We start from the raw sequence: 71,012 nt of genomic DNA on the forward strand, positions 1-71,012 counted from the left end.
ATTGCTGGTACCTTTCCGGGAAGAAGCTGAAGACATTCGAGGAATTGAATTTTTAAGTTCTGCTTGCTAACCAACTTTAGTATACGAACCTAAAATGAATTGATAAACAGCCGTTTCGTAGCTCACGTTGTTGAGTAGTTTTGCTGATGATCATAAGTTCAAATCCTGTTTCTCCATTGAATTTAAATAAAAGAAGCTTCATGAAATTTATTCCTCATGTAAGTTCAAGGGTGCATCTCCATACCCGATTTGTGCATTCAAGAATTACCTGCACAATCCCCTAAAACAATATATGTATATATTTTTAATTTAGGATATATTCTCTTTTACTGATTATATTAAGTCTACAAGTCAAAATCATTCATACCAAAACTAAGATATTCACAAGAAGAATATATTTTGTGGTTTACTTCCGAGATTCAAATCTTACTATTTAAATATGCAGAATAATAAAAAAAAAATTGATAGTGAAGGAATGGAATGATAATTTAACTATTCCCTCAAGTAAAATAATCAATTAATCATAATAAGTGCGTTCCAAGAATTCTTATTTTGAACAGAATGAAACGGCGACATTATAAAAGGACAGAAGTTGGGAAGATTTTTGCGACATGTATCCTCTTACTAATACCATGGAAAGGTGTCTTACAGGGTCAATGCAGGAGCCTACTTGGAGTGGACATATCACTAAACTAATCCTACCACCTAGTCCAAATGGAAAGAAAAAGGGTTGAAATTTGCCACAACAGCAGCCTCAGGCCTCACTTCTCACCTATAAATAGGGGATTGTAATTCCATAGCTTCCCATCTCATAACCATTTCTCATTTTCAATTTTTCTGCCTTGTAGCTTAGTTTGCTACTAATATTAAGCTATGGGGTTCACATATGGCTACTGCCTTGTTTGTTTCATGGTGCTACTGCCTGCAATATGTTACTCCCAAGACTTCAAATATTCTAGCGCTACTTATTATGGTAGCCCTGATTGCTTAGGGACACCAAGTATGTGTCTCAATCCTCCTCTGCATATTAGATTATGAATACAAAAACTGTTTCTTAATTAGTCATGAAAACGTGCCTGACATGTACACATGAATTATCATTATTTTTTTTTCTTTATTCTCTTTGTTTAATGATGCTAATTTATTCAATTTACTTGTAATTTAGCTGGAGCTTGTGGATTTGGCGAATATGGAAGGACGGTCAATGATGCTAATGTGGCTGGAGTTTCCAGGTTGTATAAGAATGGCACTGGCTGTGGTGCTTGCTATCAGGTATATAAAAAGAAAACCCAATTCAAGTTCATAAATAATTACCACTATGATTTGCTCGAATTTTAGAGTAAAATGTAGCAACCTACTAAACTACTTGCTATAATTAATAAGATGGCTTATATATGGTTCAATAATTATTCAGGTTAGGTGTAAGGCACCACAACTTTGCACTGATGACGGGGTGAATGTAGTGGCGACTGACTATGGTGAAGGGGACAACACTGACTTCATTCTTAGCACAAGAGCTTATGCAAGAATGGCAAATCCAAACATGGCCTTACAATTATTTGCATACGGTGTCGTCGACGTGGAATACCGGAGGATTTCTTGCCGGTTCGCAGGTTACAACATCATGTTCAAGGTCCATGAGCATAGCAGGTTTCCTGAATACTTGGCCATTGTTATTCTGTACCAAGGAGGCCAAAATGATATCTTAGCCGTGGAAATATGGCAGGTAAATTTCCAAATCCTATTATTTTATTCTAAACACTAATAAAAGTTTTTTTTTTCTGATTTTTATTATAATGTAATGGTGCAGGAAGATTGCAAAGAATGGATAGGCATGAGAAGGGCCTATGGAGCAGTGTGGGACATGCCAAACCCACCAAATGGTTACATTAGCTTGAGGTTCCAAGTAAGTGGAAGTGCAGGGCTAACATGGGTACAGGCAACAAATGCTATCCCAAATGATTGGAAAGCTGGGGTTGCTTATGATTCATCCATTCAGCTCACTTAAATGTGCAATCAGGATTTTTAGTAAGGTTTGGAGCTACCAGTGTTGTGTGTTTTTGCCATGTAAGCCAATAAGCTGAGTTTGCCATTTTCACATAAAAGGCTTTATGTACTGGGCATAAATTTCTTATGTGAATAAGTATCTCTTTTAATTTATAATCTTGTTATCACTTTATAATATCATTGTTTAGTTGATCAATCTAAGTTGATGTTTACATCTCAGTGGGTAGTAGTTTTCAGATATAAAAAAATATGTATAGATGATAAAAGTAATTGAAATTAAAATTTTTCTCACTTTGTATTTTTTCCTTTTAAAAAAAAAAATTAACAACTCATTAATAAAATTTTTATGAAAAAAAATAAATAAATAAATTTTCATAACTTTTTCAAAAACATTCACAAAACTAAGTAATCGCATGTACTATTTATATACCCAAATTTTTATTGCAAATATTGCAGTGATTTCGAGATTTATTTTGCTTTTTCATCCTCAGATAGTTGACACTCCTATTTACAAAGCTTTAGGTTGCAGTCCTTACCTTAGAACTAATAAAACATATTTAAAGATGTTTTAAAATAATAAATTTAACTTTTCCAAATCAAGTTGCATTTCCGAATTAGTTTAGAAAATAAGTCTCCGTATAAATACATTTGGTTAAGATAAGATTGCATATTTTGTCCCATCATTTATTAACATGCATATATGATCAATAGCATAAATAATCTGTACTTGGCATATTTCAAAAGAGAAAAATATTCATTCTAATGGGTATAAAAATTCACTGTGGAGTATCTGTTTTCTTTCTTTCTTTCTTTCTTTCTTTTTATTTATTTTGCCTTTTAACTAAGATATGAAAATTAAGTGCATATACAAAACCCAGAACTCACAACAAACAACACTAGATGAAATTTGGAAAGACTAAAGGCTACATTACTACCTACCAGCAAATAGTCTTCCCAACCATAAATTTAACCTGACCATCTGGATGTGTGGATCACGCTCAGGAGCATAACGAACCACAACGCATGAAAACAGACTCGAGCTATGATTTGTTGGTCTGTAGATACGAGAAACATTGCACAAAGTTAAGCACCAGCATAGTAAATATAATACAGAGAAACTATACTAAATCCACCATGAACACATTGCATCCATGCTGAAAGTGAAGCTCAATGTCTTTTTGATATCAAGACTTGGCTAAATATCAAAACTTGGCTAAGGTCCACATATACAGTAATACAGATCAAATCAATAGTCCCTTTTTGATGTGAGGCTTAGATATCACAGATGCTCAAAATACACGCAAAGAGACACGCATATAGACTTGCATCTTTTGTCAAAAAGACAATGAGAATATATATATATATAGTGACGAAACCAGAATTTTAGCCTAGGAGAGTCTAATTTATTAATAAATTACATACCTAGATGTTGATTGAAGGGATTAAATAACTAATTCATAACTATAAAACAAAATTTATATAAAATTACTATTAAACTCACTTAAAGTTTTTAAAACCCTCAAGTTCCCATACTCATTAAAATTTAATACAAAAATAGAAAAAAAAAATTAAATTACGATTAAATCCTTGAAAATTTTCAAAATTTCAGAGGAGCCCAATGCCCTTCTTGGTCAATCCCTGGCTCCGTCCTTATACATATATATATATATATATATATATATATATATATATATATATATATATTTCAAAATATACACAACAAGAGAGACATACAGCGAAGCATGCCTATTTTGTATTTTTGTGGAAATATACTTTATCGTAATCCGTAGAGCAACTTACTTTGACAAATTAAATCACAGCTGCTTCTAAATCCAACTCCTTTTGCTACACAGCCTCAATACATCCTCCCAGTGCACTCTGAAGAACCACAGTAACAACTCTACTTCTTTATATTGCCATCAGAATCATGAACCTGATCTATTGTATTTGTAATGGTATGTTTTAAAGATTTCAAGCTGAAACTTGATACCATTCTGACTGACTCTATTGTAACAAGACGGAGGACACTTGCAAGAAGGACCGCACTTGTAGACCAGAGGCTTTGCTTCAACAATAGTCCCATTATGGTTATATGGGAACTCTCCTCCATTTTTTGCCACAGAAGAACATTTCCCAGTTTCAGAGCAGCCATCAGTACAATCACAACCCCTGGGAGGAATAGGATGGCACCAATCAGTATATAAAACATGAGCTATGTATTCAAATGGTGGATGCTTCTCATTGTCTATGGTGTTCACCGCACAAATTGGAATTGACCCTTCACAGAGACCCTCTCGCACTTTAAATTTTTTGGACTTCTTCACCACTTTACAAGCAAGCTCTGGTTGACCTGGACTTCGATCCAGCCTAAACTTAAATACAAGTTTGCCGTGTGGCCCCATTTCTTGCCAACACTTCTTCACCAAATATAGCCCATCATAGACATAAGTCCTATTTCTTGCACTGGATGATTCAGACACTCTTGTATCACCACGAATGACTCTTACAGGATTCTGTGCATCCATACTAATCTTTAAAGCAAGATTACCTCGTTTAAGCTTCTGATCTTCAGGTCCTTTATCTCCATCCTTCATGTTCCCTCCTGAACCAGTATATATCAAGACATCAGAGTCATCCAGATCATCATCATAGCCCCCAGATGCTACAATACTCGTTGCAAGGACAGTTTTACCTTCCTTCACAAAATCAATACCTCCCTGAGTTGGGCGATGAAGACCAATAATATTAAGCTCCACCCTGTACTGAAACTCATCCCCAACTTCAACACCTGGAACAGATCCAATGATTTTCTTGTTTGTGTTTACATATTTTCCTTTCCTTTTAGGAACAGTTGCTGCAACTAAATCAGGCCTCTTAACATTCTTCAACTTTGCCTCTTCTTCCTTAACAAGTTTCCTATAGACAACTTGGAACAAACGCAATGTTTCCCTAACTTTGTTTCTGGTGACAAACGCATCATTATCATTGCCTTTACCACTCAAACTGCTGGGACAGGAAGGAGGAAGTGTCACATTAAAATTATATGATCTCCTAACCAACTGAAAATCATTAGATTCACCACCATGCTTAACATCGTCTTCTGCATCCCATGCAACCACCTCACCTATACCTTCATAAGCCTTGCTGCTACGAGATGAATTCTTCTTCTTCCTCTTCATATGTGTCCCTCCAAAGTTCTAAACATTATTCTTCTTTGTTCTGACAGCAGATCTGGATTGTTCTTGCGGAGTGAAATCATTTTTCCTCCCTGTGCTTTCATCTGTACCACCAGCCAAGTTAGTAGGTTTATGGGCCATTTTTCCCTGCCTCCAAGGATCATTCCCCACAGCCACAAGACCCTTCACAACAACCCTGTGCAATTCAAGATCCAAATCCTCAGTTCCCTCCTCTAACATTGCATTTGTATAGCCAGATAAGTCTAAAAGCTTTCTCCCTGAGCTTTTCTTCTCCATCTTAAATGTAAAAGCCATCTCCAAATTATCCTCCAGGCCTCCAATACTCCTCTTGCCTGATTCAGAGACTACCTCAGGCTTCAACTCACATAGATTTTGAATGCTTTCCCAAGGAGATTTTATGCTTTCTTCTAGTAAATCCTCCTGGATAACCGTCATCTTATTCCCATAACAAGCTCCATACTCATCTTGATTCTTCATATCTATAATAGTAGGTCCTTTGGATTCAGCTTGAGCATTAACCTCTCTCAGACCAGAAACATTCCTCTCCAATCTGTACTTGTGGGCATCTCCATTTAGAACATTGTCTCCCATTTGTCTCACATCAGTCTTCATTACACATTTCATCAGCTCTTCTTCAACAAAAGACTTCTTTTTACCAAAATTCTTGTTCTTTGTAAAAGCAAGCATATTTGCACCCTCTCTCATAAGACGTGGTGCATTTGTTCCACAAAATGGGGGGAAGTCTCTGACAGCTGAAATTCTACTCCAAGGAGGATAATTTCTTGGGACCATGGATTCCAAAGAGCAGAGACATCCACATTATGCAAATCCTTCGGCATCCATTCATGTTCTAAATATTTTAATGGTTCAATATCCCCCGCATCACTAAAAGTGTCTGGAGCTCCAGGGAATGGCATCTTAACAGGTGATATATTTACTGAATTGAGCCCATCCACCTGATCAGATGATACCACCGATGCTTCTGGCTTGGATTCCACGTGATTTATTTGCCTAGAAATCACTGTAGGATCCAAATTTTCCAACACTTTGGGAGATTTTGGCTCAAGCCTAAGTCCGTCCCCAAATGTATCACCACTCTTCCCCTGGTCTACTGAATTCTGAGCTATATCAATACAGATGGCTCCTTCATTTAGTCTCAAAGAGAACCTTGATGCAAATCGTCTGCACCCAGAGGAAAAGTCCCTAATGGCCGAAACTCTCCGCCTCTTATACTTAGGCAAACCAGCACAAGAATCATAATGACCATTTCCATAAGAAATCTTACCGATTTTCCCTCATAAGAAATCTTCCCCATTTTCCCTCAGAACAACTGCAGTTGCTTAATGATGCCTCTCTTGTTGACTCTGTTTGCAGTGTATTGTACACAAAACCCATTCCAACTTATGAAACAAATTGATAAAGCACCTAGCTGGAAACAACCTAAAACTAAAATAATCATCATTAGTACACAGTGGATTGCAAGGATTTATTTGAAATGAAACATACCCTCTGAGGCAAGGAATACCAAGAAAAGAACAAGCAGATTTATAAATCCAACAAACCAAATGGACTCTCCTCAATCTTAAGATGCCATCTAAAGGCCTCGAGTGAAATTCTATGCACAAACCTCACTGGCATGAAATGAACTACACTTGCTGTGTAGCCAAATGCCAAATTGGCGGAACAAAGGCAATAAAAAATATAAAAAAAAAAAAAAGATAGAGAGAAATATCTATCACGTTATCATAAACTATATCAATTTATGATAATACAACCATGGATAACCTAAGAATCTTTCATAATAATAATAATAATAATAATAAACACGTTATATAGGTCTGATATGGCACATCACCAAACTGTATTAATTTCTCAGTTCCAACGAAATTAAAAACACAATCTTCTACTCACCTAAGTTTCCAGTGTTTTCTCGGGAAACAAACAAGCATTGAAAGCTCAAAACCAATGTTAAACATGCAAGGAAAAAAGCTCAGTAACAACTAAATGTAAAAACAATCCTCAATAAACGGTTAATAAAAAAGGTAGATATAATTTTGTTTGGTTACTCAGAAAGTTCGTTCAACAGATAATATTTCACAATAAATCAGAAATATAATATAAAAAAAAAAAGACGATCCATATTTAGAACACTGACCAAGTGATTAAGAAAACGGCTTTATTTCTACGAAATCAACAATCAGAATTCAGAAATGAAAGAGAGAGAAGAACATTAAGGAATAGTGCGGGTGTGAAACGGGGAAAGCAACGGATCAGGTTTTTACAGATTTTCGGTTCGATCAAACCCTAATAAAATAGGTTTATTTATTATATAATGGAATTCAGAATGAGTTTAGATTTAAAAAATAATACTCATTATGGGTTTGATTCGGATCGAATTTAGATTTTATGTATTGGATATCCGATATCCAAACTCGTTCATATAAATATTTAATTAAATATAAAATATATATTTTTATAATAATATTTATAAATTTTTATATATTTTATTTTATATAAAATAAAATTTAAATATTTTATAAAATTATTAAATTTTTAAAATATGAATTATTATTTAAAATAATTTTTTATACAAAATATTATTAAAAATATATAAAATTAAACGAATTCTGATTTTTTCAGTAATAATAATTAGGTTTGAAATTATTTCGGATAATTGAAAATAAATTTTAAACAAATTTAAATTTTCATGATATTAACTAAGTTTGAGTATAATGAATTTTGCAGATATTTTACCCGTCGCGGTCCGCAGCGTGAAGTAGCAAGGGACACATGTAATAGCTGCAAGTCTGCAAATGCCAGGGGAGAAAGGTGGGTTTTTGAGGTTTTGGTAGGCTGAGCAGAATTCGGTTCAAATTGAAAAATCAAATCGAATCGAGTCAATTCAATTCAATTTGATTTTAAAATTCAATCGGTTCGGGTCGGTTTAAAATTATAAAAATTTTGATTATTTCTGTTCGGTTCGGTTTTGAAGAGAAAAAAATTGATTAAATCGAACTGAACTAAATAGTGATTTATATAGTCAAATCAAACTAAATCATTTTTTTGAATTGATTTATTTTTATGGAAAATTTACGAATTATATTTAATTTTATATATATATTAATTGTTTAATTTCATTTATTAATGGTTATTAAGTTCAAACCAAAATTAAAATTAGATCAAATAATTTGAAAATCAAGTCTAAATTAAAAAATCAATAAAAAATCAAATCGATCAATTTAAATCGAACTGAACTGAAATAGAGCGGTTCAGTTCGATTAAATTTTTCACCCATTTCAATTCGATTCAATTTCTAAAATTTACTGTTTGACATTTATAATTTAATTCGATTCAGTTCAATTTGAACTGAATGCTCACCCATAAGTTTTGGTGCTAAAGTCGATGTCGTTTGGATAATGCTTGGTAAGTACCAGCGACTACGTATTGCTCTTTAAGGCCCTACTAAAACATTTATTAAAAAATTTTAATTTTTAATTTGAATTTAATGTATTTTACTTATAAAATTTTAAATAATAAAATATAAATTATTTTTTATTAATATATAAATTTAAAAAAAAATCGAAGCTCTGACCTCTCAATAATTTAGAAAGCTTAATTATTATGCAGCCTGACTTTAAAAAAAAATTAAAGTTTTATTAAATTTTATATTTATTTAAATTATTAAAAATTTTAATTATAGTGATTATATTTATTAGCGTCTCTAAAATTTTCTTTCATATTTGAGAATAATAATTTCATCAAAAAACTTTAATTTTTTGGGCATAAAAATTTATCTCTATGTATTTTATTCCTTTAGAGTAAAAAAATTTTTAATTACTATTTATTATAATAATAACTATTATTATTATTTTAAAACATTAATTAAGTTATATATTTTTTATCAGCATTTATTTCTTAGTAAAAAATAATAAACATAAAAAAAATGAGTTTTATATATTTAAAATGAATAATTTACTTTACACACACTTAAACTCTTAAAAATCTAAATTTAAATTTTTTTCATAACATTTAACTCTTTAATAGAAAATCATTACAAAATTAGCATTTTCAATACTGCCATTAAATATCGATTTCTTAAATAATAAGTTTAATGATCATATCATAAAATTGCTTATTCTTAGTTTAACTTTAAATTTAAAAAAATACGCTTCATTCAAAATTGATTATATTTGTAAATTAAAGATGAATTCTATTATTGAAAAATTTACTATAAATTTACTTATATAGATAATTTTTTTAACATAAAAGAAGGATGCACTGTTTTTCAATATGTTACATATAATAATAAAAATAAATTAATATTTAAATTTAACTCTCTCTCTATTTAATTTCGGGTTCGGTCCTCGTAACTATAAAATGTCATTAAGAAAAGAAAAATCACAAGAAGATAAAAAAGTGTATAATTATTTTTTATGTATATGTATAGTTAACAAATACAGCCTTACATGTGGACATAAATTTTAAAAAGAAAAATTCAAATTTAGTAAAATTATATTTTTATCAAGAATTTGGGGTCGACTATATAAATTTTTTTCTATATTTTAAACGATTTTGAATTAAATACTCGGAAATATGTAATACTTCTAGTTTAAATTTACCCCCTTTTTTTTCTATCTTTCTATCCCTTAACCTAATGTGTTCTACTTATCTAACTGAAACCTTCGTATGTCTAAACTTCACATCACGAAAATGACTTCAATATCTATTTTCTCAACTTATCCTCAATTAACATCAATCCTACATTTTCTCTAATACTCTGTTACGGACTTTATTTAGTCTACTTATATGCCTTAACATTTTCAATTCCACAACTCTTATTTTAGACACATATAACTCACTATCATATAAAATCATATTTTTATAATTAATTAAAATTATGAATTTATATAAAATGATTTATAAAATAATATTAAAATCATTGGATTCAGGTAAGAGATAAGAATCGTCTCCATTCTCTGCAACATAAGAATAATTGTATGAAATAAAACAGAGAATAAAAGAAAGAAATCAAAGGGAAGATTAGCTACTTACCATCCGAAGAATTTTGAAATCGGAGAATTCTGATGGGAGATTCTTTTATCCTCAAAAGAAGTAGACAGAAAGAGATAAAGAAGGAACGAAACAAAAAAAACGAGGAGCTACTAATCTCACCCTCGAGGCGGATGCCGGATGCAAGTCTCACTTACCGAGAAAAAATCCAACCTAATCTTATAGAATTCTTGTATATCTATTTCAGAGAAAGGTAGGAGATATGAAAGGAAGAAAAAAAATGTTGTAATTTTAGATATGCGCAACGGGTAAAAGAGTAAAATAAACCTGCCTAAAGACGTCCAGTTGTTACAAAGCAAATCCAATTGGAGAAGAAAAACAGACCAATGCCACACACCATGTGGCATGGCAGAGCCACGTTGAGTTGAGCGTGGTTAATTATAAAAACTTAACGGATATATATATATATATATAAATAATTTTTAATAAATTAATTCAATAAAATTAATAAAAAAAATAGGGTGCAATTTGGATATTTTATAACTATACAATTCATTTATAAAATTTTATTTTTAATCTTTTAAATGATATATAAATATTTGAGATATATATAAAAAAAATTATATTCAAATTTTATTAGATAGCATAAGAATAGAAATATTATTAATATGTAATTATCATTTTAATATTTTGGTGTATTAAAATAATTATAAAATGTCTTAATTATTAAAATTTATTTTTTGATATCAATTTTTATTTAAAATTAATTAATTTATTTTAAAATTTAATTGTAATTAAAAATTTAATATACTATGGTATATATTATTTCATAGAATTTATTATTATTATTATTATTTCTTTTGTTTCTTCTAATTATATTTTTAGAACTATTTTCAGTAATATAATGTTATAAATTTTAAATATAAGCAAAAAGTTATATTTCTTTATAATATAATCTTAAATTATTTACAACGATCTTAACAGATGATGATTACATTAATAATTATATTAACAATATGTGTTGTTTTGTGAGACAAAATGTAATATTATAATGAGAATTTAAAAAAATATATTTATAATATTATATTCTTATAGATAATAATTATAAATTTAAAATATAGAAAAATTTTATTATTTTATGAAATTATTTTTTTATTATATTACTACATATTGAAAATTTTGGATGTTTTTTTTTTCCTCTTAATAGATAATTTATTATTATATATAATATTTTTCTTTTAAATTTAACAGAATAAAATTTTTTTAATTACATTGACTCAATTTTTTAATTTCACCATCACTACATGGTAATTTGTAATTACAAAATTGCCAAATCAATTTGAAATCTCTTGTTCACCTTCTACTGTTATTTAACGCAATTATATTAATTATTTAAAATTTATTATATAGTGGTGTTATTTAAAAATCATGATTTATTAACAATTATATTGAAGTTAAATTAAAATATTTTTACGTTAAATTTTGATATTCAAGTATAGCAAAAAATTGTTTAAATGTGTAACAACCCGCCTCTTCGGGATAGAAGTGACCACGTAGAGAACGCTACGGTAAAGGGTTAGGCGTTGCTTGAGACCTTTACTAAATGGGGGCAGAAATGAATCAAATCATAAATTGAAATGGGGGAAATTAATCATTAGAGGCGGCTTTTGGTAGAATAGCTTGGAGAGTTAGAAGAACTCCGGGATTAAGCATGCTCGCTTGAGAGAAATCATAGGATGGGTGATATCATAGAAAGTTCTTCATTTCACCTATGAAACAAAACCGTAAAGCTCAGGATGAGTTTTGAATATTATATGCGTGGTGAGTGGTGCTAAATTACCTTTTTTGTTGTTTATGATGTGATTTGTATAAAAACTATGAAGGCGTTGCATTCCTTATGCATTAGTTTTAGATAGCTATAGAAATTATACTTAAAATCGATATTTTACTTTCTGAGTCGAACGTTTACTCATATTCACCTATTTTTCCAGGATACAGGAGGTCCTTTATTGAGTTTAATCTGCTCTCTTCTTCATTGGTCTACTATTGACATTTAATTGTATTTTGTTCTTTTATTCTATTCTAAAACTCTGCATGTATTATTATTATTAGTGATGTATTTATTTGGATCTATTATGTATGTATCAACTGGAATTGTAAACATGATATATGAACATTCATGGATGATTATTGAGTTGAGAGAGTTAAGCTCCCATTTGAAATAATATTGTTATGAGTGTGTGGAGCATGAGCTGAACTTTCCAAATTGTTATATATATTGTGCTTACAGGTGAGTGAGTAAAAAACTCTCCGTTGGATGGTTCATGTCATGGCTGACTCTGTTCTGTTGATTTCTTAAAATTGTGCTCAATATGGGTCTTAGAATTAGGTTAAGGAATAGTTAGGCTTACTTCAGACCTCGGGACTTTAGGCTGGCTTAGGTACTAGTGCCGGTCCGGCCCATAGGTTGGGTCGTGACAAAATGTTTTTTATCAAAGTGATCAGACGTATAATATAAAGTATTTAAATAATTTTTATATAAAAGAAATATAACCGTCAAATATATATACATATTATTACTGTTTTACAATCAAATAAATACTTTAAAAATGATTATTTTTTTATGGAAAGATATATATTCATTACTAAACAAACTAAATACATGATCCCAAAGATTGAGCACGTAAAAGGAGGTCTTCTTAAAGCCCTGCCAAAAGTCCATAAGTGAAAAAAGCCCATTTTTCCAATCAAACACTAGATTAAACGGGTTCTAGATCCAAACCCAACAAAGAGAATGGACGAAACAACACTGCGCCACTAGCGTAAGAAACAAACAACTACCACCGGAAGCCACCATAGATTTGATAAGCATAAAAAGGGGATATCGACGATCATGCAAACTGACTATAGCCAAATACATAAACCCCTATAAATAGAAGGGCAAATTCAAGACATAGCCAATATCAAGCCTTCAAAAATTGAAGAAGAACAGAGCAATGGAAGCCAGACAGTAACTCAGGTCAGACAAATAACTCGTCGAGATTGATGTGGCAAAACTCAATCGGTAACATAATCCGTAAGAGTCAAGCATAAGTGATAGAATCGACGAAAGACTCCTGAGGTGCCCATGTCCCATAAAACTTTATCCCCTCCCAGAGTCAAAAAATGTAATAAATAATTAAAGAGATCGTTGGATCTACATGTAATCACTCCCAACAAAAACGCATATCAAGACTATTTATGCATAAACTTGCCCATGAGGTGGAGAGGGTAAAGTCCACTTTCAAGATAAGAGAAAAAGGTTTAAACAGAAGAGATTTAATAAAAAATGAGATCAAGTGCCTAACAAAAAAAGACCAAAAAAAAAAATTCTCTCTACTAATTAAATTAAAGAGAGTCGTCAAATTGCTAAACAATTACCAAATTATTGTGCTTAAAATGATTCCATCATTTACTCCTCCTAAAATGATCTCCAAAAAAGCCAGTTTAGCCTATCCAACTTGTTAGCAAATGTGAAGTTTTTAGTTTTTTAAAGAATTATTGAGGGATTTCCCCAACTCAACATAAAATTACTTTTAGATAAACCAATTGAGCTAATCTAAGCTACATTATTTCATTTGTGTTACAGTAACACGATAAAGTACATTAAGATGGGCTGATCACCTTCTTGACTAGAGTCAATAATTAATTGAATTATACAATAAAGTAATTCTTTTTCACGGAAATACTCAATTTCATCATGAATTTAATTTTAATAGAGATTTAAAGTATTCATTAATTAATTGGAATCCCTTCTTCTCATAACTAATCGTTAGACTTTCCTTTGTTTATTTACATATGCACATTAATGATTATCCCTATGAGTGGATTTTTGGCGCCATTGATAATGGCTTATAATTTTGAGTTGATTAGAGTGAGATGGTTAAAATACTCATAAAAATCCTACTTGCAACAGCATGAATTATGAAGAAGAATGAGATTCAAAACCTACAAGAAACAAATATATAAAAGAAATCAAAAACCGGAATTCTTTTTATTTATATTTGAGGAAAAATTGAAACCAGTGGAATCCCATCAAAATTCAACGAAGTCCCTTTCAATCGAGACAGAATCTTGAAAGCTCATGACAATAAAAATCCCTGGAAATAATAACAAATTAATTCTATGAAATTCAAAAGCCATTAACGTACACGCACAACCAATTTCATCTATGGTTTTTTAAAAAAAAATCCAACAACAAGAAGCATGGCAATTATCCATCCCTTGTGACCGGCAGGTGGAGTATGGGATGCCGCTGCTGCATTGCCTTTCACGTCATTCGTCACGTTTTCAACGTCATGATAGGCATTTTTTGTGTCATTGACGACGTTTTCTGCAGCGTTTTTGGTGTCGTTGACGGCGGTTGTCGTCCCGTGAATTGCATCTTCAGCTGCATTCTTAGTATCATTGAGGGTGGAAGTTGTGCCATCGATGATGCTTTTGGTGTGGTCGGCGGCGCTTTGGGTCACATTTTTCGTCTGGTCGAGAACTTCCCCCACAGGATCCAAATCAGACCGGACGGTAGGGGATAAACAAAGGGTGGTGAAAACAAGAAAGAGGAGGAAAACGGAAAGGAACGGAAATTTTCTGGATACACACATGGCTGGTCTTCTAAATCAAATTTCCTGAACAGAGCCTGACGAAGGGAAAGCGAGAAAATTTATATACGAAGTCCTCCTGTAATCAAAACTTAATTGTCATTATTAGTTTATAGACATTTTAACTAGCTAAAAAAGGAAGATCTCTGTCAAAATGACTTAGAGATTGGGAATAAAGAAAAAGAAAATTCGATAGTTCTATATAAGGAAGCTCTGTAATTCATGGATTTGAAGCAAAGTTTTGGTGGTTGCTCTGATATTCAGGAGATTCACGTTTCTTGTGGGCACAGAGGAAGATGGGTACAGCTCAACCAATGATGTCTGTGTTCCATCCTTATGATTGAACTGACAACCTCTCTGTTTCTCCATTTTTCTTTTCCTTTACCATGAAAATAAAATCAACCGTTCCTCTTTCTTGGTTAAATGGATTGAAGTTTGTTTCGTCTAACGGCCTTTTTTCTTGGTTAAAGAGTTATTATATGACAATCTTTTATATATACTTGATCATTTATGTAGCACACTGTAATAAAAGAGATCCATATGCATGGATTATTTATTATTTTGTGTTAATAACATAATTTAATACATATTTTACTATATTTTATAAATTCATAATTATATTACAAAATTTTAATAATATTAAAATTTTAATTAATTATAATTTTATTTCAAATTTAATAAATAAATAAGTTTATTAATAGACATATACCAATAAAAAGATAAATAAAATAAAAAGAAAATATATATGCCACTTGGCAATTTTTAAAATATTATTATTAAAATTTTTATATTTTGAACATAAAAAATTTCTTTAAAAAATATATATAAATTTTCTAAATAATTTTTTGTGAATATACATATATATATTAAAAGTAATTCAACCTTTTTTAATGTAATTAAAAAATTAATTTTAGAAATATATAATATGATTTATACAGTTTTATAATATTTGAAGTCAAAAATTTAAGAAAATTTTAAAATTTCTAAAAATTATATTTAAAATAATGATAGATTTTAATATTTGTCATAAGATTTTCATATTTAAAATTTAAAAATATTTATATAAATTAATATTTAATATGATAAGTTATTTTTTATAGATAAATTTAAAAATAAAGATTATAAAATATATGTCATATAGTAATTTTTAAGTATATTATTAACCTATGTGATACACTTTATAATAAAAATATGTCACATGATAATTTTTTAATCATACTTACTAGTTTACGTGCCAAACTTTCATGAATTCTTTTCTAAAACTTTTTTATATATTCTCTATTGATTCAACTACTTATTTATAATAAAAAAATTATAAGATATTAATTAAAAGATAATTTTTGAAAAATAACTATAAGTTTGATTGAAAAATATTAATTATCAAATAATTTAAGGTATAGTATACTAGCAAAGGTTTTAAATATTTAACAGTAAATGATAATTTTTAGCAGCAATAACTAATCGTACATCTCTATTTTATTTTTTAATTCACTAAGTTATAAATTTTCAAAATATCTAAATATTTTTACACATTTAACATGATTCGTTGATTTATTAATTTTTAATTGCACGCGTGAAGAAAATATTTAATGTTAATGAAAATAATAAAAATACAAAAAGTTCAATCAAACACAGTTGAAAGATAGTGTTTAATAAAAAACAAGATCTTATGAGTGGTTTTAGTCCGATTAATAAGAGAATATTCATAAAAATAAATTTAAATAATAAATAAATATGCAAAATCATATTAACTTGAATATTTGAAAATAATCAAAAATAATATATAATTTTTAATTACATTATACTTTTGTTTTTCTATTCCTTTATAATTCTCAAATAAATGAAAGTCCCCTTTAAATGGATCAAACTCCTAAATAATTTTGAATTAATAAATATTATGAAGGATAATAAAACATAGCACCTCTCAGATTTAATTGAATTAATATATAATTGCTTCTCATATTGGATTACTTTATTATTATTTATAATTTTTTATAATACTAAATAATTTTTTAAAAAAATAAATAAATCAATTAATTAAATCAGATAATGTAACAAAGTATATTAAAAATTATTAAACATTTATATATATATATATATATATATATATATATTTTTTTTTTTTTTTTTTCTTTGCCCTTTTCACTGGTTGAACATGGGAAAGAAAAGGCGGGAAATCCAAACGACAAAAAACAAAATAAAAATCAACCCTAAATAATCAGACTCGCTCTCGCGAGCGCGCCCTCTCTCTCCGTGTCGAACGCAACCGTTCTTTTAACAACAAGATAACCTCTCAAATATGGAGACTGGCGATCCGTTTGCTTCAATCCCAGAGCGCTGCCACATCTCTTCCTCTCAAGAAGAACACTTACGTCGCTGCCGGTTCGCCTGCGAACCGGAGGATGAAAACCTTTTCAGCGACGAGTCCGGCGATCTTCGCGTGACCTCCGCTGGAGTGACGATTGTTTCTCTACCGGAATCTCCTGAGGATAATGAAAATGGCGATAAAATCTCTCGCGATGACGATGCTTTCATTACACTGCCCGAACAGTCCACTCTGGCGGCCTCCCAAGAGAAGCAGCAGCAAACTGTCGCCGTCGGTAATCGCGATGATCGGAAGGTCGAGGGAGTAGCAAACGATGAGGAAATTGCGTCCGTGGATGGCAATTATGCTGATGATTTGATAGCAGTTGATATGGGAGGGGATACGGTTTTAGGGTTTTCTGCAGAGGTAGAATTGACAGAGAGAATTGCTATCGATAGAGGTTCGCTTTCATCTCCTGGTGTTGATCGAGCTCAAAAGAATGAGGTAATTCACTGCGAATCCACGAGAGCTCAAAAGAATGAGGTAATTCGCTGCGAATCCACGAACACTAGGATTATGAATAGAGAACTAGCTGCAACCCCAAGTGATGGTTTATGTGAGTCTCTAATTATAATACCAAAAACTGTTGATAAAAATGTAGGTTTGTCGACTCCAGAACTTCATTTAGGCACTCGAACAGAGAAAACCTTAGAGAGAGTTGTGAAATCTGTCAAAAAATTGAAGTCTTCGTTAAAAAAATCTAAAATTTTGGATGAAAATTTGGTATTGAAGACTTCAAAAGCTACATTAGTCACAGAAACAGAGAATTTGGGGGAAATTGTTGATAGTTCGGATTTTGAGGGCTTTAGTCCAAGCAACTGCTTACAGTCACTGCATAATCATCAAATTGATGAACCCGATGGTGCTGATAGGGAATGTCATGGAGATAGCTCTGCAAAGAGAAAGCTGGCTGGGACACTAGAATCTGATTTTAAAGAAAATAATGCAGTTATAGAGATTGGCATAGAATGTGGAAATGAAGGGATTGAAGATGATGAAGCCAATAGATTATGCAACATTAGTCAGAGATTCTCAGATGCAATTTTTTCAGAAAAGCAGAAAGATAATAAAGCAAAGGGCATTGACGATATGGACAAGTTCAGATTTGTTGGTCCAGTGGGTGCAAAGAGATGCTCAGATGCAAAATTTCCAGAAAAGCTGAAAGATGATAAAGCAGAGAACATTGATGATATTGACAAGTTGGGTCATGTTGGTCCCATGGGTGCAAATCCTCCAGAAAAGAAGAGAAATGTTAGAGCACAACGAGTATTGCCTAAGTCATTATGTGGAAACTTTGGCAATGTAAGAGGAGAACCGGTGCCTGATGATGTTCTGTGCTCAAGGAACTTTAAGAAGGTCACAATATTGGATGTCCTAAAAATGGTCTCGCAGGACTATAATTACGATCCTAGTGTACTAAATGGTAGTGTCATGGGGGCTGCGAAGAGGCGGGGGATGACTTTTCCTTAGGCCTTGTTGGCACTTAGCAGCCAGAAGAGGGAAACAGAGTGGGAGATGATGATGAGAGAGAGTAGGCTTCAAGTGGATACTGGTCTTTTAGGGGATTTGGCATGGTGGGTTAATTCGAAACCTTTGAGTCATGAGTTGTATAGTTTACAGCTTCTGTATTTTGGTCTGTAATTGGACATTTTGAATCTGCAAACTAGAAGTCAATCTAATACTTGTTTGTTAGACTAATTTGTATAGGAGATGTTTCTGTAGCTTTTGATGCTGGCTGCCTGGCTGTAGGGGTTTACAAAAGAAATTATTTTGTCGCATATAAACTATTAGCAAGTCTTGTTTATGGCCTTCTATTGCATTCACCGTTGATCCGTGAATGAACTCCTTGATTTGTAAATTGCAATCACTTTTGTTCCTTAAAATGGGCTCTATAAATTCTAATTCCTTCTTCCGTTTCCTCTTAATGCATTGTAATATTTTTTGGAATTGTCTAAAGTCAAGCCTTAATCCAAAAGCATCGGATAAAAAGTAACATTGTATCACTAGATGACTACACTTTCGGTCAAGGAAATAAAGTGAAAGGTACTCCTCTTTTCCATTGTTTTTCCCCGAAATCAAGGAAACCTACAAATGTAATATTTTTTCATTTACATGGAAGGATAGTCCAGTAAAGAAAAGTTTATTGTAATGCCTGTAGCATTCTAAATTTGCAAAAGCAGAAATCTTGACTTCCTTCAACAAAGGCCTGATTGTCGTTACAGTTAAAAAAAATATTTTTTTAAATATATTAATTAAAAATATTAAATTTTAATTTAATAAATTTTAATTATAAAAATATTAAAATAATTTTTTATAAACTAATATTTTTATTCAAAGAAGTAATTTTGGTCTTTAGTTTCAATGCTAAACAGTAACTAAGATGCCAGCAATATGGTTGGCCCACTATGATCCATGCATTGTAATCTCTGCTCTATAATGATGGTGCGATGGGCAGTATTGACTTCTTGGCTGTTCTTTTATTAAATAATTAACGGTGCTTCTGAAGAGATGTGAGCAGGTTTTCAACAGATAAGGTCTTCACAATAAATTTAGGTAACCAGTTGTTTTCTTATTAATTAGCTAGTATTATTTTCATCCTTATTAGCTTCGCAAACAAATAGTGCAAAAGGAGAGAGTTTGTGCCTTTGTGGCATGTTTTGTTTAGACTATAGACCCCAAGAGAGGACAATCCTACTAAGCATAGCTTGTGATATGTGACCCATTTTCAATCATATTTTCAGGGATGTCAACATTATGAAATGGATGATTGTTTCATCTGTCCCACTAGGAGAAATTATCTGAATTAGATTGGACATAGGACGGCACCACTCCTTTAGCACTGGAAGATATCATCAAGTGGAAAAAGCTTGGCCAGGTTTGACTTGTTCAACAAGATTGTTTCATCCATGTTTTATTGAATTATTACTTACCTAATACTTGCCTAAAAAGCTGCCTGTGTGGATATTGCATATAATCAGTTTGTGACCAACACCAACTATTGATGGTTACGTTACCTCTGTCAAGCTGATGACCATTTAATATACAATTGTCAAATGCCATTGAAGGCCTTCATTGCATTCCAACAAAGGCACGGAGCTCAAAATTCATTTCATGAGGATGACCTTTTGAAATCTTTCTTTTCACCAAAAAAGTTCTTGGATTTCTGCAATTATTGATTTGCAGGAAATCTGTCATTAGGCAGATGAAAGTTGAATACTTGTTTTACAATAGAGGTGGTTAGGAGTTGAAACTTCTATTTCATCTTTTTCATTTTTTTTTTTAAATAATTGAAGGAAATCCTTATAACTATGAATCCTTTATGGAATTCATAAATGTTGTCAACTAAAATATGTTTTGAGAAAACTCTCATATTGCAAACTTCACAGAGCAATAGACAGTTAACAGTGATTGAAACTTTGGGACTTTCTATTAAGTTCTATTTTGCTTTCCAATTTGACATACTTGCCACAGAATAGATGAAAGAAAAGTAGAGGTGAAATTTTTCACCAACAAATAGGTAGTAAAGATCAAATTTGTTATTGAAGAACTGCGCTCCTCAATCATAACTCTTTCCGCATGATTCCCTTCTTCACCATATTCAAAAATCCTATTCTGCAGATAAGCATTTGCCTCTTTCTTATCCTTTGGTGGTCCGCTGGAAGATAAACTTATCGATAGGATGCAAACGACCAATTGAACAAGGCTGGTATCCTCCAAAAGGTAGAGACAAAAGCTGATGTCAACTTTCTTCACATACATCTTACAAAAGCTAACTTCTCCTTTATTTTTTTATCTTTTATTTTCTATTTTTTTCCTTCCTAAAAACTCAACTCAATTAAACCTTTATTCCAAAAGTTTTATTCCAAAAATTTGGAGTCGACTATATGAATTCGCTTTCTCCACTCTAAACGATATTGGGTTAAATCCCCAGAAATGTGTAGTGCTTTTAGATCAAGTTGTACTACTCTTCTCCAAATCAATTTAGGTCTACTCATTTTTTTCTTTCTATCTAACCTAATGTACTCTACTTGTCTAAATGGAACCTCCGTATGTCTACGTTTCACATGACCAAACCACCTCAATCTTCCTTCTCTCAATTTATCTTCAATTGATATCGCTCCTACCTTTTCTCTAATACTCTCATTATGGACTTTATCTAATCTAGTATAACCACTCATCCACCTTGATATTCTCATCTCTGCAACTTTTATCTTAAACGCATAAGACTCTTTCAGTACCCAACACTTACTACCATATAACGTAACCGGTCGTATGACTATACGGTAAAATTTTCCTTTCTAACTTATTGGGAATCTTGCGATCACATAAAACTCCCGTAGCACGTCTCCATTTCAATCATCCGAATCCTATGACTAACATCCTCTTCACATCACCCATCTACTTGAACGACTGAGTATCTTTGAAGTTATCTTGGAGATATTATGGATTTGTATTAACAAGCCAATGAGTATCTCTGAAGTTATCTTGCAATACAAGGACTAAAACTGCACACGACTATTGAAATCACCATCTCTTGTTCATTTTTAACTATATATTACAATCTGTCGTCGACCTATACAAAAAAGCCCCATCCACAAGTCCCTTAGCATACCAAAGTTTGAAAATATCAAAGGGAAAAAAAGCAACCATCAAGCCTCATCACAGATTGTAACCTAGTCACGGAATTCGGCAAAAGGTGAATCTATAGAGCGCTAATGATCAAAGTACTGATTTGGCAAACTTTGTCAGGGACGGACTAGATATGGGTATGTTGAGCTACTGCTAGTGCTTGCCTGCAGCCCAAAACTTAAAGTTGGGTTAAGGAGCTCTGCTTGTGGAAATGAGCCATTGGATGGCACATCCAATAGCAGATCCTGATCTGAACTTTCATCAACATAATGGAAAGAATCCAGCATGAGGGAGCCACCATCAGGAGGCAAGGCAAATAGGCTTCTTGGACTAAAGCAAGAGCCATCATTGTCCATGACTTCTTTGTTTTCATAGATAGCCTTCATGTTAATCCTTTTGGGGCTCTTCATCACCTTCACTTCTGATGAAAGAAAAAAAAAAAAAAAAAAAACAATTTTGAGAATAGTTCCAACAGAAATTGAGAAAATTGTTAAATGTTAATGCAAATGTGATGTATAAAGAAGACATTCATGCCAAACATCAGTGCTCACACCATAACGAATTTTGGATTGTATCTATCCATAGAGACTTACTGGTTTCCAACACACTATTCAAACCACTACTGCCATCACACACTTGGGGGACAAAAAAGAGATCAAAAAGAAATGAAAAAAAAATGTAGAGAGAACAAAGACAACTAACAATTGCCTACAAAGATATTATTAGGACTAAGCACGCACCCTCTCTTTTCAAAGTTTGTATACCAAAATTGCAGTGTAGGTTGGAAACAATTAATTTTACTCTCCCTATTTGTGTTAGCAAGTGCCGCTCGTTAACAAAAGGTTTACTCTTGTCATTTTGAAGCAAAATATTTTCAACCTTGAGATCCCATCCCATGTCAGTATCAAAAATCATTAGTTATTTGCTTCTAAATAGAAATGACAAAAGAAGCTCTATTCTGTTAGCAATATATCCAGCGTTATCAAATATCAGCTCACCTGGAATTTTTTGACCTAGGGTGTCACGTGATCTCTTGGTAGCAATTAAATTATTTGATGTAATGCCATTTGGTGCTCTTCCAACAAGAGACTTTCCAGTAGTATTTTTACATTTCTGCAGCCAACAAGAGACTATGAGTAGGAAGACATTTGTAGACCCACTGTCCAAGGATTCAAGGAATACAATTATATATCACATTCTTATGTAAGGATATTCTGAAATAGCAATTCAAACCTTGAGTTGATGATAATGCTCCATCCATTTGGATTTTGACAGATTGGACAGTGTTAACCTTTTCAAAGTATTACAGTCTTCAGTTTTTACTCCTGACATGGAAAGATCAAAGACCCCTTCCCCAAGCAGTTGTTGAAAGCAAGATATATTCTCCTTAAGTTGAGGGCTATCAAACATGCTTCTGATGCTGCAAATAAAAAATAAACATCATTAATCCTAGATCATGACACGACTTCTTGACATCCTTTCTGTACAACTTGAATAAAATGCAATGTGCGTGAAAGATGACAGGATTCTTAGTCACATTCTTAAACTCTAAGTTTCACACACAGAAACAAATAGAGCATCATGTGTGCTAGCACTACCAATATGATTATATTAGAATTTCCAGAGACCTGCCTCCATGCTAACATATATTTTGCAAACTAAATGAGATGGAAATAAAATGGATTATTTCAGGTTCATGCAGATCTAATCTGTAAACTTTGCTTTGATCTGCAGATGCATACAGAAAGTTGACCAATAACAGCATATATGGTGGCTTGTCTCCTAAATAGAAATATCTTTTGTTGCTCACCATACTAACACAAAACAGTGCAGCACAACACTGACCTCTCTGGAAGTTTGGCAGTATCAACAGGAGGTAGATATTTTAGCAACTGCTGCTGTTCTTCATTAGTCAAGTATCTTGTAAACTCCTCAAAATTAATAATGTCCTGTGATAAAAATGGATAATCACTGTACATGCTCAACAAGTAAAAAAGCAATCCTCAAATAAATTAAACAGACACTAGTGAAGAAGTGAAGAACTGCATACTTTATTCAGGAAACAAAAGAAGGATAAATGTAAAACCGGGTTGGATATTAGTAAAATACATGTTCACCATTCACCATTTCCAAGAGTGTATGTAGTAAAAATGCTCATTGTGCTTCATGATAACACCATGCGAAATTTAAGATGACAATACTAAGCAAAGAATCAAGTTTGTAAGAAACTAAGAGTTTACCCTATGAAACCATTTCATTAGAACTTACATTTAAATCCACATTACACAACGGTGAATTGTGATTTCCCAAGACTTGTGCCCTTTCATGCTGAGACTTGTCCCTGAAATTCCAAACAGCAGAACATATCAAACATAGCAAGATTGAGAACTTTAGATTCCTACTCCAAAATGTCTTCTCTGTTTCTTACCTTCAATCCATCCAGCCACCAGCTTTTTTAATTAATATTCACAATAACATTAGATAATCACTGTCTCAGAAAAATAGGTAATAAAGAAAAGGATATTCCATTTAAACATTGACAAAGGGTAATCACTCCATGTTAGAGACCTAACCAATGTATAAATCTACATTTAAATTCTCAGTTAAATCTTTAGGATGTGGCTATGATAGGAACTTCATATCTGAGTCAAACACTGACCCCATGTTTGTATCTTAGATACACAGCTGGGAAAGAAATGTGCTTCACAAAGAAATGACCTCTTAACTTTTGAAAGTATCCAGAGTGGAATTACCTTTTGAATTGCTCTTGTTGCATCCCTGGTCCAGCAGGGTTCTTAGATTTTTCAATCACAAGACTTTGCATATTGACACTTCTGTTTTCATTATGTACAGGAAGGGTCACAGAATGAGAATAAGCCTCATTTGCTGAGTATTGTTTGTTCTCCACAGAAAGGGAGCTAGCTTCAGATTCTTCATCTCGAGCTATTGAGCTTGGATGTCTAATGAGAACACTTCCATGCCCTATCTCAACAGAAACCATTGGTGTTTCACTCTCAAAAAGCAAGTCCTCTTCAGAAGATCCAGAGAAGCATGACGACTGTTGTTCATGCCAAATAGTATATAAATCTCTAGTTAGCTTCTCAACGGGAGATGGCTTTGAACGATTGACACAGGTCCTCTTCCTAGAAGGTACCATTGTGTCCCACACAACTGATTGGGCAGGACCTGGGAAAAAGCAATGGGAAAGTATTTAGTGCCGACATCACCAGCCCAATGAAAGCATAAAACTTGTACACAGCCTTTACGATCGAGCCACAGAGCCCCTTAAAACTCTTACAATGATATAGAACTAGAAGTATCAAGCATAATGCTTCAGAATAGGCAGACCAAGCACACAATGAGAAGATATTAAACAGTAAAAGTGGCATTTAACTATTCCCAGTTATATCTAGAGCTTCAATCTGGCGAAACCAAGTCTATAATGCGGACTTTCACTCCAATTGTAACACTCTGGCAGATTAGAAGTAACATTTCAAGAGTTCTTAAACATAGTGTTGTATTTTAAAAAGGAAACAGATATAGCAGCCAGCTTCCAGCATAGTCAAATCCTAGAAAAAAATAAAAGAAGCTACTTATGTTCATTTAGAATATCACAGATTTTTTTTGTGAATTATAATTCCTGCTCTCGCAACAATAACATATTCATCTTCCTTCTTTCTTTCCTCGCCCCAATTTAGCACTCTTTCCTGGATCCATTGTTCCCTTGCATCAAGCACAAAATTCATGTGCTTTCACAGGCAATTGAGCATATCAACGATAGTATGCACTAATCCATTCAATTCAATACGTGCTCAACTAACATTTCTAAATATACTCTTGTTTTCTCAATCTGAACAGAGAGTACGAGGAGTAATTTTATTGAAAGCCCAACCTGTCAAATCACTTGCATCTGCACTGCCAAATTGTGCACAGCTCTCAGAGTTGGATATGGCTGATCCAGAACTTGATCTATTACTAGCATCTTCATCTAAAACCTTTCGATAACCCTGAATGTAATCAGAGGCAACCCCACCCACTACCCCATTATCATGATTTGCCTTTCTTTTGAGTAGTTTCACTTCTTTGTTCTTGTTTATAGATATGCTCTTCACTCTGGATACCCTGTGATCCTCATAATCATCGGGGTCCGTCCGGGCATGAAGTGGTGTATAGTTTGCAAGAGTTCCCTTTGTTCTCCATCTAGATCCACAAGCATTGCATAGTACTGGCTTCTCAGGAGGCCCATTGCGCCAAAGAGGTGTGCCTATTGAAAGTTTTGATATCAGCAACATATATGATAATCAATTTTATGCATAACAATGATAGAAGATGCACATTAATGTAAATGAACAAGAGGAAAAAATAGTGATCATCTGAAACTTCATAAACACAAGCTATGAAAAGGCACTGGCAAAAAAGTTGCATGTCTTCTGTATGGGTATAATGCAAGTTTTTAATGAAGAAAAATGTTCTTTTAAGCTTGTCTTTTTACATTCAAGGAAAGTTTCTGAGTTTAATAGTGACTCATCAGATGCACTCCAGCATCTCAAACCAAAAAATGCTCCTTTGTACGGGCTATCCATGCCAAACAGGCTTATGTTTGCTCAGAGCCAATAACATAATATCCCAGTGAAGATGGAACAGAAATCACAACTTTCTCTATTACTACAACAGCTGAAATATAGGGACAAGAGTCAAGACAGTAAACACCATTTGAGTCACAACAAAATCAAAAGAAAGTTGCATTTTTATCTAGAATTTTCTTTCAACACATTAATATTTAATATACAAAGCATCTCCCAAAAGTTACTTAGCATAGCCAAATATTTGCTTCACTCTCTGCTTCTAAGTTCTAAAAAAAGGAGAAGAAACACCAGAAGTTATAAGCTTATTGGCAATGGGAACAATTTCTTGCCTCCTTGTTTACATGACTACAAGCATAACATGTTCACTTTGGAGATGTGACTGCAAATAGCAGAAAACTAAGTCACATGGAGTTGAAGTGGCAGAAAACTAAAATGAAGCGTTTAGATATGTAATCAGTATAGTTCCAACAAATGCCCTACATCATACGACTTCTTTGACCAAAGTCCATTGAAGTGAAAAGGGACTTGTGTGATCAGTTCAAAGTTTAGAGCTGATTCAAGAGTATGACAACAAAGAGAACCCTTCAAAGGAGCTGAATTGAATAGCCAAAAGGCTTCAGTAGACGTAACAAGCCCCAAACAAATGTTTAAAATTAATTGGAGAGTAATGATTTTTGCAGCAAAGATTGCCTGGATATGGAATATAAACAAGAGATATACAAGGAAGAATTCTATGAATTGAATGGAATGCGTGAATGAGGTGCATCCTGTCACTGAATTATTATTTTTGCAAGGAAGACATAAACAGCAACTATAGTTTGACTAGGTATTTGGGTCCACCAAAATCCTAAACTGAACCAAGAGACAATACCAATCCAATTTACACTGCAATTGCCCAATATTCAACAGACTCCAAACTCAATTAGCATGGGTGATGTGTTCAAAATTTGTTAGATGGTCAAAGAAGATAGAGGTTTATAAATACAATAAAAAAACCCAGAGGATAAAACCAGTATCTGATATATTTAAAGAACCAAAGACACCTGTAGTTCAAAGTTCATGTACAAACAGAACAGCAAACAAGAACAGCACATATTCTCAATTTATTACTTTTGTCCGGGTAATCTTTTCCTTGTTGCTTAGAGTCGTCCTGTTCAGTGATATACTTATTTTTCCCAAACATCTAAAATCAACTAAAGTATTTATTGAAAATAAGTAATTAAAGAATCCAATTTTTTTCTCTGCATACTCAAATAAAAAAAAAATGGAGAAACAAGAACTCACTTGTAACTCCACAGTGACAGCAAGGCCCTTGCTTGCCCATGTCTCTCTCTTTTCCTTAAGTGAAGAAATTGAAATTCCAAACAAATTTACAGAGAGAAGAAAAATCAAAAACTAATACTATTGATAAAAAAGTTTGCAATTTTTTTTTTCCAAAAATCAAAATTCTATAAAATTTTGTTAGTTTTCTTCAAGGCTTATATAACAAATATGCTTCTGGGTATATAAGGCTCTTCTGCAACAAACCCAGAGTCAGAGTTTGCAAAATAGAGCAAAGCCAAGAAACCCAGAAAACTTTGTCTTAGAGTTGAAAAAAAAAAAAACTAAACAAAACAGCAAGAAACCAAGCCAAAAATCAACAAGAAATGAAAATATTTTGATGGATATTTTTAGCTGGGAATCTGTACAATCCAACGGAGAAGAGAAAAGACCATTTAGAGGAATCTCATAAATGGCTGTGAAAAAAGAGGAAGGCGAAATGTGAGCGAGAGAGAGAATGAGAAAGGGAAAGAGAGATGGAAAGAGAAGGTAGTATATGTGCGTGTATTGTTGTATTGTAAGTAAATGTTGGAGCCTTCCTTCCCTTTGCTTTATTTTGATGTTATTGAAATATTTCAATTCTAATTTATATATATATAATATATATATATATATATATATGAACCTTCAATGGTGCTGACTAAAGACTTTAGTATTCAACAATAAATATTTTTATTTTTATTATTTTAAATGAAAATTGACATAGGAAAAGGAAAATAAGGCTAAGAAGAGAACTGTTTGTTTTTAGATTTATTAAGAAAAACGGATTAGGTGAGATAAAGCTAAAATTGATCTCGAACATTTTTTTTAATTATAATAAAAAAGCCTTTTTATTAATTATTTTTATGATAGAAAAATAAATAAATAAATATTTTTATTATTGTGATGATATGGATAAAATATTGAGTGCGTCTTTTCTATGAAAGTGCGTATGTACATATATAGGCCTTAAAAAGTCTCCAGACCCGCGTGATGATTCGTGCTCACGAACGTATTTGTCACCGTTTGATTTGCTTAAAAAAAATGTCAAATTGGGACCCACCACTCATAGTTTTGCCTATGACTCTCCGCTTCCTTTTGGATTAAAAGGTGATTTCCATCATCCATGGGGCTGTCGCTTGCTGTAATTTCAGCAACAGGTCAGTTTATTACTATTCACTGTGGCTGTAAAATGGCAAAAAATGAAAAATCCAATGCTTTGATTTACAAAATTATTTTTTGTAATTTCTGGATTCTTCTTCTTTTTTTTTTTTCAATTAAAAATTATAAAATATAAAAAAATAAAAATTTTAAAAATGACAAAATAGTTCTCTATAATATTCTTGTATGTATTTAGTCAATCGGAAAATATTATACTTAAAATATAAAAATTTCAAAATGATTTTATCATTTAAAGCATTTCAATTATTTTATAAAATAATTTAGAGGAAATTATAATTTATTATTATGCGGTTTGACTCATTTATTAAGTAAAGTCCTAAGATTAAATTTGTGATAGAAATGTACTCTAATCTTTAGCTCTATTAATAAATAAGTAAAAAAATTAAGATAAATTAAATATTTTAAGATTTAGTTAAACATACAGATTAATTGTTATATTTTTAAAACTTATTTATTAAGCTTTTAACATTTAAATAAATTTATAGGGTATTTTTTTGTCTAATTGTCCTTTCAATTTATTATTAGTTACACTAAAAATATCAAAAAAATATTATAAATTATAATTAAATTTTATTATAAAATAATCTTCATATTATATAACATTTATTCATTGTATTTTATCAATAATCTTGGTATATTACATATTTGAACTAAAAGAATATAATTAGAAATTTTATTATTATACTAATTAATTTTATAATTAACAAAAAATTAAACACTTTTACATCTATATATATTTAGTCAATGATAAATACATAAAATTATTAAAATATCACCGACTAAATAAATAGATTTTAAAAATTAGGGACTAGTATATAAATTTTACTTGAAAATTATATGAAACTACGTGATAATTTTTTGAAATTTCTTCAATAACTTATATTAATTGATGGGTTGAGATGAAATTTTATATCGACAAGAATTTTCTGAAAATTTTTAATTTTTATGAATTAATTAATTTTTTTTAGTTAGATATTGAAAGATAAAGGATTCAAAATTTTACTTTGCTTAATAAATAATATATTTTTAATTATTTAATTAAGTCAAGTTAGGCTAATTAATCAAACATTAGTTTGGCTGTTATTTCATTAAAAGATTTTGACCTAAAACTAACTTATTTACAAACTCCCGGAATGATGAAATCATGTTCCAATCCAACGGCTCACATTGATCAATCCTTTTGATTTTACTCCAAGATTGGTCAATCAAATCAATATCAAAAAGCCACGGCATAACGTGACTTTTGTGTAGTTTCATTTATTTATTAATTTATTACCATGAAAATTCACCGTGCTTACAATTTCAATCACTTTGAAAAAAAAATAATGGGTAATATCTTATGTAAAATGTGATTTTTGAAAAATTATTACATAAATAAAAATTTATATATTTAATATATACATTTTATCATATATTTTATATTTTTAATTTACTATAAATTAAATTTAAATAAGAAAAATTCATAAATTTCAATAAAAAATTCCTATTTGAAATTCAAATTTTAATTCAAGGTGTAGAAATAAAAAAAATTTTATAAGAGGAAAACTTAGTCATTAAGACAATATAAAATACTTGATCAAATGAGAAAATCTTCTCAAACAGAGAAGTTAAGGTTAACGCTCTGATTAGTATCAAGGGTCCAGATTGGTCCACATAATAAAAATAATTAAAAAAAAAATGTAGTCAGTCTCCCTGGTGGGTCCCAATGAGAACTTGTATACAAGTTACAGCCGCTGGTCCTTGATTTGCCAATTCTTCTTGTTCTTCTTCTTCTTTGTATATCATAGTCTTAGTCTTGGTTCTTCCTTTGCTTTAAGGTGAAATCTCATATGTGAGCACTCACACCCTAAAAAGGGTTTCCAACACCTCACTTTCAGTGTCATTCGGTAATAAATTACAATAATTATAAGAGGTAGGGTCCCACATAGAATGTCAGAAAGAGGTAAATAAAATTATTTGATTTAGTTATGTGGGTCCATCTAATGTGATGTAAGTGAACGTTACGTGTACAGCTAAGATGATAAGATGCATGATTGAAGCCATGTGGTAGACCACAGGAAGGTTTTCTGTCTCCTTTTAGTTTTTAGTTGAGGAAATAGAAACGGAAGCCGTCTTTAATAAGGCAGAAAATACCTAATCTCCGGCACACAGCCAATGGACACTTTAATCAATTTAAAAAAAAAAAAAAAAAAAAATATATATATATATATATATATATATATATATATATATCTCCATTCCATATACAATGTCAAAAACACCCCTCACCAATTTTATTTTATATATATATAATTAAAAAAAAAATCCCTCATATATAAGTGATGGCTTAAACCCTATTTAACGGTTACTTTTAAAGTAAAATTTAATATTTTGATTTTAATTAAAATATTATTTTTTATTTATATTATTTGGTAATATAATATTTATATTAATTTTTAAATTTAAAAAATCAGTTTAATTAAATCAATAAAATTTATATTTAAAGATTATTATAATAATTATTTATATCAAAATTATCTACTTTAAATTATTATATAAATAAAAAATTAATAATGATTAATTAATTACAAATAAAATAATTAATAATTAGTAAAATAATTAACTAAGCAGTTAATATTACTGAAATGATTCATTGTTGGTAAGTGGCATGAGTTTTACTACTGCGGTGTCATTAGGATTGGAAAATGAAATCATAAAAATATAAACCTTTTTAAGAGGGGAAAATGGATCACCGCTATTAGTGGATTGCGGTGTACGCATGGTGAATTTTCCAAATTTCTTTGACAATTTAATACTACTGGATATTTTTTTTTTATAAAAAAAATATTTAAGTGAAAAGAGGTTTCCTCAATTTAATTATATTAAAAAATTATTTTAGAGTTTACAAATTTAAGTAGTCTCAATTATATATTATATAATTAATTAATGGGTTAATATTAAAATAAATATAAAAAAAAATCAGCAAATTATTGTTTGACAATTCTCATATAACGTACATAATAATAGCAAACAGATCAGTTGGTGAGATCTCAAATGCTTTGTTTTGAACTAAAAATTGTAATGCCAAAAAACAAGTCCATCCATGTACCAGTTGGTTACATATATTCTAATATTCTGGCTTCATCAATCGTGCTTCATTAATTTTGTGCGTTTAACATTATTAATTAATTAATCTAGTAATTAAAAATATAATATTTATTTAATAAAATTAAATTTAAATAAATATAATAAAATTGAAGTCTTAAGTATCAGCAAAAAGGATATGCCTATGTTGTTTAAAAAAGAAGTAGGCCCGTGAACCAAAAAAGAAAAAAAGGGTGTGAAGAGAAGAGGTTCATGCATAGGCCATAAAAGCTAATTGAATTCTAAGGAGGTTGGAGGAGTAGAATGATAACGTGTGTTGGGTTTGTAATTGGTGGGCAGAGGCAGAGATAGGTCGTAGAGATTGGTGAGCCTGTGGATGGATGCCCACTGCCACCCCCAAATCAAAATGCCCTATTGGCTCCACTTTGTTGCATCATGGTTCACGCCACTCCACACCTACCCATGAACTTTTGTCCCCGTAAACTACATTTCTACTCATTTTTATATACATTTACTTTTAAATAAAACTGTATTAGTGTTTATAATTGATGTTCATTTTTAATATTTAATAAACATTGTATTTAGATTTTTTTTTTATCAGAAATTAATTGTTTAAAATTATAATAATAATAATTTCAAAATTCATATTAAATTTTTCAAAACAACTTTTACCAATTAATATAAAAATTGTTGAATAATTCCAAAGTCAATCGTAATATTGATTTGTGCATCTCATGATAATGCTTTGTGCCCAATTAAACAATGTTTTAATAACAATTTTACCCAAAAAAACTTTGAGTTATTTTTTATATTTAATAAAAAAAAACCTCAAGTTTTAAAACGTGGAATTCTTTATGGTTTATTTTGATCAATCTAATAATATTAATTAGGGTCAATTTTTGTTTTTTTATTATCTCCTCATCTAATTAAAGACATATGACTCTAAGAGAAATTTTAAATTAAAATAACTTTTTTATAATTTAACCTCGAATTAAAACAATACTAAACAAAATAGAGGAAAAAAAATTCAATTCCCAATTAGGCTAACTTCAAAATTAATAAATGGATTGAAGTACAAACAATACTACAAGAGATATAGAATAATAATTGAATAATTTTTTTTAAGAAAATTAAAAAATAAATCTTTCTTTAAATGGAGATATAATATAAATTTAAAATAAAAAATTTTATATTATTATAAATTTGTATAAAAAAATTAAGATAAATTATTTATATAAAATATAATAGTAATTATTTCATTTAAAGAATTGTCTATTCAACTAAATACGCTCTATCTAATGGTAATGGTAATATAGAATTTCATATAAAAATTGTATAAATAGAAAAATTTATATTTTCTATCATTACATTTTTATTCAAATAATAAAATAAAATACTTAATAATTTCATAATTAAAAAGAAAAAAATAGAAATGGAAGAAATAATAAATTATCGTAAAAAATGAAATACTAAATCCTTATAGAAGAGACAATAAATCCTCTTAAAAGATGAGATAAATCATATAATGATTTGAGGACGAATACATATATCCTAAAAAGATATAAATTTAAAAATTATTAAAAAAATATAAAATAAATATTAAAAAAATATAAAAAGAGAAAGGAGATAGACAACCACCAGTAAAAGTACTCTATTCACCGTGACTAACCCAAGAAAAAGAAGAGAAAGGAGGGATAGAATTTAAATTGGAAGCTAGGGTTGAGAGCGTTGCTTTTTATGGCAAATAATTGAACAAGTTTAAATAGATATATAAGAGACAATATCACTGCTCTCACCACCCATAGAACATAAATAAGAAGAGTGACTGAGCAGTGAGCAGAGTAGGTCATGGAGGTTTTCCTTTGCTCATATAAATAAAATAAAAATGTAAGGTTATGAAAAAGAGAGAGAGAGAGAGAGAGAGAGAGAGAGAATGGTGGGTTCTGATCAGGATTTGCAATTGTGGAGACACATGACTAAAGAGGACAAACAATGAGTTAGGATTCTAAAAGATATTCATAAATAAATCTCCTTGCTTTAACCTATTAGTTAATTATGTTTTTGGAGTTTCTAATTACTTTGAGTAAAGAAAGGAAGGAAAGGAAAGTATGCTAAAAAACCAGCCAAAAAAGTCACAATTGGCATTTGGCAGGGTGCACTCTCTCTTCAAAATTCAGACCCACAAGAGAAAGAAAGAAAGAAAGAAAGAAAGTCACATTTGCCTAACTCAAATCGTCTCTTTTCTTTTTCTAATTAATATTGATAATTATTTGATCTAATCCCCATTATTTAGGCCATATTCATATTGAGCCAGCCCACCAATGGTGGGCTGCAAAAAGTGAGGTAATGTGTTGGGTAATTCCCAAATGAAGGGCCGAAGAAAGCATGAATATGAAGAGCGAACGTATTGATTGTTAATTGGAATTGAAAGGGCAAGAATTGTCTGAGATTGGGATTTGGACGTGGTGGACTGGAGATATGCTTTTCGTTTTCCTTTTTTTGTATTTTTCCCTTTCCTATTTTTTTTATTAGTACTATTATTTTTCTCTCTTTCCAAACAATGCGTGACCCTTTTGTTCACATATATCATATGTTGATGGCAATTTTACTGTCTTATTAGGTATTATCTTTATATATATACACATCAGGCCATTGAGTTTTTATTTTTAATTAATAAATAAATGGTAGAAGTGATTTAAAATTTAATAAATAAAAATGTGACATGATGTTTGGGGGGTTTGAGAATATTAATGTGGTGGATAAAAACATAGTAGGAATTTGAATTATAAAGTTATGCCTACACATCATCATCAATACTATTATTCTATGGACATACATGTCATAAAGATAATTTTCATATAAAAATTAAAAAAAAAATTTGATTGAAGGATGGAGTATACACAAAGAAAATAATGATGAAGCTTAGTAGCCTATGAATGGAGTTGTCAAACTTGCAAGTAAAAATATTAAGTTTCCTTTTTTATTGTTTGATTGTGGTAAAGGTGACCTTATATATATTAATTATAAGGAAAATATTAGATGCATCCTTAATTAGCTAACACACACTCAGTTTCTAGACCAATATATTAAATGGAAAATCAAATTGCTCTATGAGATGAATTTTTTTTTAAACTATAAGATTAAAAAGAAAATTTGATAATAGAATCATTCTAAAATTGTGATAAAAATAAATAAAAATAACTTTATTATTAACAATTGAATTAATTATTGAGAAATTATGTATGTTTACATATGTACAATCGCTCATCATCCAAATATCTTTAAATGGGTAAATATCATATAGAATCACTCAATTTTATTAGTATTTTTTTTAAATTACTAAACTTTAATTTATTTTATAAAATTCATTGAACTTCAATTTAATTTCATAAAAATTACTATTACTAAAAATCAAACATTTTCAAATTAAATTATTGATTTGTTAATTATTTTATAAATAAAATTACCCTATTTTATTATTTATTTCTTTAAAATATGATGCATAAAATACATTAAGATTACTATTAAACGACTTATTTTCTCCATTTCATTTTTACCGGTAACTATTAGTTAAATAGTTTTAATAAAATAATTAATAAGTTAATAAATTAATTTAAAAATTTTTAATTTTTGATTACAATAACTTTTATAAAATTAAATTAAAGTTTAATAAATTTTATAAAAAAATTAAATTTAATAATTTTTATAAAAACATTTATAAAATTGAATCACAACGTGTAATAATTGGCCCTGATTTCAGTATAGCATTTATAATATCTACTATGAGCTGGACATCGACAAACTTCACATCCAAGCCTATTTTGACTAATGATCATCATTATTGCAATTTCCTTTGGGGTTATCAATAACATCGAAACAAAACTCCAGACGCCTTTGAAGGCACCGTTAATTTCTCTTCTCCACTTGAAGATCAAGGAATCAACAGGTGGAGACCAAATGTAGAGTGAGTCATACAATTCATCACATAAGAGATTGTTAATATCCACATTTGAGATAAGGATAATATGCTTCGGTCTTAGAGACTTTTCCCCCATTAAATTAATTTTTAGTGAGTTAAACCATCCATTTTCTATCCTATTTTTGGATGAGACTGGAATAAGGCTCTTCCTTCAAACAAATGCATGTGAAAGAAAGAGATCATAGGAAGGTCCCATTTAATAATTTTTATCATCATAAACCAGCCCTGTGGTTCAACTGTCCCTTCTACCCTTGCTTTAGCTAAAACTGCTAGACTCTACATCATGACCTGTGTCAGTTAGCCAATAATTCATCAACAATTTGCAAGTAGACCAAAGAGGCAACCCACGAAGAAGATTGTAATCATAGGAAACTTCCTCCCTGTAGTCCACAATTTTAATCAAGGGGCAAAATGCAATAGGATGCTCGTTTGATGGCAATATTCCTCACTTGTTGCATGATTTATTCAGCATTGACAAAAGACTCCTCAAGTCATTTTATGCAATAAAGGATTTTTTTTTTTTTTTTTTCAAAACCAGTCACTGTCGCATGTTAAAAATTTTCATATAAATTTCATGAGTCATTGGTTTGATTATTCAAACAGCTGAATGTCCCGGATCTCAGAAAGCATATCCAAAATATATTTTAGCCAAAGGGAAGAGACATACACTCTTACAAAACTAATTATACTTCAAGTCACCCAAATTCATGGAATCATCCCATCTGAGCATGTTGCTTGGTGGAGGAAGATGAATCCATCTCCTGGCTATGTTGGTTTGTGTCCACATTATGTGAATTTGCACTTTTTTCTGCTTCAGCTCTTTCAAGCAAAGCTTGTGTTTGCATAACCTTCATCATCTCCTTCATTGTCTTCTCCTCCCCTTCAAGCTGCATCTTCATTATAATTTCAGCTTCCTTGTCAACCGGCTTAAAGTATTCTTCAATAGCAGCCTCCTGCACATTAACATGATAATATTTCAACATGCAACATAATACCATATACAAAGGAAGTTCACTTTCTTGTTAACTACGTACACAACAGAAGAAGACATTTGATTCTAAGATCAGTGAGCTATGCATATTTTTTTAAACCAGGAAAAAAAATGAGATGAAAAGCACAGAAGTGGATGCAATAAATCCAATCTTTGAGTTGTTGCTGTCTTGTCTCTGGCCTATGCATTCTTAGGGACTCACTTTATTCCTTCTCCTGTTGAAAGCTAGTCCTCATTGCATTTAGAGTAACAAATTCTTAGATGAAGTAAGTTGAAATAATTGTTAGCTTCCCCATTGTCAACAGAAAAACTAAACTATATTGCACTAGGTAGAACAGGGAGACAAAAATCCTGGCCGATTAAATTGTTAAATGTTCAGACCACAGTGCCTATGCTAGTATTAAGATGTTCAGAAAATAAGTGAAGGAGGCTTCACGGGAACAGTTTTTTGTAAAATCTCATCTATTAGTAAGCTTATATTCCAACAAGGAACAAAAGGACAATATATAGGATGGGTAGAAGAAGTGGCATTTTTCATGTACAAACAGATCAATCAAAACTTCATATTAGGAAACCATCCTCATAAAGTAGACAAACTTATTGAAAGACCTTTCCCTCAATCACGTACCCAACAATTCAATACTTAATACTTACAGTTTCCTCTAGCTTCCAGTTTAAAGTTTGCATCTCCTCAACCATGCGGCGAACCTCTGATAATATAGCCTGCTCAGGGATCTTTCTCAAAGCTGCCTTTCTTTCTTGTGCCTATACAGGGAGCAAGAGCTCATAAAGATGGGAAATAACTTGGAAAAGATATCATTAGGATTTGAGAACTGAAATTCCCGCCAAAAATGGATATAATACACTGGGCACCATGAATTTCAGAAAAGTTGACAAAAAGAACAGGGGTAATTAAAACAAAGGACAAACATTAATAACACTTAAAACAAGCAACACAGCAAAGCAGAAGAAAATAATTAGCAGACCTGTTGGAGACGCTTCTCGAGCTGCAATCTATAATTGCAGATTTTACGTTCTTCATACCCAGAAAGAACCCTCACATAGAAAAGGGCTTTCCTTCCAAAATCCAATAACTTATTCATATTATGATTCAGCAGCAAACATCAATTTTCACCTACAAACATATTTGCACAGTTCAATAATATCAGAATCATATCTTTTCAAGCTAAATGCTATTACTTAAGGAAAAACAGGGTCAAAATTATGGCTCACAATATTCATTCCAACATCATCAATTTGGTTGCCAAGAAAATATTATACTTTGAGGACACCTGGCACCCAAAGCACCACACCCCCCCAAGAATGCAACACCATTGAATTACCAAAATTTTTGATATAGAAATTTATATGTTCACCGATCCAAATGCTTCATCAAACAAGTTTAAGCTACATGCCACATGATGAAGCAATGAATAAAATTTGTCAAAATTACTTGCAAGAAGCATAAGCTCAGAGTAAGCAAGGATTTAAACATTTTGTTGCATGACTGCCCATATTCATCTCACTGCCATTATTTTCTTAAGATGGCGCATGCTTTAAAATTTCTTTCTTGCGCCAAGAATTGTCTGGACAATTCTTACAACATCTTTCTGATAATATTTCATTTTGATTCATCATAAACAATTTTCCTTAACAAAAAAAATATAGTCTTCACTTATATCAGTTGCATCCATAAAACATTGTGGTGAAGTCACATCTCAACTAAATATAACATTTCATCATTCAACACTTTCACATTCTCATACTGTCATCCGATATAACATCCTTTTTTACAAGCAAATAATTTACTGTTTCCCTCAACTCAAGGACAGTACTTCAAATGATTATGTTATCGACAAAATTAAGTATAAACCACAAGACAGTTATATTTAATAGCTTACACCAGCCCAATCAGGAATTGCCGTTCAAATGATAAAGTTGATGAATTCCCTAGGTAAATGAATATGAGATCTTGGTAGCTTAAAAAGTGTCGCCGAAGTAAACCAGATAAAAAAAGAAAACCACATAGCAATAAACTTGAAAATCAACATGCTTACTATCCTATTAAGAGGAAAATTGGCTCAAAGCCAAGCTCAAAAATACCTCATCATAAAAGAAATTAGGATTTCACATCTGTATCTCTCAATTTCGCGGCAATCAACATAATGGATGTGATGGAGAGAAGCAGAGAGGCAACACACCTGGATATGAACAGAAACTTCGAGAGGACTACGAACAGAGCTCTGCTGATGGGGAAGAGGAAATGAGGAGTAAAGGCGAACGGTTATACGCTCGTTGTGGGCGAAGAAGGACAAGAACCGAAGAACGCTAAACTCATAAACGAGTCAGCTAAGATCCTGAGACAGAGACCCCAGATGGGACAAAACGACATCGTTCTGTGGAGGAAAGGCACATAAAAGACACCAGCGGGCAAGCTCCCGAGTTTTTTTTTTTTTAATTATTATAAGTATTTATTTATTAAGAATATTATAAATTGGTTTAATCGCAAAAAACCTACACTAGGTTTTAAGAATTATTTTTATTGTGTTTAATATTTCGTTATGATTAAGAATTTTTTAGTTTTTGAATTAACTGTATTACTTAAAAATGTAAAAATTAATTCTTATTATTATAAAAAAATATTTCGTTAAAAAATTTGATGAAATTGAGTTTAAAATAAAAAATAATTATTAATTAGCCTATAAATTTAATTTAAGCTAATTAGACATTGAAGAAGAAATTGAGTTTTTATCCGAATTTTAGGTTGAATGCTCAAATTGGATCTTAAACTTAAGCTAAATATAAGCGTCCCTGACATCTATAGTTAACAAAATTACTACTCTAATTAATTAGGTTTAAATTCAAACTCTGAAACAATTAAACATTATCAAAATTAGGCAGGGTTAAACAGCCATCCACAAGTCCACCACATATCACACAACCACTAATCTAGGGTACATTCATATTAGGCATGCAAAATACACAAACTTAAACTTGCCTAAAAAAACCAAATAAATAAATAAGTAAAGAACAAGATATCCTTCCTTCCCTCTCTAGAGAGAGAGACATTTTCTCTCTGTTTTTAAGATCAACTGGAGGCGCAACCTCTTTTCTTTGCTGTTTTAGTGGCCTTTCTTGTCTAGAGAAGTGTGTTTCCCTTTTTGTGTATATAGTTTTATTTAGGTTTTGGATTGCAAGCATTGAGCTTCATGGTAAGGTTTATTTTAGCCTGCTGGGTATGTTTCCTTCTTGTTGATGATTATTTCTATAGATAAGGGAACCTGAGAGACGTTCAAAGAGCTGATCTGTGGCTCTTGATCTCTTAAAACCTATAAGAGAGTGCGATGGCTGAAAATCTTCTCTTCTCCCCAGTTCTACGGTGATCATAGCCTGACTGTTTTCGATTCCTTTTTGAATTACTGGTGTGAAACCTTCTCTAATCTAGGGATCCTTTCGCTTGGGATATACCTTTTAGCCTTGTTAGCAGCGTCCCCTAGCAGTACTCTCCTTCAGTTCCCCCCTAACGAGATTCTACAACTCCACGTGGAGTTTCCCAGTGTTGATAACACAACTCTGTGCTTTATGGATCATGTTGGTGCCCCTAGCTCGTCTGCTATCCGTTGGGTGTAATTTTGCCGGGACACCTCCATCAGGCGATGAAGCCGCCTTCTTTCCCATTGGTGCTTCAACAGAGTCAATATACCCCAAGTTATTAGGTTTTGGCTGTTGAAGCCGTTGGATCTGCTTCCTTTGCGGGCAGCGCTTCTCATTCAAGTCTGGGTTCAGTAACTGGGTTTTGTACAGGTATTTGTATGCTAAAGATTAGTTTAAATTCTATTTCTTTTTCGCCATGGGCCTCTCTAATGTACTCTGCTATAAACTTTTTTTTTTTAATAAAAAAAAAAGAACTGCCTCAGAAACATTCATATCTTGGCGCTGGCAAAGTTAGATCAGCTGAACTTTTTTTGTCATCAGCATTTCAAATTATACAAGTACAGGTGCTGACAGCCATGTCATGACAGTATAAACTTTCCCTGCATGCAGATTGTCAAAACCAGATATATCCAAACATAACAATTAGTCCTGGGAAAAAAAAAAAAAAAAAACATTACTAGTCGATACATGGTTCCAAAGCAGGTACATTGATTAGGCTCAGATAAGAAAAAGATCATATAGACAACAAATTCCATTTAACTGCAGCCCAGGGGTCGAAGAAGCACCACATTATTACTCTCCAGCTCAAACTCAATTTCTCCTTTTCTTCTTCCTCTCTTCCTTCTCAGCTGAATTCTTCAACTGAACAAAAAAGAATATTTTGTTAGTTTTGCTTACGCATTGGATATATTTAATGTGTAGCATTAAAAAAATTGGAGAAATTAGGAACCCACCATAATTATGAGGATTCGCACAAAGACGGCAACAAAGTCAGTGAAAAGATTCAGAGCATGCTTCACATAGTCCAGATCACCAAGGTGAGCCTTCTCAATGATGTCCTGGGTGTCAACCACCACATAACCCACAAACACCAAAAGCCCAAAGTACAGCTGCAAAGAGTATCAAGAGCAAGGTAAGATGCTTCTAAATAAACCACCGAACCAACAAATTGCTAGATGTACAAGATCACAAAAAGTATTATATAATAATCCCTCACCTCAAATTTAAAGATGGCTGCAGAGCCCCCAAAGATAGAAGATGCAACCTGCAACCAGAGAAGGATGGACAAGCCAGATGAAAGCAACCCACCGAGGTAAAGATACTCTCTACGCCTCGCCAACGTAGCTGCTGCTGAGAAACAACCAAAAGCCACTGAAGTTCCCACAAATGCAGTGATCAAAATGCTGTCACAAGCATGAGGATCATGCAGAAAATTAGCACATTGTTTTCCAATATCATGCCAAAAAGGATTAGCAAGAATGCTTTTACAACAACCATAATAAACACCAAATTTAACCAGACAAAATATGTAAAAAGTGTAATTTACGAGCACTTAGTGATAAGGAACTTTGCATACACTACCTCACAAGTCAGTTCTACCCACACCATAAAAACCAAAAAATTTAACTTCCATTACTTGCACCAAACAGAATATCCAATAACAGTTATCTGAAATTGTACTCAAACTTTACATATATTAAGTAATACATAACATGTATGTACCTTGGATCAATTTCAATGGCCAAATCAACCAGAGGACCAACGGAAGCCCCTTCAAAGAGTCCAGCTGCCATCAACAGAGCTACCCGCTTTTGCTGCTTCAACAAAAAAGGAAGGCAAAATAGAATAAATAAATAAAAATTTTGACTCTTGGAGGAGAGTAGAAAGGAAGATATGACGAAGGGATGAAACTCTACTTCTTCATAAGGTGGCACGGAGAGTAGCCAAGCCATGCTTCCCAAACATGCAAACGTCGTCAGAAGACCACCAATGTTCCACAGGATATGTAGGTAAGCCCCAGCTGCAGATGCAACCAGTGCACAACATAAGGTCAAATAAACCTGCAAAATTAAGAAGTTGAAGGTGGTGAGACCAGCTATCAAAATATATGCAAATGCAATGTAAAAACATATATATGCCCTATCAAACGTAGGGTAAGTACCTTTGAGATGTAAAAACATAGAATAAGAACAAATAGAGAAAAGACTCGTGCAAGACATAGCAAAACCAAAAAACGTTAACAAAAACAAAATCATTCATTAACATAAACAAATTCAGCAAGTTATTGAGATGTCGACTCGTCTACTTCAACACATATATACCATCAAACTTCAATTTCTTTCCTCTTACAATTTTCTCTATCATTGTTAAACAAACAAAAAATCACATCGCTTTCAACCATAACTAAAAGGCCGGATGCAACAAATATAAAGATTACCACAGTCAGATATTACAGAATCCTTGTGACGATAAGCATACCTAAAATTCTTCCCTAAAACCAAACATAATTCAAAAGATACAACCACTTCAAACTAATAATTCAACTAAGACCCTATTCGTAATCACATCTACAGCAAATTTACCTTAATGCAATGATAATAACCTTTTTCTTATCGTTTCCACAGAAGGGAAAACCTCACAAACGAAAAACAAAAACACCTTAATCCCAAACTAGTTTGGATCCGCTGTATATTCAACTCTCTGTTAGATCCGCATCAAACGAAATTTTCTAGAATTTATAAATGATATGTATCTCTATAACTGATGTAAACCAAAGCAAAAGATCCCTAATAAAACGAAATTTTCTCAGGTACCAAATAGAATTTAAAACAATTCCAGCAAAATTATACCTGCTTAAGATGAGTCTGGACAACAGGAGAGATCTGGCGGAAGTTCTTGAGAGAGTCGTAGGTCCAGCGATTCCTTGAAGCCGATTGGGAGTCGAAGAACGATGCGAACGCGTCCATTGGCAGGAGAGAAGGAAAACAAGAGGAGATGCGCGAGAAGATGTCGAATCAAAAGAAACAAACAGAGATTGGTGAAGGAGACTTTTTCTATGCTTCTTTGCAAAAACAAGACGTCTCACACAAAATATATAATAGGTGTGAATTCCGAGTTAGTTTCAAAGAAATTTCTAGGAACTTCCGATTTACCATTCCGCCTTTAAAATTTACCATGATTTTATAAAAATTGTAACAATTAAATTGATTTATGGGACCGGTTTGGTATCTCAATGCCCAAGATCTTTTTGTGTTTTTTGGGCTGGGCTTGTAATGCTCTTTTTTTTTTTTTTAATGAAATATTATTTTTTATTAAAAAAAAATTTGAATTCTTTCAGAGAGGCACACGATCCGGGTTCCTTCACAGTATCGGAAGGATTCACGGGCACCAGCGGCATGGATCCTTCACCATTAAGTATAAATCTGTATTTTAAAAAGAAAAATATAACTTTTAGTATAACAATTAAATAAAATATTTTTATATAAATCAGGTAATTTATTTAATAAAATATAAAAATAAATAATATACAGTACATTTTTCTTTATATAATTTTAAGAGAGAGAAATTATAATAAAATAATATAATTTTTTAATAACTCTATTTCATTAGATTTATAAAAAAAAAATTCATTTTTTTAATCAACTAGATTTAAAAAAAAAAAAAAAGTCAACGCAGGCTGCCGGGTACAATAAAAATAAAATAGAGGAAAGTGAGATGGATGATAGAAATGGGGATCATCCGCGGCCACAAGGGCGTGAGGAAATTTAAAAGGTTATTCTGGAGAATTCGCGGTTTATTCTTTGTTCTTTTAATAGAAGTTCACAAGCAAGAGATATGTGCACAATTAACATCTCTTTGCCGCTAAGAAAGATACCTCACCACGCAGTCACCGTGGCTAATGCTACGCCTTTTCACCAATAACATCATCTCGCCATGTAGATATCAAACTTGATAAAGTATACATTGGCTCAGGTATTACCCATAAAAAATATATGATGCGAGAAACACATGAGATTATTTTCTAATTTCAGTGCATTAAAAGATTATTGCTATTTGCTTTTTAGATATCATATGAGAATCAAGTGAAATTATTAAAAGATAAATCACATTTATGCAGACAAAACTGCAGCAATGTCACAGGTGCACCTACACCATCATTCACAAAGGAATGAATCACTAAACTGTTTATGTAACATCCACGTAAAAAAATAAATAAATAAATAATCCCACTCCTGTATCCGCTAGCGTGTGAACAAGTAATCGTCCTCATCCATCAGCATCCAGAGACGAAGGGTAATAGCGTTAGGGGAATGCACGTATATTTATATATTTATCTTATTTTCTTATTGATTTCTGCCATCTTCATAAATTTGATCAAAAAATTTTTTTCCGTTTTTCAATGAGTATTTTTTTTTTAAAATGATTTAATTTTCCGACATACCACTAACATAAAAAAAATACAGAAGACATTTTGCTTAAAACCAAATAATATTGGCAGCGTTTTCAACCAGTGCCGCGGTGCCAACCACGATATCAGTTATTACCGACAGGGATTCCCTTGGTAGTAACAGTAAATATAGAAGAGTAATATGAAGTTCAATCAGCCAAGTAGTAAATCGCATGAATATTCTTCAGCCAAAACTTAGCAGCACGTATGCTTGATTGCTGGGCAATGCTGCTTAACATTTATGATATTTTCCATAAGAAAAGAAGATTCAAATATCGGAAGTTTTCAAGTTGAAAACTCAACTCAAATGACATAATTTTGCAGAAACAGCAAAATTGCATTTCAGAAATTGCAAAAAAAAAAAAAAAAGAAAAGAAAAAACCCACTAACTGATTCACACTAATGGTAACCTATAAATCAAATGAAATAAATTTGCTGCTAACAGCAAGATATAAATGAAACGAAACTATATCTGGCAAACCAACAGCTGCAGCAATCAATGTACAGAAGGAAGGAGAGAGTAGAAGCCCTTTTCATCCAAACATGACTTGTACAATAAATCAGACAAGAAAGTTTATCGCCTGAGATCCTATGGCTTGAGTCATTCTGTAGACGATGAAGGCAATGTAAGGTTCAAGATGAAGCCAACCAAAATTCCAATAAGCCCCACAACAAATGCGAAAGTCAGGGAAAAGCCCGGAGCACTTTTCCGATATCCCCGTCTCTTCATCATAGACTGCACGAAGGAAAGTTAGACAAATTGTACAAAAGTCTCAAATGTGATTGTACAATATTGTACATTAGGTAAATAAATATTCAGAGTTATATGTATCCTTCTTCTGATCCTTTTTCCCCATGAAAAGTGCCTAGTCCTTTTTTTTTTCTTCATTTGACTAAGCCCCTGATATCAGATTATTAGCACTTCAAAATCCAGAGGCCCTTGTTGACCTCAATTCATGACCGCAAAACATGCATCCAAAGGAGGGGAAAATCCAGTGAAAAGAATATTTCAAACCAGTATGTTCTTATGCAGAAAATCCTTCCCCCTCACCCCACAAAAAAAAAAACACAGCATCAGCCATTCAACCATCCAGAAAGCCCTTTTCAACAGTATTAAGATGAGATCTTGTAAGAGCTATCTAATAAACAACACCATATCTATGCAAGACCTCCAGGCCCCAAACACTTAGTTGCCGGTTTCATATTTTGTAAAACAAGACTCATTATTGCTCTTCGAATAATCATATAAGTAGTTGATGCTAATTGACTATTGAAAATGGTGCAAATATATAACAAATAAGCAAATTTTGAATATACTTTCCACAGAAGTTATTTGAAACTAAAGCTCGCTCAAGGGAGGTAATTTTTTATTTTTATTTTTTTTATCTGAGGCTCCAGGGAGGTAATAACTGCCAACCATTTACACATTAGCATTTTTATATATAAAATGGCTTCTCTGGCAAAAAAATGATATTCTCTAACAACAATAGTTTAACAACTAAAAGCACAGATTTAAGGAGCCTTAAGTTTACTATTTAAATTTTAAAGTACTGACAAGCCAAGAAAGAAAATATAAATCAAATAAATAAAGCGGGCTGAAGTATGGAATGGGCACTAACCAGTTCCTTTTGCAGTTGATGAGTTTGTCGAACAGCTGCATCCCTTTCATCCTTTAGGAGCTGTAATGCCTGATTCCACAAACAAAATGAAATTTTGTAAGTTATGATTACACATCTGTTTCACATTCTAAGATATGCTTCACTGTAGAGAAAGCTAACTTGCAGGGCTGTAGGATGAACTAAATAAGTAACACTATCAAGTTGCATACAGAAATGATACGCTTTCATATAAAACTAACAATTCCCTGCAGTTGTAAGTAATTAAAAACAAATTAAGTAGCAATCAACAGCATATCAGTACCCTGAGGTAGACAACTCAAAACCAGAGCAACTTTTACGGGATCGAATAATGTATACCAATGGTGCTCACAGCTGATGAATTTGTACACATCTGTTTTTGTTATGCTAATGTCCATCTATACACAAACATGATGGTTCATTAGTCATCTTAACTTTTTATTTTGTCATTGTCTCCAAACATGGACATCCATAAGATGAATTCTCAGGTTTTGCTAAAAATAAGCCCCAATTCATCATCAACTTTTTCTGTTCATAAGATGCCAATATGGCATTTACTTATAACGAGATATATTATTACAACTAATTATCTTCTTTGAAGACTTCTTACTTGGTGATGAAAACTCCTTTCTCTTAATCCCAGATCAAGCACGTAACTAAGCAAGAAAATGCAACATATGCTTGAATGAAACTGCAAACATTTTAGTGCAGGTAAGTCTGCCAACAAGCTAAAACAATAATAAATACAAATACAACAAACTTACTGAGTTAGCATCAGGACTCTGTGAGGAGCTCTTTGATGCCTCTTCTTCTGAGTTTTCTTGAGTTGATGGATTGACATATACAACTCTAAGCTTGCACTCCTCTAATGTCTTTCCACTACTGTCCTTATTAAACTATAAAGATTATTGCATAAGATTAATCTCATTTCAAAACTACAGTTAAAGAAAGACATTTTCTTCTCCAAGTTAACATTCTTACAGTATCTGGCGGAAGCTCATCAACATCAGTATGTGGAAGTATGGTTGTACTCTGCAAGAGAAACTTATCTTTGCATTGCATATCTGCAGGATATTCACGTTGGGCTTGTAGAGTAACTGAAAATCAAGTAGACAGCAATTAGTTGAAGTGCAGCAAACTCAAACTCAAACTCAATTAAGTCTTTATCCCAAAAATTTGGGGTCGGCTATAGAGATTCGCTTTCTCCACTCTAAACGATTTTGGGTTAAATCCTCAGAAATTTGTAATGCTTCTAAGATAAAATTAGTTGAAGTGCAGCATTGCGATAAAATGATTTTAACTAGTTCAATTACAGTTTGAACTGTAAGTGGGCTGACACATGTTATGCATGCAACTGCCTATGATGGACAAAACTAATTGATACATTTCATTTGCAGAAATCTAAAGCTGTTCAATACATCACCTAACAAACATCTAAGAAATTACCAGTAGCCACTCTTTTCCCATATACATAATTAAAGAATTTCTAGTTTAATTAGTACATGATTCCTATCAAAAGAATGTGACAAAGTAACAAGTAGAACCTCTGATGACACATGAGTCCCAAGGTTGTATGACACCAGTGTTAGGCCTTACAAAGTACTTCTTGGGCGAAGTGGTTTTGACCTGGCAAAGAGCAATATGGAATCATAATAAGTTCTACATGGGCTTGAATACATATTATTACAAATACGTTCATATATTTCTGTGCACTAATGCAGAAATAAAGATGGTACCTTAAACGCAACATGCTGTTCTGTATTGTTCACAACTTTAAGATCACAATAGCTTTGTTTCTCCAGCTCAACTGATTTCAAGAATAACACAATTTTAAGCTGAAAATAACTTTGCATAACTGAATCAATAGGAAAGTTCTATAACTGTTACATCTAAATAATGAACTCTACTTTTTCAAGGAGCAGGAGCATTTAAAGAACACTAATTATAAATTCATATAGACATTAAATGGCAGGAGCATTGCATCAATTATTCATGCTTAATATGAGCATATATTTTAGCTTATAAATTCTAGAAAACAACCCACTGGGCTGTCAGAAAAAAAAAAAATCGTTTCATCTCTATCTTTTGATGTTCTTTCATTTTGACAAAACAAGTTTTTCTAATATAGGAAAAATAAGGCAAGTATACGGTCGTACATTGCCCCTTGAGGTTTTACTAGTACGTCAAGCCTCAGGCATCAAGGTCACCAATGATGATCATTTTAAAACATTTGAGAAACATATTATAAGCTAACAAAAACAGGAAAGCACAGCAGCAGCTCTTTGGTGAAAGATTCCTTCAACATGTCAGAAACCAACTTCACGATTCTGGGAGACAAAAACCTTGATACCTGACTTAGATCTTACACTTGAACTTTCCCAAGAGGTAGAAAAAGAACACATTACATGGCACCCATGAACAAATCACGGAAAGAATTCATTTGGATGTATGAACTATGAAGATTAACTAGGAACGCAAAAAAGCTATGAATGCTACAACCAAAAGGAGAATCAAAATTGCCTCCGTTTGTAGCAACTAAAATTCAAAAAATCCACATCACCCCCTATATTTTTGCCTAATATATCGTTGTTTCTAGCATGGTGAAACTCTCTACAATCCAAGCTAATTCTCATCGATTGAATTCAATTCAATTGGAAGAAGCACGCAGCTTGATGATAACCCTTCTTGACAAACATACACGCCAATTTCTAATTTACGGACATTTCAGTAATTTGCACCTAAGCAGTGGCGTTAGATTTGCAAAATCAACATCAATTAATGCATGAATAGCATAAAATTTAATAAATCTTCAATGTATTAAATTACATTAACAATACACACATGTTGAGAGAGAGAGTTAGGGAAAGAACATACAGATAAACTTAAGCTCATCAGGATGAACAGAAATCAACTGATTACCACCACCGGCAGTCATTCGGATCCAGCAAAGACAGATCAATATCAAACTCACAAATTCTCACACAATCCGAAAATAATCAATCCAAACCCTATAAATTCACAAGAACAGCAAAACAAAACCCTTAAGTTGGATGCAATCAAAGCTCCTAAACAATCAATCAGTGAAATTACAAAGAATAAACGCTAATACAACGAGTTCCAGAGGGAGAAAGAAAGAAAGCAAGAAGTTGTGAAAGGAAGAGAGCCATAAATTTAGAGCAGGAACATGTGGTTAAACGAATATGGAGGATTGAATTTAACCAACAAAAAAGAAAAGAATAGAGCACTAACTGCACTAAAAGGCTCGCAGTTCTAGGCACCTATTTCGGGTATCTATCGGTTGAAGCTGTGGCCTGTGTCAAAAAAGCCATCTCTCTGATGATGGATTGAGGAATTTTAGTTTGGTTTTCTTATTCAACCGGAAATGAGAATGGTGGGTAGAGAGAGATCGGAGAGAGAATAGAGAGACGGAGATGCAGCGGACACGTGTGGAATTTATATGGCGATGATGACGGGCGGTTCAAATATAGGTTTCGGGCTACCATTCCGGAGTTGGAGTTAGGACCCATGTGATATACGAAAGACGTGCATGTGAACTTTTTTTCGTAATTATATAAATTTTATTTTTTATATTACAAAAATATTTTTAAGAGAGTATTATTTTTATGTGTTTTAATGCTTTATTTATTTTATATAAAATAATTTATATAAAAATTATTTTTTAAAAATATTTATTATAAAAATATTTTTTATTGTTTGATATTTTAATAAAATTATTAAAATTTAAAAAATTATTGTATATTTAAAAAAATTATTTTCTTTGAAACTCGCTTAATTTTTCTTCAACTAGAAAATTTTTTTATTCACTACTTTGCAGTGGCCATCCCTACCTATTTCGTGTGGAGTTGGCTCTTCCTTTTTCTAGCCGATCGTGGTTTTGCTTTCCCATCACCAATGAATTGTAGATTTTTTTTTGTACTTCATCTTTTGGTAGCTTTTCATCTTTTGGTAGATCCGAGCCTCAAAGAGGGTCCTTTTATCATACTTTTTTCGAGTTTCCTATATAATGTGTCTATATTTTGCTTTCATGTTGTGTTGCAGGTGATTGAGTTGTTGTATCCGAGAGAAGGGGTTGGTAGCTTCTTGTGTACAAAGGCGGATGCAAGGTTAGAAATGAGGGGTCAATTCCCCTTCTTTTTTTTTTTTGTCACGCGCAGCGAGCCCCAACCATTTGCCAATTGGTCCAATATCACACGCCCTTGATACGTTAGGTTAGCTCACAAGCAAGTTCAACCCTTACTTTTAAGCAATTGGATGGGTTTAATTAATTAGGGGAGTTGGTATGGCTTTGCTTTTAATTGATTAAAAATTTTCTAAATTTTAGTTGATTACGCACTTTTGTGAACAGGTGTTTATGGATGTCATTATTAGGAAGATAAGACATTTGACGGAGCTCCCTTAAGCCGACTTGTATTTTTTAATAAAAAAAATTACATTAAAACACATTCCTTGGATATAATAAAATTTCTAAGATTCTCTTAAAAATAAAATCAAACCGACACTCGGCAATCACTTCGACCAAATTGAAAAGATCAAGGTTTATGATTTTGAGGTTGAGACAAATTGAACTTTAGAGAAGATAATCCAACAGTATCAGGAATCTTGAGCTGATCAAGTTGTTTCTTACCCCGGCGAAGCAAATACTCGACGTAGAGGAAATTCTTGCGATCTACTTGCTGGGAGTTGCGGCGAAACTCCGCCGATACAATGGATTCAATCTGGAGGCGATCCTTAGGAGATTTCAAACGAGCAGCTCGCATAAATGCTCGGTACCTGAGAGTTTTGGCCCACTCGACGCTCCCATGGCATCTTCGAAATCGATACATATCAGAAAATACTCCATGTATAAAAACAAGGCAGAAAAAAGAGAAAATTGAAGAGAATAAATCTTACCTCGATTGATAGATCAATCACGAAGAAGTCTCTGCTAGCGAAAACAACTAGGGTGTTATTTTATATTTTGCAAAATCTGAATTTTTTTTTTTTTTGGAATGATTAAAAAGAAGATATGCCTAATGCATTTGGTGATTTGGTGAGCAGTGGGTGCGCGCTGTCCATCAAACCTAGAAAATGAGAGAGTGAATGCCTTTAGCCGCCAGCGAGAAAAAAGGGATCGAGAAGAGATAGCAATCAGAGAGATTGAGAGGTGGTGTTGGGATTTACATCGAACCCAGAAACTGAGTGAGTGAAGGTGTCGACTGTGTGTGACGAACTGAAGGAGTGAATGATTGTCGAGGGTGAACGACTGTCGAATGTGACTGAGGGTTTAGGAATTTGATATTCGGCTGCGAGAGAGAAGGGTAGGGAACGAGAGGTGAGAGTGAAGAAGGCTGCTGTGCGGGTGACTGGGTGTGGCTCGAACTTTGATTTTGGTTTTTACGGCTTTTGGCTTGAGAGTTACAAGCACACGCGGTGTCGCTTAACCCCTTTTGTCATTCTCCCAGTTGAACCAGTAAACCACAGACCACGGTTTTTCCATATCAAATATCGAAACTAAACTGATTTTTAGAAGATGGCTATTAAAACTGAATCGAACCTAACTTAATTTTCAGATCAAACCTAATTTTCAGATTGATTTCACTTAATTTTGGGAATTATAAACCCTAATTGGACCTAAAAAGCTGGGGACTTCTATTTTTTCTTACAAAATTTTTATAGCAGGATAAAAATTCTTAATAAAATTTTATAAAAAGTATATGAGATTTAATCATGATTAGTTCTCAATTTAATAGTAGCAAGTACGTATCATTTAAAGCCCTCCACGATCGCACTATATGCTTCTCATAAATTAAAAAAGTCATGTTCACTTTAAAGATAATTAATAAATAAATAATTCTACATTCTTAAAAAAAAAAGTTATTATTTTTATTAAATCCAAGTAGACTCTTACTGTATGTAGAGAGAGAGAATTAAAAAGCATATTGAAAAGCATAAACAAAAGAAATGCAAATTGCAGGTTTAAGAATTGCCAAGACACGAAATAGAGAGTTTAATTAAAAGAATGCTTATACGCAAGAACAATTAGAAAGCCACTCCTGCAATGGTATATGCTGAAAGAAGTAATAAAATATGGAAGAACATCTAAATGATTAATACTAGCTATTAAATTTATCCCCTGTTCAACATAGTAGCATTAAAATAAGATAGAACATCAACATGGAGACACTTGAATGCAACATTTAAGTCTGAGGGCCCTCTTCAACGTCAATTATACAGAGACAATGCCTATTTACCCCATCTCATATCATAGCTCAGCCCAACCATAAAAAACCACTGCTGTTTTCATCATTTTCTTTTTTAAGTTATGTGTCATTCAATGATTAACTCCGCCTAATTAGTTTACACTTAGCCGGTCCCAAGCCTGGATAAAGGAGAAGGGTTGTGATAGGTGACAACCAGCGTCAAAATTTCATCACACCTTATGATATGGATTCAAATTCAAATGATATAAACGTTGGGGCGTCCTCTATCAACGACGCGCTACATCAGAGCCCGGGTGTAGTGAGAAATATGCAAGGGTGTAGAGTAGGAGTGGCCACAGTTTGGTTTCGAACTGGAACCAAAACGAAATAGGTTCGATCAAAATCGAAACCAGTTTGATCAAAACCGGACCAAAACCGAAACCGATTTCGAACCGGACCGAAACCGTTCTTCTACGGTTTGGTTAAGGTTCATATTTTTTAGAAACGGTGAATCGGCAGTTCCGAACCGGATTGAACCGACAGTTCTAAACTGGACCAAACTAGTGATTTAAATACAAAAAAATTCAATAAATACCTTACTCTACTCCTAATTCATTTATATATATATATATATCATTAATTCTCTACACAATTATTATCTACACTTTCTTTAATTCTCAATACTCTTTTAATTTCTCTCAAATTTTCTAAATAATTATTTTCTACACTTCTTTTAATTCTCAATACTTTCATAATTCTCCTACTTTATTATTTTATATGCTCACTAAAATTTTTAATGCTATATCAATTACTCTGTTATTATTTTACATATTCAATAAAATTTTCAATACCCCCTATTTTGATTTTTTTTCTTTTATATTTTTTTAATTATCAATTATCATATAATTTTTTAAAAAATGGCAAGTAATACTCAACTCAACTCAACTCAACTCAACTCAATTCAACTAAGCTTTTATCCCAAAAATTTATTGGAGTCAGCTATATGAATTTTCTTTCTCCACTCTAAACGATTTTAGGTTAAATCATCGGAAATGTGTAATACTTTTAGGTTATGTTCTACTATTCTCCTTTAAGTTAGTTTAGGTCTACCTATTTTTTTCTTTCTATTCTCTAACCCAATGTGCTCTACATGTCTAACTAGAGTTTTCCTATGTCTATGCTTCACATTACCAAACCACCTCAATTTCCCTTCTCTCAACTTATAACTGAAAATTTTTATAACTGAAAATTTTGATTCATCTAAATACTAAAGGGATACATAGGCAAAATTAAATTCATGCACCTTTTTCTAATTTTTTTTTAAAATTAATTTCATCTCTAGTTTTTAATAAGTTCAAGTCTTTGCTTATTAAATTTTTCTTAAAAATAAGTTAATTTTATTCTTTTTATTCTTATTTTATTTTAATTAAAGGTTTTCTAAGAAAAATTAAAATATTTTTACAAATATAATTTAAATTATAAATCAATAAAATTTTCCTCTAATTTTTTCCTTTAAGTCGCTCTTAAATCGCTCCAAAATCGCTTCCAAACCGTCCTTCAAACCGTTTTGAACTGTCATTTTTTGAACCGTCTTTTAAACCGTTTTAAATCGGGGCTCGAACCGGAACCGACGGTTCAGGAACCGTCTTCCAAACCGTCCCATGATGGTTTGGTTCAGGTTCATAATTTTATTGAACCTGAATCGGCGGTTCAGGAACCGTAACCGGCGCTTCCTGAACCGTGGCCACCCCTAGTGTAGGGCGTTCACCGAAAGCGACACGTCATGCCGGCGCTCGGGTGTGGTGTTAAATGAGCAAGGGTTCCCACATCATGGACGGGTGTGGGTAAAGAAGTTAGTCCATAGGATAGATAGTAGAACAGATAGTGGAACAAAGCACAAGATAGACATAGAAAATAATAGAAGATATCATAAAAGTAGACCAATTAAGAATGAACAGGATAAGAGAAGGAACAAGATAAGAGAAGAATCAGGGTTGGTACTTAAAATGTTGGATCACTCACAAAAAAATTAATGGAGCTTGTGGATACCTTAGAAAGGAGAAGGGTGAATATTGCTTGCATTCAGGAGACTAAATGGGTAGGAGAGAAAAGCAAAGAAGTGGGTAATTCAGGGTACAACCGGAAATGAGAGAAATAAGAACGGAGTGGGCATAATCATAGACAGGACATTGAAAGACGCTGTAATAGCTGTCAAAAGAGTAGGAGATAGAATTATACTAGTAAAGCTAGTAGTAGAAGGAAAAACAATAAATGTAGTTAGTGCTTATGCCCCACAAATAGGACTAGATAGTGAGAGTAAACAAAGGTTTTGGGAAGATATGGATGATTTAATGCAAAGCATACCAAATGAAGAGAATATTTTCATTGGTGGAGATTTGAATGGACGTGTAGGAAGTGATAGGCAAGGCTATGAGAATGTTCATAGAGGTTTTGGTTTTGGCAGTCGAAATGAGGAGGGAAAAAGCATCCTGGATGTTGCTATGGCATACGACCTAATACTAGCAAATACCTACTTTATAAAAAGAGAGTCACATTTAGTGACTTTCAAAAGTGGACAACATAGAAGCTAAATCGACTTCCTCTTAACCAGGAAGGCAAATAGAGCTCTATGCAAGGCTTGCAAGGTCATTCCAGGAGAGGCTTTAATAAGTCAACATCGGTTAGTGGTCTTGGATGTCAAGTTTAGGAACAATTCAAGTAAAGTCAGAAGAAATAGTATAGTTCGAACAAAGTGGTGGGAGTTCAAATGAGTAAAGCAAGTGAAGTTCAAAAATGAGCTTCTCGAGTCCGAAGCATGGAAACTGAATATGGAGGCCGATGATATGTGGATATAGATGGCATCAAAAATTAGAGAAGTAGCTAGAAAAGTACTTGGAGAGTCTAAAGGACATGGACCACCCTCAAAAAAGAGATGGTGGTGGAATGAGGAAGTACAAAAGACAGTGAAGAGAAAAAGAGAATGGTATAAGAAATTACCTAAATATGATAATAATGAGGCATATGAACAGTACAAGATAGCAAAGAAAGAGGCAAAAAAGGCAATTAGTCAAGCAATAGCACAGGCCTTTGAAAAGTTATATGAGAAACTTGGAACTAAAGAAGTGGAGAAAGATATTTATAGATTAGCAAGGAGGAGACAAAGGAAATGTCAAGATCTCAATCAAGTTAGGTGAATTAAGGATAAAGAAGGAAAAGTGTTGGTGAAACTTGGAACTAAAGAAGTGGAGAAAGATATTTATAGATTAGCAAGGAGGAGACAAAGGAAATGTCAAGATCTCAATCAAGTTAGGTGAATTAAGGATAAAGAAGGAAAAGTGTTGGTGAAAGATAAGGACATTAAAGAAAGATGAAGAAATTATTTTAATGATCTCTTTAATAATAGTCAAAATGGTAATAACATGAATATAGACTATAGAACGATAGAAAAGAATGTGAATTATACTAGAAGGATTAGATCTTTAGAAGTAAAGGAAGCACTTAAGAGAATAAAAGTGGATAAAGCCTGTGGACTCGATGGAATACCAATTGAAGTGTGAAAGTGTTTGGGAGATATGGGAGTGACATGGTTAACTAAATTATTTAATAAGATTCTAAACTCAAAGAAAATGCCTGATGAATGGAGGAGGAGTATTTTAGTACCTATTTTTAAAAATAAGGGAGACATACAGAGTTGCTTGAACTATAAGGAAATTAAACTCATGAGCTATACTATGAAGTTGTGGAAGAGAGTTGTGGAGTATCGACTACGTCGTGATACTTCTATCTCTCTCAATCAATTTGGTTTCATGCCTGGTCGTTCAACTATGGAAGCGATCTTTCTCATTAGAAGCTTGATGGAGAAATATAGAGATAATGAAGAAAGATCTAAACATGATTTTTATTGATTTGGAGAAGGCTTATGATAGTGTTCCAAGAGATGTCATTTGGAGTGTGTTAGAACAAAAGAGGGTATCTATTAAGTACATACAAGTGTTGAAAGATATGTATGAAGGAGCAACTACTATTGTGCGCACAGTGGGAGGGGACACAAGAGATTTTTTCGATCTCAATTGGATTATACCAAGGATCAGCTATAAGCCCTTACCTTTTTACATTAGTTTTAGATGAATTGACGAAACATATACAAGAGAGTATTTCTCGGTGCATGATGTTTGCAGATGATATTGTTCTGATAGATGAGACGCAAGAAGGAGTTAATAGAAAGCTAGAGCTTTGGAGAAGTACTCTGGAGTCAAAGGACTTTAAGTTAAGTAGAACGAAGACAGAATATATGTATTACAAGTTTAGTGAAGGCCAAACTAGTGATAGGGAAGGAGTTAGTTTGGATGAAATGTTACTGTCCCAAAGTAATCACTTTAAATATCTCGGCTCAGTCCTTCAAGTAGATGGGGAATGTGAGGAGGATGTTAGTCATAGGATTAAAGCCGGATGGTTAAAGTGGAGACGTGCCACGAGAGTTTTATGTGATCGCAAGATTTCGAATAAGTTGAAAGGGAAATTTTACCGTACAGTCATACGACCGGCTATGTTATATGGTAGTGAGTGTTGGGCATTGAAGGAGTCATATGCGTCTAAGGTAAGAGTTGCAGAGATGAGAATATTAAGGTGGATGAGTGGCCATACTAGACTAGATAAAATCCGTAACGAGAGTATAAGAGAAAATGTAGGAGTGGTACCAATTGAGGATAAGTTGAGAGAAGGGAGATTGAGGTGGTTTGGTCATGTAAAGCTTAGACATACGGAGGCTCAAGTTAGACAAGTAGAGCACATTAGGTTAGAGGATAGAAAGAAAAAAAGGGGTAGACCTAAATTAACTTGGAGGAGAGTACTACAACATGACCTAGAAGCATTATAAATTTCTGAGGATTTAACTCAAAATCATTTAGAGTGGAGAAAACGAATCCATATAGCCGACCCCAAATTTTTGAGATAAAGGCTTAGTTGAGTTGAGTTGTGTCATTCAATGATTCTTATTAATCGATAACAGTAATCTAAATTAGAAAATATTCGTTTTTTTGGCAACAAGTGAGACATGTTTGGTATACTGTAATAGAGCAACTTTTTGTTTCTATTTTATAACAACACGTTACAGTTTACCAAACAAACAAATCTATATAATGTGAAAAAACACAACAGGAAGATACTTAAGAAATTACAACACATGCTTACAAATACATTTTTTTTCTTTCTTTATTTAAGAGTAGCTGATATCTTCTAATAGACACCTAACTCATGCTTCAAGTAACAAGTCTTCAGAATCAAGTATGCCAAGTCTTCAAAACTAATAAGCTTAAATGACATAATTAAAGGGGAATTTGAGCAGGCATCACGATCAAGCACAACAGCAAAGAACTGATGTAGCACAGTGCTGTTATTCTGTTTTCATTTTACAAGCATTTTTATGGGCAATTGACTTGACATACCTATTAAAAACAAAAATCTGATGCCTATTCAACATGTAAGCCTGAGGACATTTGCTGTGCTCAAATGGCAATAGACAGCATCCTATAAATGAGAATGATTAACTTTTTATCCACCTTTGAGGGGCCTCAAATAACTTCCACCAATAAGGCAACAAAAATAAAAGTAGCACCTGCTCCAATTAATTAAAAATCTCGTCACTTCAATTGACGTATGACAGCAATATATATAATACATTGTTGTATATTTCTAAAGAGCATTATATAAGAATGAGAATGAGATAGATCACAAGTTCATGTCACAACTTGAATAGCCTTGCTACACATATAGGCAGCTTAGCATCCACATCCTCTCCTCTCCCTCCCTCTCTCAACACAAAAACACAATTAAACAAGTGTACATGCAGGCTGATGCTCGCGTACTCTGGATGGAAAAGAAGTCCAATCATAACAAAAAGGCATCTAGGAGAGAAGATTATAATAGTTGATGAAATCTCCTGCTCGGGTGAATGGTTCTTGGAAAAAGAATAAACTGCCGAAATCGCATATTTTGATGGCCAGGACTAAACAGTCCAAAAATTGAGACATTACATGGTCTCATTTTTTTTCGCAAAGAAGATCCAACACATCTATGCATACAAAATTTCCATAAAACAAAAAGAATGAACACGTGGAAATTCAGTTCTTGCAATATCTCTGCAGTGAGAATGCTATTTTGGAGAGGAAAAGAAGTGAAGACCAACTCTCTCCATGTTTTTCATTTGAAGGTGGACAGCCTGGGAAGCTTTTCTCTCAGATAATACAACCTTGCTCTCCTGACCTTCCTATGTTTGACTACTTTTATTTCCTTGATATTTGGCGAGTAGCTGTCAAAAGATGCACATTAATCATGATATAAACTATTAATTACTGAACATAACAATTAACAATGAAAGAAAAAAGGCAATGAATCCAGACTCAAAACAAAACTTCAGAAGAAGGGCGCTATGACAATGAGAAGTTGAGAACACCGGCTGGAAACATCAGTGGTATGATCATGAATCTGAAAACTTGCTTAGTTTATATCAGCAGCATCAGAATGCTGGATGTACACCACAAGTCTGCAGTTGCAAAGGTTCAATTTTTAACTTGTTAATGCTCGTGCCTCGTGGCATTTGGGACTCTGATATTATGGATAGGCAGTATTCATGTCAAGAATGAGGGGACACAGTCACCAGATTGGATTATACTTATATGTTTGTTTTGGCATCAATAGCCATGACTTGAGATGCATCTCAGGTGCTGATATAAACTCCTAACAAACTCATGGAATCTTTTATATTGTAAGCATTAAGACTTTATTTATTTGCTTATTTATTTTAAAAATATTCTTGAATGTATATAAAGACTGAAAACAAATATAATTGCTTTATTCAGGATCACACAACGAGAAGATGGACTAAGATACTCACAAAGGGAATACAATCTCAACTCCTATACCAGCGATAATCCTCCGAACTCTAATTGTAGTGTGTGTACCAGCATTTTGCCTTGACATAACAATGCCTTTGTAGATCGACAGCCTACGCCTATTTTCCGGAACTTCCTGTAAGTGAACCACACAAATCAAATATAAAAAAACGTTAATATTACAAAAACACAATAATATCTACCCCATAATGAGAACAACAGGAAATGCAATTACCAATTTAATCTCCACTACATTCCCAGTCCTGATATCTGGAATCGGTCTTTCCTTCTCTGATGCCTCAACTCCTCTCTTATTCAATATCTACTCAAACAATATCACACATATCATCCTGGGCAAAAATTCAAGCTCACACACACATAAGAGAAGAAAATAATAAGCAGAATCATATAAGTACCGCCATTATCTCCTCAAGCGCGATTATTGGCTTTCTTGGTTCTTTCACTTTTACTTCGGCCTTCACCTCATCACTTTCCACACTACTACTTTTCCTTCCTTCTCTTCTTGTTCTTCTATTTCCTTCACTACTCCACCATTTTCACTTTCTTCCGCGACTTCGCCGCCTTCAGAGTTCTCCGATTCCGCTCTCGCAAAGAACCTCCGTCTCGCAAATGCGGATATGATTGCTTCCAAATTTGGACCAGCTTAACTTGACGAAACCGGAGAAGTAGAAATACAGAGAGAGGAACAACGATGTAATGTTGAAGAAAACCTTAATTTCTTAGGAAAAGGGCAATGAGTGGGGTTTCTAGAGATCACAACTAGCGCCTGCAAACCCCGGCAAACATAGAAATTATAAGTAAAAAAAAAAAAAATTTATCGTAATTTTATAAATGTAGCGAGTACCTGAGGGAGAATTTTGGAGCCCATGTTTTAGCAATAGGAAACTACGGCTTCGAAGAAGAAGGGTAGAGTCAATTAGAAGCCATTTTCGTCCCTGGTTTTAAGCAGAGAGAAAATTGCCTCATCCTATGAAAAGAGAGGGAGTGTCCGGAAGTGTCAGCTTCTTTCTACAGACGCGCACGTGTGAAGAGCCATCCCGTGCGAATGGACCCGATTTGTTCTGTTAGGATACGGCTTGTATCGGTATTTAAGGAGTGTTTGGTTTACCTGTTGGGTGTAATTAATAGTTAATGAACATTTAAACAGTTAAATTATAGTGTTTAGCAAGCTTAAAAAATAGAGCTGATAGCTGATGGGCAACTGATATGATACCCATCAGCTGCAGTTTGTATCAGCTCTATTTTTAGAGCTGTTTCTCATCAGCTGATAGCTGATTTGATTTTATTTTTTATTTTGATCATATTATTTTTTTTATTTAACTTGAAAATTAATATTATTAATATTTTTATTTTTTATTTATAATTTTAACATTTTAATTAACATATTTTAATTTTGTTAAAATATTTTTTATTAATAACATAAAGTATAAAATATTTATTTATATCTAAAAACTTAAAATTAATTATAAATTTTTCTATTAACAATAATAATTATTTTATTATTTTATCTATATTTTTTAAATTATTTAATTATCTTAAAAAATAATTATTTTCTTATTTCAATAATAAAATAAATGATATAATATAATAGATTAATAATTATATATTTATTTAAATAATAAAATAAATAATATAATGTAATAAATTAATAATTTTATATTTATTTAAAAATTAAATAAATTATATGATATATACCCTTATCAGTCATTTCACATATCAACAGCAACAGCTAAATATAATTTTACCAAATACTTAGGGGGTGTTTGGTTTACCTGTTGAGTGCAGCTGATAGCTGATAGACACCCAAACAGATAAATTGTGATGTTTGGCAAGTTTAAAAAAATAGAGCTGATAGCTGATGGGCAACTGATATGATACCTATCAGTTGCAGTTTGTATCAGCTCTATTTTTAGAGCTGTTTCTCATCAGCTGATAGTTGATCTGGTTTTATTTTTTATTTTGACCATATTATCCTTTTTTATTTAACTTGAAAATTAATATTATTAATATTTTTATTTTTTTATTTGTAATTTTAATATTTTAATTAACATATTTCAACTTTGTTAAAATATTTTTTATTAATAACATAAAATATAAAATATTTATTTATATCCAAAAATTTCTATTAACAATAATAATTATTTTATTATTTTATCTATATTTTTAAAATTATTTAATTATCTTAAAAATTAATTATTTTCTTATTTCAATAATAAAATAAATGATATAATATAAAAGATTAATAATTATATATTTATTTAAATAATATAATATATTAATTTAATAATTATATATTTAATTTAATAATAAAATAAATAATATAATGTAATAAATTTATAATTTTATATTTATTTAAATAATAAAATAAATTATATGATATATACCATTCTTAGTCATTTCACATATTAACAGCAACAGCTAAATATAATTTTACCAAACACTTAATATAAAACAGCTATCATCAGCTATCATTTATCACTATCGATAACAAGAATACTATCGATTACGGTATCATCAGTATTCACGATTAATCCAAATAGGCCCTTAATATAAAACAGCTATTATCAGCTATCAGATATCAGTTATCAGCTAACAATAACAGTTATCAGCTAACAACTATCAGTTGTATTTAACAGTTAAACCAAACATGCCCTTAATTCAGGATTAGAAGGGTAAGACACAGTGACTCATGGTACCCATGCGACGGAGAAATTACGGACTGCCATCAGAGCGAGAAAGCAAATTGTGCCAGGTGTCTTTTCCGCTTACTAACTGCGTGCCATCTAAACATGGGAAAAGGGAAAAGCGTTCCAAAATTGGAGAATCTTGCCACGTGTTTTCGTTTACAAAGTTAATTATTAAACACAGCAAAAAAAAAAAAATAATAATTTCTGATTTGGAGAGAGCGAATCCTTTCTACAATATAGCGAATGGTTCATATAATTATAATAAATTATATATATAATTAAAATAAATAAATTTTTTATTATTTTTAAGGGTAATTTTATCTTTTTTATTTTTATTTGTCATGACTCAATTTATGAGTCAGATTGACACTAAAATCTAAACTAATTTAATGCCTTCAAAACTGGTAGGTAGTAAGCTTAATAATTTCTTAACTCAATTCTAAGGCTCATTTTAAGCCTAATTTTAAGAATTCAACCGAATAGAGTCAGGTCATAATATGGATCATACAACGGAGAGTTTTTGACTCACTCGACCTGTAAACACAATATATGACAATTTGAGGAGCTCGACTCCCTCATCCAATCTAATCATACTCACACATACATGCATTTAATGTTTTTACAAATTCAATATAATATTATATTATAGTCTCAAATTGATTAAAATACTCCTAACACATGCAGAGTTTAAAATTTTAGCTAAATTATATAAAATACATTAGATATTACTAATTGACCTGCGAAGAAGAGAAGCAGGTTAGTCACAACAAGTAATCCACCTATAACCTAAAAAAATAAGGTGAACAGGAGTTGTAACAACCCTGGAAAAAAAAAAAAAAAAAAATGAAAGTGATCTGACTGTTGGCGTGTGACAGTGGGTTTCCCACTGTCACTGCCAACATTTATTAAAAAAAAAAAAAAAAAAAATTTTAAAAAACGGGAGGAGGAACTTCCCCCCCCCCCCCCCATTTCTCTTCTCTCCCTTTCCTTCCCTCTCTTCTTCTTCTTCCTTTCTCCGGTGACCGGCCGGCGACGTCCCAAGCAGCTCCCCACCGGCCGGCGACCACCAGGACCACCAGAAACGGCGGCAAGAGAGGGAGAGGAGAGAGAAAACGCGCGCACAGTGGGCAGCGGCTTTCCGGCGCGATTCCGGCTTCATCCGACGTCCGATCGAGGCGATTCCGGTGGCGTTGGAAAGCTTGTTCCGAGAGCTTTCTTTTGACACCAATTTTGAAGCAAATGGAGGTCGGATGAGTGAGATATGGAGGAGAGAAGTTTCGGGTTTTTCAAGCTTTTTCGTCAGATCTACAACGATCCGACCGTTGGATCGACGATCCGAGACCACATATGGACTGAGGAAGAGGAGAGGAACATGGTGGTATGATCAGATCCGGCAAATGTCGCCGGTGACCGGCGGCCGGCCACCGTGCGCGGTGGTGCCGGCGGTGGCCCGATGAGCTATGGAGATGGTTCAACTTCCAGAGGCTTCCTCATAAATTTTTGGAATTTTTGAGACACAGATAAACTTCGGGTAAGACAATTTTTATTATTTCTCTGTCTGTGGAGCATAAATACAGTGTTTCTTAAACAGGAAAAATTGGAGAAAAATTCTAAGAAAAATATATGATGAAAGTAAAATTATTTGGAGATATTCTATGGTGTTAGTTGAATTTTTGGGTGATCGTAGAATATTTTTGAGAAATATGGATGGATTTTAGTTATATTTTTAGCATGTGGGCATATAAGATTAATTGAAATTAAGATAATTAAATTTTATATAATTGGTTGAAGCTTGAGGATGGAGGTTTAAATATGTGAATATTTAATTGGGTTGAATTAGGAATATGTTAGCTGTTGGAAACTTATGGAATTGAGTAAAATTCTTGAATAAAATATTCATGGGTGACTAGAAAATTTCAATTCATTTTGCAATAGCCTTATAATATTATTAAGGACCGCGGGGCAAAATTTTAGAATTTTTAGAGCTTGTTTGAGTGGATTTTTGAAAAATGTCAATTATAGGGACTAAAACGTAATTTTCAAGATTTTGAGTATTGTCTGATTTGGAGGGCCCAGGAGGGGCCATGTGATATTGATGAGATGTGATTGTGGGAATTGAGAATTTAGAAGTGTTATTTGAGCATTTTTGCAGGTTGGGTAGGTCCCAGGTATAGGGGAGACTCTGCCGGATTTTCGGTATGAATTAGGCTGTCTATTGCCTCTTTAGAGTTTTATCTTAACTTAGTACTAATAAATTTATAATTTAATTATTAGGTGATCGAGGTCAGCTATTTTCTGCATCCAGCAGCCACAATAGTCATCGGTGTACAGTGAGTAGAATATTAATTTTAATTGTAATTTCGATATTATTATATGTTCAAGCATGCCCATGCATCACTTATATGCATATATTTATGTAGTTAAACTCTAGGCACGATTTATGATGCATTGATAAATGTTAAAGTGCCATGTATGTTGTTGTGGTAATTTGGAGCAGTGTGCGTGCGTTGGCGTGCGTGTGATGTGGTGTGGACTATGGATAGGACGGGCGATCACGCTTGAGTAATTGGGACCCGATCCTTCGAGGGGTAGTCACGGCTTGAGTAATTTGGGACCTCGATTTGGTTATTAAGTGGAAGTCCGAGCTTGAGTAATTACCGCACCAGTTGGATTTAAGAGAGTCAGATAGGGGATCAGCTCCCATATGTTATGATTGATACTACAGGGTGTGTGAGTGCTCCAAATTACCTTTTTGATGTTATGATGTGAAAATGTTGTTGATGTTGTATTTCACTCTACAGGGTGCATTAGTTCTAGATAGTTATAGAGATTATGGTTAAAATTGATATTTTACTCTCTGAGTCGAACGCTCACTCCTGTTCAAAAATTTTTACAGGCCACAGGAGGAGTTATTTTACAGAGCAACCTGTTTTCTTCCTCGCAGGTTTAACGTCAATTATTTAATTGTTTTACTATCTTTTCTAAATTAAAAATCTAGAACTCCGCATGTGTTAGAAATAGTGTGGACCTTGGTAGAGGTTGTGTGAACTTAAATTTTTAAGATTAATAAATGAAAATTTGTATGGTATTTAAACAGTTTGTAAATGAGGTAACAGGGTTGAGCTGGGCTCCCCTGATTTTAGTTTCTGAAAATTTCTGGGCTAAGTTGGCTCGAAATGAAATTATAACAGTTTGATTTAAATTATTTTATATGCATATTGGGCCTAAATTGTGGGCCTGGTTATGGATTTGAGGAATAGTTAGGCTTACTACGGGCCTCGGGGGCTTTAAGCTGGCCCAGGTCCTAGTGCCGGTCCGGCCCATAGGTTGGGTCGTGACAAAGTTGGTATCAGAGCTTAGGCTCTAGATTCATGGGAAATAATATACATGGGAGTGTAAAAGGAGTCTTGTTAGGATGTTACATGCGGAGTATAGGATTCTGTTTCGTCTTTTTCTGTAATTCTTTGTTTCTAGATTCTGCGTTATACCTCGGGAAATATAAAAGTGCCTCAGTTAGTGTCTTGATTTTCGTGGAGTACACAGAAATGTGAAATAGAGTTAGTAGACATGTGAGATCTATCATGAGGATACGTACTCCAAGAAATGTTATATTTTGTCAGTATGGGTTTAAATGGTGTACCCATTTCGTGCAAGGCACGAGTACATAAAGGTGAGTCTTGAAAGTACAGTTGCCCTAGATAAGGATGAGGATACCACTGCTGGTAGTCATCAGTGGATGACCCAGTTAGAATAAGTTTGTGATAATAGAATATTCAAGAGAGATAAGAGATTAGGAGACCTAGTCTGTCAGGACGTATCGTAGTAACTATACAATGTTCTCAATGTCTGCTCTGTGTCGCAGACACAAGATCGACATGAGATTATTGTGTAGAGCCGTGCATCCCCGTGGTGCTCCATAATGAGGGTGTTTATCGATGGCCTCTGCTTTGGTACAAAGAATACCGCAAGCAGTTCTATATCTGTAGAGGAGTTGGGAACTCCTGGTTAAGAGTCTAGAGCTAGAATATCGAAAGGTTACAGTTAGGTGGTAACTAGAGTCAATGACTCGGTTACCCTAGCATGAGCTAGAGTTGCATCAAGAGTTGCCATCAGACCAGAGGTTTCGGACTAGTTGCAAGTAAAAGTGACACCTATAGAGTGAGACCATCTAGTCTTCGGTATGGAATTTTGGATGATTTTTGCAGAATGACAGACGTTTTGCTTAGAAATTAGTGAGAATAGGATACCTTGTGTGTATTAGCAAGGTGTAAAGTGCAACCCTACTACCTAGGGACGGTCAAAACTATGAATTGATGATTCACAGAGATATGATATGATAGGAGAGTCATTAATTTGACATGGTTTGGGCAAGGTGGTAAATGTAGTACCTTTGTTGCAGCAAGTTAGGGTGTAGTCCTATCTTTTCAGAAGGGATCGAAAGTTATTACTAATGATGATGACCAACCAAATAGTGCCCCAGATGGGACTGTAGAGTGTGGTAGAGAGTAGTTGACTCGGGTATCCCGCAGAGGATACAAGTTTCATTCTAGGAATCATATATAATCAGATCACGATGGATGTAAATCCTTTGAATTGGATGACGGGTTTGGGTGCCCGGAATCTTAAGTTTTGGCAAATTGAGTAAACATGGAAAATAATAATAATAATAATAATAATAATAATAATAATAATAATAATAATAATAATAATAATAATAATAATAATAAAATTACTGCAAAATTAGTTCTCGAGGTAGTAAGGGTATTATGTAAGCTAAAGGATAAGAATAGAGATCATACAATAAAAGTATGACTGTAATTTGCTGAGTTCCTTTCTAATTTCAAATTATTCAAAACAATAGTATAATCTAATTATAATAGTATTAAGAGTAATAAATTAGCGAAGATAAATCATATAAGGCCAATGGATAAAGAAAGTGCAGAATGAAAGTTTGGACAATTGATTGCAGATGCAATATAATTTAAATGCCAGTGGGAGTACTAGCTAGAGTGATCAAAGGACCAAATCTGAGTAGCACAGATATGTGATAACGTGGTAGAGACTCTGGAAGATATAGTTAGCAGGTACAGCTGTCATGTTAGGAAGAAGAATGGAACCAGGGATAGAATAATCAAGTTCTATTTTGGGTAAGACAAAGGAAATAAATGAAAGGACAATTCGAAGGGCGCATAATAAAAGGAACAAAGTTAAGATATAGGGTAGGCTAAGTGTTATTTTTGGCAAGGTGAATGACAAGGATGGAGAACCCAAAATGGGACCACATTAGTGAGAATAGTGATGGAGGTATGGGATAACATAATAATGAGTAAATGCTAGAAGGTGTGCGATGGTATTGCGGACTACCTAATTAGGTAGAGAAAACGAAGTTAGTAAGTAGTAAGTTGAATAAAGGTCAATCTAAGGGATCAGATAGGTATGATGATAGGAAAAGAATGATAGATAATGACACAGAGGCTTTAGGTTTGACTTTTGAGATAGTGAGAAGGTAGTTAGAGGTTCGTTATGAATGTCAGGCAAACGTCTTTAGTGTGATCAACAGAATCACTTTGTAGTGAAGCAATAACGATAGGACAATAGTAGGGGTAGAACGAAAAGTGACAAGTCTGGGTGATTATAAATCACTAGAAAGTTCAAGGATCAAATTAATGACCCTAGATAAGGGTGGAATTAGTGTTGGAAGAATCTATTAGCGAGAGAAATCTTTCAGGATTCAACAAGGGTTAAGGGCACAATATAAACGATGATAGATATGAATCATAGGTCGAGTATAAGTAAAGTTAATAAATTATAAAATATTATGTCAGGAAGGACGATGGTACAGTAAAGGGTTCATACAGATGATATCTTATAGGTAAAGGACAATTATGCTAGGAGATGACGAAATTTGAAGAGAAAGACCAAGAAACATAGGTTAAACGTTGTTATATGGACAATTGGGCGTAATTGAATATAAGAGGGTATTTTTCTTTCTTTTCAAGTTTAGCTTGTGCTTTTGGTTCTAGAAGGTTATATAAGGAACAGAGACTGAGTCAAGGAGACCGAGTTATTTGAGAGTTTGGTAGGCACCAATTCATATACAATTTCCTGATATGAGAATGACAGTAAGTGCATACCTAATGTTAAGTATGAAAGGACGTTCAGAGTAATGGCAGGAGTTAAATTGAGTTAGCTACTAAGGCTTACGACTGTTTTAAACCATGAGCTAGATGAAGTACTTTTTATGGATGAGTTTCAATAGATGAAATTGTTGCTGATGGATAATTTGAGGTTGAAGTTTAGAAAGCTATAGGCAGTATATGTGATTATATTAAGGAGAATGAACACATGAAGTATTTTATTTAGAATTAAGGCATGGTACACATTTCCCACAGCCGTGTTAGTTTAGATGGAACTTATAGTTTCAGGGGCTCCTATCCATCCAGGATGAGCAATTTCCTACTGAGGCTGGTAGAGAATGATAATGTTCTGATAGTTAAGTTGGAAAAAGGGGATACCAAAAGAATTTTCTATGGTTAATTATAAGTGTTACAAAGGGTGAAGAATGTGCTGGTAGGAGTAAATTGTAAGGTTAGAATTCTCGAAGTAATAGAACTAGTAATCAAGATAAGACTAAGAAATAAAATGAAAGTTGAAGTTGATGATGGGATGGACATCCTTGAAGGATAAAGTATAAGAATGAGAGAAAACAAAGGTTCAAGAATAAGTACAGCAGGTTGAAAAGATATCGACAATACTAGAAATAGGAAAAAGGAAGTGGATAAGATCCAAAGGACAGGAAGAAAGCTCGGTAGAGCTAGTTATAATGATGAGGATAAGGAAGAATAGGTATGCTAGGAACACACTAAGAGATGTTTAAAACAAGTTATTATGAGATGATAGATTAAAGGAGTAGTAGAGCCTCGATCTGAGTGCCAATGTGTCAGAAGTAGGCCACATACTAAGAAGCTATAGGAAGAAGTCTAGATATTTATATTCCAGAGAAGGAGTGAAAATTGATAAGTCGCATGGGTTGAGTTGTCAGAGAATATAAACACTTTTGTTACCTAGAAGGAGAGACCCAGTTTACTTTCCAATATTGATAAATGATACACTTTGCCCTTGGAGGAGACTCTACCTGACTAGTTACATAAGATCGATAGAGGTTGGTCTAAGTACCTTAGTAATGACACAAAAGAGATTAAAAATTTAAAATATAATGGGAGTGAGAAGATTTATAGGTATTAACCACTGAAGTCATAAGAAGAGTGAAGATCTCGAACAAGATGCCTAGATTAGGTGCTACAGGAAAGCTACTCATAGGATATCATGGAATAAGGAACATAAGTTATGTCATTGGGGAAAACAGAGATTATTAAAACGAAGAAATGATGGCTGAAGTCACCAAGAGACATGTTGGGGCGTAATAAAAGTGAGGTAAGCACTAAAGTTGATTGAAGTTATGAGACATTAAGTCAAGAACAGTGAGGTATAGCGAATACTTAAAATGTCAGAAAAATGGTCAATGAATAGTTACGAGATAAGAGCATCTCTAGAAAGAGATGATGACAAATAGGACACTATAGTAGAATCAGAGGGCGGTAGAATGCCATATATAATATACGAAGAGTTTGAAGAATAAATGTTTTACCCATCTCTGCATAGCTGGAGGAGTAATGATTGCACTTGTTCCGATAATCTTCTTTTCCATATTTCTTGTTTATTCGAAAAATCGAGGACGAATTTTTCTTAAGGGGGGAAGAATGTAACAACCCTGAAAAAAAAAAAAAAAAAAATTGAAAGTGATTCGATCAGCATGCGTGACAATGGGTTTCCCATCACATCGCTAACATTTATTAAAAACCCCATTTCTCTTCTCTCCCTTTCCTTCCCTCTCTTCTTCTTCTTCCTTTCTCCGGTGACCGGCCGGCGACCCTCCGGCGACCACCAGGACCACTAGAAACGGCGGCAGAGAGAGGGAGAGGAGAGAGAAAACGCGCGCACAGTGGGCAGCGGCTTTCCGGCGCGATTCCGACGTCCGATCGAGGCGATTCCGGTGGCGTTGGAAAGCTTGTTCCGAGAGCTTTCTTTTGACACCAATTTTGAAGCAAATGGAGGTCGGATGAGTGAGATATGGAGGAGAGAAGTTTCGGGTTTTTCAAGCTTTTTCGTCAGATCTACGACGATCCGACCGTTGGATCGACGATCCGAGACCACATATGGACTGAGGAAGAGGAGAGGAACATCGAGTTATGATCAGATCCGGCAAATGTCGCCGGTGACCGGCGGCCGGCCACCGTGCGCAGTGGTGCCGGCGGTGGCCCGATGAGCTATGGAGATGGTTCAACTTCCAGAGGCTTCCTCATAAATTTTTGGAATTTTTGGGACACAGATAAACTTCGGGTAAGACAATTTTTATTATTTCTCTGTCTGTGGAGCATAAATACAGTGTTTCTTAAACAGGAAAAATTGGAGAAAAATTCTAAGAAAAATATATGATGAAAGTAAAATTATTTGGAGATATTCTATGGTGTTAGTTGAATTTTTGGGTGATCGTAGAATATTTTTGAGAAATATGGATGGATTTTAGTTATATTTTTAGCATGTGGGCATATAAGATTAATTGAAATTAAGATAATTAAATTTTATATAATTGGTTGAAGCTTGAGGATGGAGGTTTAAATATGTGAATATTTAATTGGGTTGAATTAGGAATATGTTAGCTGTTGGAA

At 32.9% G+C, this 71,012-nt stretch overlaps 6 protein-coding genes, 3 long non-coding RNA genes and 1 pseudogene across 12 annotated transcripts in view; 3 read left to right on the forward strand and 7 right to left on the reverse strand.

Annotated features, from left to right (window-relative positions):
• Nucleotides 1-646: 646 nt before the first annotated feature.
• LOC110670246 (expansin-like B1) lies at nt 647-2,298 on the forward strand. Its single transcript, XM_021832225.2, has 4 exons — nt 647-1,000; nt 1,166-1,272; nt 1,415-1,726; nt 1,811-2,298. The coding sequence occupies exons 1-4, from the start codon at nt 874-876 to the stop codon at nt 2,006-2,008; spliced, it is 744 nt and encodes a 247-aa protein (XP_021687917.2). The 5' UTR covers nt 647-873; the 3' UTR covers nt 2,009-2,298.
• A 521-nt stretch (nt 2,299-2,819) lies between these two features.
• LOC110670241 (histone-lysine N-methyltransferase, H3 lysine-9 specific SUVH5-like) lies at nt 2,820-5,186 on the reverse strand. The gene is made up of 2 exons (XM_058138724.1): nt 3,808-5,186; nt 2,820-3,062 (listed from the first exon to the last, which is right to left on the reverse strand). Exon 1 carries the CDS (start codon nt 5,184-5,186, stop codon nt 3,933-3,935), a length of 1,254 nt encoding a protein of 417 aa, XP_057994707.1. The 3' UTR covers nt 2,820-3,062; nt 3,808-3,932.
• Nucleotides 5,187-21,732: 16,546 nt separating this feature from the next.
• Nucleotides 21,733-28,325, reverse strand: LOC110634434 (GATA transcription factor 26). Its single transcript, XM_021783420.2, has 8 exons — nt 27,716-28,325; nt 25,738-26,109; nt 24,599-25,031; nt 24,114-24,186; nt 23,691-23,794; nt 23,079-23,265; nt 22,844-22,958; nt 21,733-22,266 (listed from the first exon to the last, which is right to left on the reverse strand). The coding sequence occupies exons 1-8, from the start codon at nt 27,753-27,755 to the stop codon at nt 21,962-21,964; spliced, it is 1,629 nt and encodes a 542-aa protein (XP_021639112.2). The 5' UTR covers nt 27,756-28,325; the 3' UTR covers nt 21,733-21,961.
• Nucleotides 28,326-36,515: 8,190 nt separating this feature from the next.
• LOC110634458 (uncharacterized) lies at nt 36,516-39,336 on the reverse strand. 2 transcript variants are annotated; one of them, XM_058137608.1, is made up of 4 exons: nt 39,070-39,336; nt 37,953-38,101; nt 37,621-37,731; nt 36,516-36,928 (listed from the first exon to the last, which is right to left on the reverse strand). In XM_058137608.1, exons 2-4 carry the CDS (start codon nt 38,067-38,069, stop codon nt 36,689-36,691), a joined length of 468 nt encoding a protein of 155 aa, XP_057993591.1. In that variant the 5' UTR covers nt 38,070-38,101; nt 39,070-39,336; the 3' UTR covers nt 36,516-36,688. The 2 variants fall into 2 exon arrangements, with proteins under 2 accessions (XP_057993591.1, XP_057993592.1); XM_058137609.1 differs by having other exon boundaries at nt 39,168-39,328.
• A 1,575-nt stretch (nt 39,337-40,911) lies between these two features.
• LOC110634442 (bax inhibitor 1) lies at nt 40,912-43,513 on the reverse strand. Its single transcript, XM_021783437.2, has 6 exons — nt 43,251-43,513; nt 42,318-42,461; nt 42,124-42,215; nt 41,618-41,804; nt 41,355-41,510; nt 40,912-41,262 (listed from the first exon to the last, which is right to left on the reverse strand). The coding sequence occupies exons 1-6, from the start codon at nt 43,365-43,367 to the stop codon at nt 41,212-41,214; spliced, it is 747 nt and encodes a 248-aa protein (XP_021639129.2). The 5' UTR covers nt 43,368-43,513; the 3' UTR covers nt 40,912-41,211.
• A 1,478-nt stretch (nt 43,514-44,991) lies between these two features.
• Nucleotides 44,992-49,993, reverse strand: LOC110634446 (vesicle-associated protein 2-1). Of its 3 annotated transcripts, none has more exons than XM_021783448.2 (9): nt 49,764-49,955; nt 49,360-49,493; nt 48,222-48,292; nt 48,030-48,111; nt 47,467-47,582; nt 47,250-47,381; nt 47,096-47,176; nt 46,468-46,536; nt 44,992-45,584 (listed from the first exon to the last, which is right to left on the reverse strand). In XM_021783448.2, exons 2-9 carry the CDS (start codon nt 49,418-49,420, stop codon nt 45,450-45,452), a joined length of 747 nt encoding a protein of 248 aa, XP_021639140.1. In that variant the 5' UTR covers nt 49,421-49,493; nt 49,764-49,955; the 3' UTR covers nt 44,992-45,449. The 3 variants fall into 3 exon arrangements, with proteins under 3 accessions (XP_021639140.1, XP_021639139.1, XP_021639141.1); XM_021783447.2 differs by having other exon boundaries at nt 49,735-49,953; XM_021783449.2 differs by lacking the exon at nt 47,096-47,176 and having other exon boundaries at nt 49,735-49,993.
• Nucleotides 49,994-50,893: 900 nt separating this feature from the next.
• LOC110634423 (uncharacterized) lies at nt 50,894-52,797 on the reverse strand. The gene is made up of 2 exons (XR_002490983.2): nt 51,397-52,797; nt 50,894-51,312 (listed from the first exon to the last, which is right to left on the reverse strand). It is a non-coding gene; the product is annotated as an uncharacterized LOC110634423 (long non-coding RNA).
• A 5,511-nt stretch (nt 52,798-58,308) lies between these two features.
• Nucleotides 58,309-60,676, reverse strand: LOC110634422 (50S ribosomal protein L19-1, chloroplastic-like; annotated as a pseudogene).
• A 2,456-nt stretch (nt 60,677-63,132) lies between these two features.
• LOC131174458 (uncharacterized) lies at nt 63,133-65,482 on the forward strand. The gene is made up of 3 exons (XR_009144762.1): nt 63,133-63,814; nt 64,558-64,613; nt 65,180-65,482. It is a non-coding gene; the product is annotated as an uncharacterized LOC131174458 (long non-coding RNA).
• A 4,808-nt stretch (nt 65,483-70,290) lies between these two features.
• Nucleotides 70,291-71,012, forward strand: part of LOC131174459 (uncharacterized) — a 1,950-nt gene continuing 1,228 nt past the window's right edge. Inside the window, exon 1 of the long non-coding RNA XR_009144763.1 lies at nt 70,291-70,683. This is a non-coding gene — a long non-coding RNA (uncharacterized LOC131174459). The remainder of the gene's footprint in view (nt 70,684-71,012) is intronic.

This window comes from Hevea brasiliensis, chromosome 16, assembly GCF_030052815.1.
Source record: "Hevea brasiliensis isolate MT/VB/25A 57/8 chromosome 16, ASM3005281v1, whole genome shotgun sequence".
NCBI classification, from domain to species: domain Eukaryota; kingdom Viridiplantae; phylum Streptophyta; class Magnoliopsida; order Malpighiales; family Euphorbiaceae; genus Hevea; species Hevea brasiliensis.

What these genes read in the sequence shown, in the direction of transcription:
- LOC110670246 (XM_021832225.2), top strand. Translation starts at nt 874, where the DNA reads ATGGGGTTCACATATGGCTACTGCCTTGTTTGTTTCATGGTGCTACTG. An exon ending in TGATTGCTTAGGGACACCAA is followed by an intron (nt 1,001 to 1,165) that starts GTATGTGTCTCA and finishes CTTGTAATTTAG; the next exon opens with CTGGAGCTTGTGGATTTGGC. An exon ending in GCTGTGGTGCTTGCTATCAG is followed by an intron (nt 1,273 to 1,414) that starts GTATATAAAAAG and finishes ATAATTATTCAG; the next exon opens with GTTAGGTGTAAGGCACCACA.
- LOC110670241 (XM_058138724.1), bottom strand. Translation starts at nt 5,186, where the DNA reads ATGAAGAGGAAGAAGAAGAATTCATCTCGTAGCAGCAAGGCTTATGAA.
- LOC110634434 (XM_021783420.2), bottom strand. Translation starts at nt 27,755, where the DNA reads ATGGGCAAGCAAGGGCCTTGCTGTCACTGTGGAGTTACAA. An exon ending in CTGTCACTGTGGAGTTACAA is followed by an intron (nt 26,110 to 27,715) that starts GTGAGTTCTTGT and finishes AACTTTCAATAG; the next exon opens with GCACACCTCTTTGGCGCAAT. An exon ending in TGTGTAATGTGGATTTAAAT is followed by an intron (nt 23,795 to 24,113) that starts GTAAGTTCTAAT and finishes TTTTTATCACAG; the next exon opens with GACATTATTAATTTTGAGGA.
- LOC110634458 (XM_058137608.1), bottom strand. Translation starts at nt 38,069, where the DNA reads ATGAATAAGTTATTGGATTTTGGAAGGAAAGCCCTTTTCTATGTGAGG. An exon ending in TCGAGAAGCGTCTCCAACAG is followed by an intron (nt 37,732 to 37,952) that starts GTCTGCTAATTA and finishes CTCCCTGTATAG; the next exon opens with GCACAAGAAAGAAAGGCAGC. An exon ending in ACTGGAAGCTAGAGGAAACT is followed by an intron (nt 36,929 to 37,620) that starts GTAAGTATTAAG and finishes GTTAATGTGCAG; the next exon opens with GAGGCTGCTATTGAAGAATA.
- LOC110634442 (XM_021783437.2), bottom strand. Translation starts at nt 43,367, where the DNA reads ATGGACGCGTTCGCATCGTTCTTCGACTCCCAATCGGCTTCAAGGAAT. An exon ending in CCGTGCCACCTTATGAAGAA is followed by an intron (nt 42,216 to 42,317) that starts GTAGAGTTTCAT and finishes TTGTTGAAGCAG; the next exon opens with CAAAAGCGGGTAGCTCTGTT. An exon ending in CAGCCATCTTTAAATTTGAG is followed by an intron (nt 41,511 to 41,617) that starts GTGAGGGATTAT and finishes TACTCTTTGCAG; the next exon opens with CTGTACTTTGGGCTTTTGGT.
- LOC110634446 (XM_021783448.2), bottom strand. Translation starts at nt 49,420, where the DNA reads ATGACTGCCGGTGGTGGTAATCAGTTGATTTCTGTTCATCCTGATGAG. An exon ending in GGACTCATGTGTCATCAGAG is followed by an intron (nt 47,583 to 48,029) that starts GTTCTACTTGTT and finishes CTTGATTTTCAG; the next exon opens with TTACTCTACAAGCCCAACGT. An exon ending in AAAGGAGTTTTCATCACCAA is followed by an intron (nt 46,537 to 47,095) that starts GTAAGAAGTCTT and finishes TTGTGGAATCAG; the next exon opens with GCATTACAGCTCCTAAAGGA.